Source organism: Glycine max, chromosome 17 (assembly GCF_000004515.6).
Source record: "Glycine max cultivar Williams 82 chromosome 17, Glycine_max_v4.0, whole genome shotgun sequence".
NCBI lineage: Eukaryota > Viridiplantae > Streptophyta > Magnoliopsida > Fabales > Fabaceae > Glycine > Glycine max.
This window is the reverse complement of record NC_038253.2, coordinates 6033580-6088797: the sequence shown is the minus strand read 5'-3', so window position 1 is coordinate 6088797 and position 55218 is coordinate 6033580. Positions and strand designations below refer to the sequence as shown.

Below are 55218 nucleotides of genomic sequence, written 5' to 3'. Positions count from 1 at the left end.
TAATTACACTTACCTTAAAAAATATAACAGTTTTGTTTTATTAAGAAAACAAGCATATAGCATTACAATAGACATTTTTTTACAAAAGCATTATAATAAACATATGAAAGGAGTATGAAAATTTAGTCTTTAAAGTTAACCTTTTCCAACAAAACAGAGTAGCAAAATGATGTATGTAGTTACATCATCCGAAAGGGTCACCAACAGCTGTTACATTTTTAAAAGATACTACTCCCTTACTTAACACTCCGTTAAGTCCCTTATCCTCCGTAATGGTGTATGTAATGTAGTTATTACTTATTTAGCTTTAAAAAAATACTGATAAATTAGCATGTCAACTGATCCAAAATACGAGAAATTGTTATTAGATCCAAGATCACCACATCATTCGTGGTCTCGGCTAACTTCTTTAACATGTGGATTATTAGTTCCTTCTTACAAATCATTCATCGTGGTCTTACACCAAATAATAGTTTCTCCCAAAATACAGGATTAGTCCCTTCTTATACAACACAAACTACATTTTAAGAACAAATGCTTGCTAACAATCTTCCAAAGCAGTATAAAGAAAATCTCAAATTTTACAATAACATACCTGCATCAAATCCAGCAGAAACTATAATTATATCTGGATTAAATTCTTTGGCTACAGGAAGTAAGATGAGTTCCCACATTGCCAAGTAATTAATCTGCATCCCCACACCCCCATTCTCCCAGGGGACATTTATATTATATCCAGCACCCGCTCCTTCTTCATGTATCCATTGTCCGGTGCTCATCTGTGATTGTGAAAAACGTGTTTAGATATTAGCTCGTTAGTCTTTATGTTACTCTCTTTGCAGTACTAAAATATACTACTTTGAAAAGTATTCAAGATTAATGAGAAGGTTTATGGCTAAATGATGGTTGGCACAATTTTCAAGATTAATGAATCATATAAAGATTTGAGTTTGATTTTTGTTGATAAGTCAAACTCAATTCATAAGAGTTAGTTCACCCTAGCCCAGGAAACACACAAATCCAAAAGTTCTTAAGAGCAAATGGGATGAAGTCCATAGCAATACCTAGTTGCCAGGTGAATTCAATACATCCGGGAACAAGGAACTCGATTAGAAGTAAATTGATAACATATTATTCTCCTGGTTTCAGAAAAAAAATATTTTTTCTTAAATATTAACTAATTTTCTCTTATTTAATACTATTATCGATAAAATACTTTTTATTTAATTGAGGTTTTAGTTTTTTTTTTATTTATAAAAATCTAAGACAATGTCACAAGATTAACAATAACTCATACATTCAGTTTTAATTTCAATGATTATTTTTTATTCTTGATATTAAATTTTAATGAAAAATAAATTGGAAAAAAAATATTTTTTAATTAAAATTAATTCAATTAGATGTGGTTAATAAATTTTTTTAATTAAAATTCATGCAATTAAAGGCTGAGAAATATTCCGCAACGTGATTCAAATTTCAATGAATAAAAGTAAGATGCAAGTGAATTAGCAACCCATGTGCCAATAAACAGACATGTGGGGAATGCAAGAGAAACCAACGGAAACGCTGTAATGTACAATTGCTCATACAACAGAACAAGCACCAAAGATACCGTTTCATAAAATGGAGAAATAAATTAATTATATTGGGAAGACAAACATAAAATTATTTGAGAAATCAAATGCTAATTAGGAAACACTCCACACTGAAGCTGACAAGAGAAACAGGGAACAACCCATACGGTGAATTAAAAAACAAACAAATTTGAAAATGGTGTGCCATGTGATCACCATGGATTTTTCATGCTGAATTGTATTGGTGCTCCCTACCCTAATGCTTCCAGAAACAGCTTATTGACTCTGGTACCGCATTTTGTCGTGCTTTTGCTTTCGGCAAATGATTATACAGCTCAACATTTTAACTATAAGGACCACATACTGTTTGACTAGACTACACAGTCAATGAAAAACTTGGTATTTACAAATCTACTTCCTTATTAATAGTGTGTTTGGTTTTACACTTTGGCACATTCCAAAAACAGCAGGATTGACATTCAACATTATTTTAAAAAACAGATTCCAACACATCTTAAGAGAACATGTTTGAAAATCCGATAGATGAAAAGTAATTTTATCAAATGATTAAAATCTTTTATTTTATTTAAATTATCGGGTAGATCTATATTATTAACACGTAATAACAGTAATCTTAACTACAAACAAAACACATAATAAGTTCACAACATTGGGCATGTTTCTTTTTTGATTTTTCATTAAAGCGACAGAATTCACGGTTTAAAGTAGCTTTAGTATTGAAGCCTTGACCTGTGATATCAAGATTCCCTAGTAGTACATTTTTTTGGCTTAGTATTGAAAACCCCATATACCAAAATTATGTTGAAAAATACATAGCATTGGTGTCACCAGGTCCATCCATCTAATTGACAGCGTTATGCACTTCTTTGTACAGAGTAGGAGCTTAAGATTAAGAACAAGTTGGAGCCAAATTGTAACCGAATTCCAATTAATTAATCAAAAACCCAATAGCTAGTGGAAGGTGGAGAAAAAGATTATAAGAACCCCAAAAACTAACGTCCCAAGTTCAGCACCTAGAAAATAACATTCACATTAATACAGTGACATACGGCATTTTGCACCATATACCCAGGCCAAGCCCCATTTATTTTCATTCTCAACCCCAGCAGAGCATCATCATGAAGGCAGAGAAGAGCGCCATCGAGAAGAAACTACTGCTGTGTACAAGTCCAATGCCACCGTGACTTTCGTCATTCATGCCGGATCCTGAAGGTCCCATGCCACTGCCAATGCCTCCTAATACTCCAGGTGTTGTGCTGTATGGAGTGGTGCCTGTGCCGGTGCCGGTGCCCGTGCCGGTGCTTGTTGATGGAGTTCCAGTTGTAGGAGTGGTGCCCATGGTTGGTGTGGTAGTCACTGGAGTTGTACCAGTGCCTGCAGCGCTGATTAGACAAAAGAACGAACAAAATACTCAGTCACATGTGGTGTTGTTTCAAAACGTTCTATAGCCAAAAAAAAACACCAGTGTTGGGTAGGCGGCGAAGGCAAAATTATTATTCCATTATCCAGGATAATCACATGTCTATGATTTCTACTAAACTTTACATGCAATCAAGTTTTTCAATTTACAAGTTAATAAAACTCATGTGTGTCACATAAAAATAAAAGTTGTTTAGTAATTTCCAACTATGTAATAATTTCTTAGTAGAATCATACTCCATCATGAATGACAGCAAACACATGCTACCAATTATTTTGAAACCGGTGAGTTTTGGACTCAAACTCATTGACACCTTTTTAGACTACAAATCCTACTATCCAACTCTTCAATTCAATTTGTCGATTTTTAATGCCATTAATTTTAGAAAAACTACATCTAATCTACTACATTCAATATTCATTCTCAATCCTCAACTACTTTTTTTAAGTTGATAATGACTCCGGCATGAACCAAATTTGGTTCTTAAGGATATTCATCTTTATTCCACATCAGTGAGAACATCTGTTAAAGAGATTTGCTTTTTAAAACAATTGTCCTTCCTTCAGTTCACGGACAATAAAGAAAGTGTGGACTAGAAATCTATTTTAGTTTTTCGTACGAAATTACTTTTTACTCCATCAACCCAAAACTCAACACAAATTTTTTACTACAATTTAATTTTTCGTACGAATTTTTTTTTTTACTCTACCCTCTCATAATAAAGAGGAGAAATGGGTAGTAGTGTAAAGAAATAGTACTACTGTATAGAGAAAAAAAAAACTTTTTTTGCAAATTTGCAGGTTAAAAAGTAGCAGAAGGGAGATAAACTAATGAAAGTGATGGGAAGCACCGAAGCAAGAATGGTCAACACAGATAGAAAATATCTCGACTTTTAGAAAGTTGATGATGGCCCAGATCTCGATGCAAAAGTGTGCTTCATCTGGCTTTTGTTTCATTCTCATCATCAACGATCAAATTTCAAAGTTACAACTACTGACTCATGAGCCTGGGAACAAATGAACAATATATTCCCAGACTGCTCAGTGCTCAATGCTCACCCAAACGCTGTCGTCCACTTGTTTTATTTTTACTATAATAAGGTAAATAATAAATAAGGGCATTCCTGTCTTGTTATTTTTCTATTACCAAAAAAAGGCGAAGCAAAAAGCACAGGATAAGAGACTTCAGTTGGGACAAAGTCGTCATTTCCTAATGATACTGGCCATATTTTATTATATTTCAAAGAGATTCAAACTTTACTAGAGCATCGGATGCCAATTATTGCAGCATCTTTCATTAAGTTAAAGCTCAGTGACTCGCTGCAACGGCTATAATCACCAATAAATGGGCAATATGTTGCAGACATCAATAATGAAATTAGGATATTGTCAAAAAGGTGTTCTTCCACGTTGGATTGGACCACATGTCAAAGAAACATTAATAAAACAGAGAAATTAAAAATAAAAAAAAGGGAGACTTAAGGCTCTGGAGTATAGATTGTCTTCCTAAAAAGGGATTGGGTGGATATGTGCCCAGGAACCAATCAAAGAATATAATTTTTTCTTTTCTTTTCTTTTTTCAGTTTAAGAAAAAAAGGGCAGATACCCGTCTAATAAAGGAATATTATAATTCAGAATACATATATATAAAAACCCCTATTGGGCCATGTACCCAAAAAATCAGCTATTGAGCTGAATTTATTTTCTTAGCTCCAATCTTTTTGCCTTCAACTACACTACACTCCCTCAAAAGTAAGGATATTATTCTGCTTTTCAGTTTCTCATCATCACTTGTACCCATTTTCATTTACGTTATCATGGCGGGCTTTTACTTCAATAATTATTTGAGTAATGTTTCTTTTTGTTTTTATTTTTTTACGCTGCTTTCATACTTTTCTTTTATTAAAAAAAATAAAAGAGAAAATTTGAAATTTTCCTCTACTTTCTTCTATATGATAATAAAAAGAGAGTATGAGTGTAGTACTGTTACTTTAGTATCAGGAAAAAGTGGGAAAAGAATCTTTAATGCGAATGTGACATTCTTCCATTCATACATAATGTGGTCTTTATTATCATCGATTTAATAATATCATGGTAAAAAAACGACAAATTTAAATTTAAATTTAAATAAACTAACAAAAGTTTATTACGATAATAGAAAAAGTTTTCTAAGGATTATTACTTTATTTTAAAAACTAAACTACTTGGTTCACTTTAAAACATTGTTTATTACCGAACTACGAAGCACAGGCCAACCTCCTCTACATGCTCACAAAATGCTTAAAAAAATGCTATTACTATTACACTACCACATCTGCGAATATGCCTATTGCAAAGCAATGTCCCCACCACAACCCCAAGACTAAAGAGAACTCTCTTTTGTAGATAATAACTTATAACTAATCAATAATCTATGCAAGTGCCATATCCCCCATATTATTATTATGATAAACAAAAGTAAAAAGTTCAACACCAACATCGGAAGCTTGAAAACCAAACAACAACGTTAAAACTTTAGTCAAAAAAAAGAAAACATAAGCATATTAAACCAGAAGAAAGCTTGAAGATGATGGGTGGATCAAATACAAATACATACCTGACACTAGAAGGGTAGACACAAGTACCGCCAGAGCCTGCTCATCAAAAAAAGAGAAACAGATAAAAGGGTCAGCTACGATTATTGTTCCAAGGAATAAATGCTAAGAGAGAAAAAAAGAAAAAGAAAAGAGAGATTGAAGGATTTACTGGGGTCAGATGCAGTAACAATGGCTGTTCCCGCAAAGTCGCAGGACCCTTGAGCTTGACCCTTCCTTTGGAAGTAGCTGTTCACGGCGTAGTTACAGTGGGCCCTAACGGTGTTGGGCTGGAAACAAGGCCCGTTTTGGTGGAGAGGATTACAGTCAGCACCAGCTCCACAAGCATAGTCCAAGGTTTTCTGCAGGATCGCGTCGCTTCCATCCTTGCAAACGCACCATGTAGCACCTTCAACAGTTTTAACAAAAGGATTTAAGTATAGAGTAAGTTAGAGAAAAGCTTATGGCTTTTTGCATTTATAAAGGTGTATACACGGTTTGAAGAGCAAAGGACACATGAATCTACACTAGATGTTTGTAAGTCATGTTGAGAAATGTGGTGCCTATGATTGTTACATGACCAAATATGTCCCTGGCTAGGAGGGAAGTTGGTTCTTTGAAGATATTGTGAAAAAATAGAAAGGAGAGAGATAGATCCAGTAGTTAAAAATATGGAAAATGGAAAAGGGTTTTAACTATAAAAAGAAAAAACAAGTGAGAAGGGAGAGTAAAGGAAAAGGAGTTTGAAAGAAAAGCATACTTGAAGTGCCAGTGAAAGCCAGAAGAAGCAGTGCTAGAGCTAGAGCAGCCATGAGAATGGTGTTGGGACAGAGGCTGAGATGGAGAAGAAAAACGTGGTACAGCTATGACAGAAGAGAGTGTGAGTGAGTGAGAGAGGGGAGTGTAGAATGGTGTGGGTGCGTGAGATCAGATGAGAATAAGAGGACAAAATATAACACAGAGTAGAGGGAAATGGTAAAGTTGTGTAATGTGTAAACGGTGGGATGATAGTTGGCCCCCTTTCGTGTCGGCTTCTGAATGCTTTTTGTACTTTTGCAATTTCACTTATCACTTCACTATTATACTATAATAGTGTGATTATATTTTGATAATTTAGCATTTAATTAATAATTTAATTTTCTCTTTTATAATATTGTATTATTAATTAAATCAATCATTTATTTCGTATTTCTTTCTCTCTTAAATTCTAGACAAGTTAACTCCAACAAATATTTTTCATATCATACTAATGTTGTTAATAATTAATATTTATATTTATATAATAATAATATGTTTGTAGTCACGCTCCTCTTTTCTTTACCCTATATCAAGGAAGGAAAAATAGTATCATAGGGACTCGTGAAAGGCTAACAGGGTGAGGAGGCCTAAGCACTGCAGTAAACGGACCTTTGGGAGTGTGTCACTGTTTATCTTTCGCCATTTCTTTTGTCATTTATGCTACCATGGCATCCATGACTGCGAGCATGGTGGGGGCAAAATAAAAGGGGTTTTTGAACATTTTATTGACTTCTTGGTCCTTGCAAAGAGTAGGAAAAAAGGGTGGAATTTAACAGTAATATTGTAATTAGATAAAATTGATGACTTGTTTTAAGCAATTTTGCTAGTTGTATATATATTTTAATTATGGCAAGTACTAACTTGGAAATAAAAGATTTTCTATTGCACCACGCTTCTTATTAACGGTTCTTTGGACTAGATTAAAATTTTAAAGCATCACATGGATATGTTCCATGCACCATGGTCCCATCTAATTCAATGTTATCGCTAGTTGTACTTGTGGGTTGCCAGAAGTAATGACAGGAGTCTTCTGGCCTAGTGGACTCCGAACTATACACTGCTTCTCCTTTTATTAATTGAATATCTAGCTGCACCAACGGTCGAAGAATTTTCTCTTGGCTTAATAAAAAAGAGAGAGAGACTAATTAGTGTGTGAGAAAAAGTAGTTAAGCAACGCAGAGATTGTTTGTGGTTAGTGGTTCATTAACAAGGTAACGTAGAGGGGGAATTAAATGAGAAATGAAATATTGCTAACTTTTTCCGCTCACAGTCCAAGGCTATGTATATAGGCTTAGATCCTCAGGTCTCGATGAAGAGACCAAACATATGAGGCATGGGTCACTGGGCCATCTATATTGGCATGGACCTAATGGATCGACCGGAACTCCGGGAGTGGGCCGGGACCAAGACAATCAACACAGATCTGGATTAGGTTTTAACTGTGAAGGAGATCTATGATTAACAGAAATAAATTAACTTTGACCACCCCCCCCCCCCCCCCCCCCCCAAAAAAAAAAAAAACTACAATTAAGCTAACTTTGACCCACCGAAAAGCTATCAATCCAACATCTTATAACTCCAGTTTCATCTGTCAGTACCAACATCAATATGGCACATCTTTTAGTAAGGAGTGTTACTAGGTGCACTGAGCATTATTGCTGGTGCACCCAACATTCTTTTAAAACGGAAAAATTATCCCTGCCTTCTTTCTTCCTTTACGGATCAACTTGATCCGTAAAAGACTTACGAATCAAGTTGATCCATAAGTCTTAAAAATCAACTTGCGGATCAACTTGATCCGTACAAGACTTACGAATCAACTTGATCCGTAAGTCTTAAAAATCAACTTGCGGATCAACTTGATCCGTAAAAGACTTATGGATCAACTTGATCCGTAAGTCTTAAAAATCTACTTGCGGATCAACTTGATCCGTAAGAAGCTTGTGAATCATCTATATCAACTGCGGATCAATTAAAACCTATGCGGATCAACTCATTGCATATGCGGATCAACCTGAATGAGCTGGATGCAAAAAAATATTTTTAAAAATACACAGGAATATTTTTACCTTTTCACGTTAAGTGCTGGGTGCACCAGCAATAATGCTGGGTGCACCTAGCAACACCCTTTAGTAAGTATGATATAATAACTTTTCAGTGCTCATCTATCTGAAACATAATCCTTGGAGTATGTTTTTATTGATATGATATATACTATTTTAAAATGTTTCAAAAACGAAAGAGTTAGGACTTAAAAGAGTCTTATTTGTGCTGGAATGCAACAAATTTAAAATGACTACGAAACTCAAAACCAGAGCAAGTATGTTTACATTCTTTATGATAGATTCATTTATTAGAAGTAAAAAAAAAAAAAAAAAAAGAATTCTCCTGCAGATCCATTCAATGCAAACCAACACTTCAAAAATCCAAGGCCAGGCATCGAAAGTGTTGTCCATTGGTAGGTGCATGTTACAAAATACAAAATGCAGAGACCAATGTATGTTTAGTTGCCTATCATGTGGGTCTTGAAAATGGAGATGATGAACAAGATTTTCCAAAACTATGAACTTTCAATATGGAGTTTAGGATTGCAAAATGCAGTTGCTGATGACAACTTGAGGCACCACCTATTCTTCAGAAAGATATCTTAATGCTGTGTGGATTTTGGAGCTTATTTTCTTGGTTAATAGAAATATGATTAATTTCAAAAGCACTATTCCTATAGCTGCATTTCACAGGCAAGTTGGGTCATACAAATCCAACATATCATTGAGATGTTGACGGAGCAGAGTTCAACTTGATTTAGTTAGAAAGTCTAATGTTTACAGTGCACAGACAAAAAAAGCCTGTCGGTTCCATTTATAATTTTTTGAGGAATTATTCCCAGTCAGCATCAAAGAATCCGGCATCTTTCATCTCGGAGTAATATGCGTTGTCCAAAAGGAAATCTTCCTCCTGCAGCACATAATATGATGTTCATGCACGTATTATAAAAACCAGAAAGAAACAGTAATATCAAAAGAGTTCTTACCTGGAAAAAATCTGCAAGAAAAGTTACGTAAAGAAATGGAAGATACAAAGAGTGATAACAAAGCACAGTGAGATCATACAACCTGCAAATGAGAAGGATTATGTGTCATTCATGCTGAAGATATAGAGATGATAATTGAGTACCTCTTCTAAGTTCTAATTGCAAAGAAGTTATATAAGATTACCAATTGCCGAGTCCAGCGCCAATTGCTGCTAGTCCACAAGCAAACAGGGTAATCACACTGAAGACAAACATTACAGCAACATAGTTGTAGAAAGTTGGCCTCGCTATAAAGATGAGAGAAAATTTAAAGTCAGAATATGAATCCATTTAGAACATAACTGCCAACAGAATTAGAAGGGAGACTCACGAGGCAGCTTCTCTTTCCATTTGGAGAAACTTGCAAATAAAATAAAACCATATGCTGCAGCAAGCAATAATTTATGTATTATCCACAAACTCCACTGGATCGTATGTGTACTTCCAACATTGTGATTGAACAATGGGACCCCGAATCCAAAAACATATATAGCCTGATAAGGAAATGCTTAATAAGCAAAAGGAGATTCAAGCAATCGTGCATAAAACCATAATTATTTTTAGGAAGCTTATCAACTCTTTTTTAATAAAAATATTACCTTTCCCACTTTGTTAGTATCACAGAGATTACACAACATACAAATGAATTTTTACATAGAATGATATAGTTGAGTTAAATAATATGACAAAAATAACTTGAAAACATTTTCAAGTAAGCTCACAAAAAGGAGGTGGCAATAATTCAACATGGCCTTTGAAAATTTAGATCATGGACATTCACTGCAGAAAGAGTTATAGAAAGTAATCGCCATGAACTTGTGAACATACACAATCACTGCCAAAACAAAAACACTTATCATTTCACATGATGTCTGATACTGCATAACTTTCTTGAGTATTGTGCTTGTGGCACCCATTATTATTCCTTAAAATAAGGTTGCAATCATGGTAGTGATCAATGTTGCTGATATTAACGAATGGTGATTAGCCAATTGACTACTTTCCTTCTCTGCAAAATTGCCAATACTCTGGTTGATGATTTTGTGAGCTGTTATATATCATGCAATAGTTATGTAAGACCATGTTACATTGAAAAGCAAGAAACGAACCAGTAACTGGTAGGAAGAAAATCAAATGCAATAGATAAACGGAAAATTATTTGAAACCAAGAAAGAATAGCACAAGTCGAGATACCATTCAGTCATAAAAATCCATTGATATTTACAAAACAAATAAAAAAACATAGCACAGGGATGTATATAACTAATACGAATGAAAACCAGTCTCACCTTAAGAAGGGTATCCACAAAGACAATAATTCCTGATGCATGGAAAGAGTGTGCTAGAGCTTCCATGCCACTCATGTAGTTATCCTTCAGCAAGAAAGCCATCAAGCTTATCTCTAGACACAACATACCAGATGCTGTAAATAATGACAGGAGATTCCATGCAACCTCCTTTGCAGGAGAGCACTGCCATGGCTGCTTAAGCAAAAAAAAGAAAAAGAAAAAAGAAAACACAATTGAAAGGTTAAGAAGTTAAAAGAAACAAATGTACAAATCCTACTGCCAATTAAATGGAAATAAACTAAAGTGATTATACCCAATGGGTGTAGGCGTGTAGCTCAGCTGCTAACACAGACGCTGAGTTTGTAGGGGAGGACCTAGGTTTGGTCCCCGCAAAATACACTTCTTGAGAGGGCGATAACCTTAAGTGTGACTAAGTCCTAGACCAAAAATTAATCTCATAGTCGACTCAAAGGACTAAAGCTTGCGGGATACCTGAGGTCCCACTAGGAAGCCAAAGGCCCTAATGAGAATGGTTGAATAAAAACAAAACTAAAGTGATTATCAAAATTCGTGATGAAGCACGGCTCCACAATTTAGTATTTATCTGCTCTAAAGTGAAATCATAGTTGAAATTTTGCTTGCATCCCCATGATCTCATATGCACAGTTTTGTATCATCTTACCAAGCAATAGCCAAAAAAATAAAGAATAACAGAATGACCAACTTCCCCGCTATTTTCCATCCATTTTTCTCAAATCAGTATTGAAGCGGAAGATAAAAATCAGAAAAGACCATGATGTGAAGTGATGCACCTGAAGAAAAGACCATGCGAGGTTGAAAAGCGTAACGAGCCAGAGAAGGGCATAATAGGAAACGACAACATAGGAGCCTCGACGACAGACGCCGTTGAGATTCTTCTTGGCGTGCACCGTAAGATACAAAACAAACAAAAGCGACGAAATGACAAGGAAGATGCCGTACCCATCGCACTTCAGATCGCTGCCAGCTGGCGACAGAGCTTGGTCTTCCATACTCAGTGACATGGTTTCAGGGGCTAAAGATCGCAAATTCGTAACCATTGGACATTGTTTGGTCGGTGGCAAAGTGAGAGTTTTCTTTCCTTCAACGAGATCGTGGAATTCAGTTGATGATGATGATGGAGGTTCTGTCACCGAATCGGAGCTAGACTTTGTTCTCTTGTGATGAAAGTTTTCGTGTAACAATATCAAGCTTAAATGCATTTTCGTCCGTAATTTTTTTTTTAATTCTTTCAAAACAAATGTTATCTAAAACACAAAAACAAACATATTTTATAAAAATTAAAATAAAAAATTACAGTATCAAAATTAAAAAATTAAATTATAAGGACAAAATAAGTATTTAAGTCTAATATTAATAATAATTTAACAATTTTTTTTACGTTTTTAATGGCTGTAAAATAAAAATAAAAAGGTTTTATTGAGAATAAATTTTTTATTTTGAATCCTATCCAGTTTATGGATGGATCTAAGGAAGCTCAAATATGCTCTTAAACCTAAATGACAAAAAGACTATATTTGATGGCCTTAATATTTATTGTAGTTTTTATTTTAGAATAATATGATATTCACACATGGATGGATAGTTAGTATCCATTGGATGATGTCAATTAGAACTATATATAAATGTATTCTTTTATGATAAAATCAAGCAATGAATGAACGAAATATTTTAGTCTTTATTTTATGATTTTATTTTATTTTTTATTTTAGATTAGGTTATTTTGCATAACCCTAGTTTTAGCTATGCAACAGTGACTATGCCTTAACCATGGTGAACACTAATCTTATTTTCTGGTAAAAAAAAAAAGAATATTTTTTTAATAAATGAATCTTTAGATCTTCTGCCAGTGCTAACACCATCCGAGCTTGCACTGTCACTCGAAGATAGATGCTTGAGAGCCCCTCCAGTTCTGTAATTCGAAGGAAATTCTGAGAATTCAAACCCCTTGTCATCTACTAGTGAGCCAGAAAGCTGAGGGATGCCTTATTCCTCTTCTCCCATTTGACAACTGTATCTCAAAATGTGCCAAAAAAATTTTGTAGTGGCATAAAGAATCTAGAAGTAACAACGTTAGGTGACGATGATCAAAGTGATTAAAATTAAAATTGTAATTATAGGAATTAAAATGAGATGTTTTAAATTATATAAACTAAAAGAGAAATGTTTTTGCAATTATAGAAAACAAAAGGGTAATTAAACCTAAGAAATATTAAAATGACCCCTAACCTCAATAGAAATTTAAAATTTAACCCAAATTTTGTCAAAGAAATTGACACAGCTTTCACGAAGAGATCGAAGGCGAATACGTACACCGGTACAGACTCAAACTATGAGACAAAACTTGAATTTTTTTTCAAACTTTTAATTGGAAAACACCTCAAGCAAGTAACTCAACTTTTCTACGCACCTCAAATTGTAAATTGGATTCAGAAAAATCTAAAAGCCATAATCCGTTAATCACAAATTAAATGGCTAAACGATTATATATAGAAATCTTAAAGTCCATTTGGAATGATTTTTAGTTTGGGCAATGACTATTTATGATTTAAAAATATTTTTTTTCCATTTAAGAAGGAGTTATTTAATAATTGCTTAAAATTATATAATTAAAACAAAATTATATGAATTGTTTAATTATGAAATAATACTGTGAAAGTCAATTAACAAGGAATAAAGAACTAGTTATTTAAATTATACTTATTAGAAATGCTTTTAGTAACAATCTTTTGAAGCAAGTTCATTTTATATTAGTGGCGAGAAGAGGACCAATAAGATATGTTGTGCACTTCTTTCATTCCCTTTACTATCTCAATGGATTGAAAACAAATAGACAAGTAAATAAAATATCTATACAGACTACTAAACAATCTAGTATATCTATAGTGAATAATTAATGCACTTCTCAACAATTTTTTTAGAAATTATTATTAGATTTCCTTATTTTTTTTAAACAATTAATATCCTTTAAATTATAGAATTTTTTATTGTTTGAGATATATTTTTTTACGATCTTTTTTGTTACATGTCCTTATATTTGAAATAAAAATCGATTTCACTTTTATGACTAAAGCCAATAATTATTTTTTTATTGAAATCATTAGTATTTGTTGAAAATATGATATTTAAATAATTATAATGTAAGAACAAATAGCACCTTTAATAGATTTTTTACCATCCCTGAATCGAATGTCAGAGGAAAAAAAATATATTATGTTCATTCTTATTTATAAAACATTGTTGACTAATTTATGCATATTAAAAAACTAGTTAACTTATGTATTAGCATTACACTTATCTTTAATTATAATATTTTTTTAAAATTTGCCCTTATTGAGAGCCTATTATTTTTCTTCACCGGAGAAAAAGACAATTCAAAGAAGCATGCAATTATGGATAAAATAAATAAGTATTTTAGGAAAACAAAAGCTAATGGACAAGAAAATTGAATTGTAAAAAGGAATAATGTTTTCAAAAATTATGTCTTATAAATAGAAAGAAAGGGAGTAAATTACATATAGTTTGAACACTTTGGATTTATTTGTTTTATTGTTAACCATTTCATAACATTCTTATATCTTCAAACTCAAATAAAAAAAAATCATATGAACTAATATTGTTTTATAACTTAGTGTAAATACTCAATTAAAGCACATTCAAATATAAACATAGAGACATTATAACTAATTATTTAACCTACCTTGTTTTCAAACGTTCACCGACTAAAACAATGAATTTATTTTTATTTTTTGGATCCTTATTATTAAAAGGTGGAAAGGGAGAAGTAAAACGAGAACAAATTTCCAAATCATGAAGATGACGATGGTGATGATGATGATGAATACACATGTCGTGAAAGTCTAGGATAAGGATGAACAAAAAGAGGCATTTCTCTTTGAAGGATAAACCCATGTGCTTCATCCATGTTGAGATTTTTCGGATCAAGTCCATTTTCCAACTCCCAAACAAATGTGTGGGCTAAGGTGGCAGTGAGCAATTGAACCACCTTTAGGCCTAGGCCCATACCAACACATATTCTACGACCAGCACCAAAGGGTATAACCTCAAAGTTGGTGCCCATAACGTCAACACCAGCCTTCTCACCACCAAGGAGGAACCTTTCAGGCTTAAACTCCAATGGGTCAATCCACTCGTTAGGGTCACGCCCTATTGCCCAAATATTGACCAAGAGAGTTGTACCTTTGGGGATGTGGTAATCGAATATCTCGCAACTCTCCGTCGCAACTCGTGGGAGGGAAAGAGGGGTTGGTGGGTGGAGACGAAATGTTTCCTTCACAACAGCTTGCAAGTAAGGAAGTTGGGGCAAGTCCAATTCAGTCACACGCCTATCCCGACCTACAACAATATCCATTTCTTGTTGGACCCGAACCATGACTCTTGGATTCCTAATCAGTTCAGCAATTGCCCACTCAATTGTGCTTGATGATGTGTCTGTCCCCGCTGTAAACATGTCCTGCAAAAATAGGTCAATATTTGTAGTTATTATGCATTCACATTGCTCTACATCAATACATGTGATTTTTGACTTAATTCTTTTGTAGTAATTAAATTTTGTGATGTATAGAAATCACGAGTAATGAAGTTAATTCAAATCATTGCACAAGGTGTAAAAAAGGATATAAAATATTGTCTCTTGAGAACAAACATACCAAAAGTATTGCTTTGATCTCTGATTCGTCAAGTTTATATCCTTCTTGAGGAGCTTCCTTAAGTGACAACAATGTAGTCAAATATAAGTCTTGATGTTTTTCATTCTTAAAAATCTTGTGTTCCTCAAGAATGCTAGTCAAAAATGTATCAAACCTCTTGTGTAATTTTTTTGTCTTAGATTTCACTCCTTGAAGGTCCAACCGATCCAAGATAGGAATGAAGTCACCAATATTAAAAACTCTATTCAACACCATGAGTTCCACAACCATAGATTTAAATTCGTCTGCTTTTGCATCCCAACTACTACGACTATCGTTGAAAAGACGCCGTCCTATCATTACTCTTGCCAATGTGTTGGTGGTACATACATTCACCAATTGCCCCAAATTCACAGCTGTAGAGCCTGAACTTGCTAAATTACTTGTCAATCTTTCCACTTCTTCCTGCATGTATATAATTATTTTGGTTACATGTGGATTTGTTATTCCCATTTAAAAATTTGAACAGACTTAATTATAAGTGTCCGGACGGTTTATTATTTTTTTGGTTCTTAAGGTGAAGCCTATACCACTATTGCTTTGTTTTTTTTTTTTTTTTTTTTTGTGAATGCCACTATTGCTTTCTCAAAACATATGCTTCACAAATCTATTTCAGGCATATTTATTTTGCATTTAAATTACTCTTTTTTATTAGTTCTAGCTAGTAGTCTTTTATTTTTTTAATTATTTATTAAAATTACTTAAAATCATTTATTACATCACATATTATTTTTAATAAAATTTAGTTTGAAATATTCTAGTAAATAACATGGGATAAATTAAATAGTGCACGTTGACAACTTACTCAGTTTATTTAATAAAGTATTATAAATGAAAGTTTAAATTTTTCAAATGACTATCGTTAGATAAACATTTTATACCTACTCAGTACACGCATAGGAATGCCATCTTTTAGATACTGCTCGAAGCCAAAGTTGTAAACAGAGTAATCAAAGTAAAGCACTTTCATCATCAGTAAAATAGAAATTATATTTATAAAACTTTTTATATAATAAAAAAATTAGCGAGAAAGATAAAAAAAAAAATAGTAATATGATAAAACTATAGTGAACATGCACCACCATCACTCCACCACATGCATACCCATATTAGTAAGGTAACTACACATTCAAAGTTTGAATTTGAAAATGAAACAATCCCACGTTTATTGATCCATTCACTTGAAAATAGGAATGTCAAATGTCATTAATATTGATGATATATTTAACAGTAGTTCCATAAAAAAAATACAAAAAATAAAAGCCATTGACTTATTGGGAAGAAGCATATGTGAGTGTGAGACACAAGAAAATCTTGAAGCAACGACGGAAAATCAAGATAGATGGAAATGATGGTCACCTGTCGGAGTTGTCTAAAATCATCCAAGGCCTTAACAGAGAACATGTGAACTGAGCTTATTTTGCGGAGAAACCGCCACCGTGGGCCGTAGGGAGCAAAAGCAAGGTCTTTTTGGTTATAGGTCATGTATGTGGTCATGGAGTTCAGTGGCCGGCTAGAGAAATTGGCGTCGTGAACCTTCAAGAACTGTTCCGCCACGGAGGCGGAAGCTGCCACCACCACGTCAACGAAGCCCAAGCGGAGATACATGAGCGGGCCATAAGTGCGGGCCAAGACCGCAAGAGCCCGATGTAGCAAAGGGCCTATGTGGGGCAAGTTTCCCACAACGGGCCATGGCCTTGGCCCTGGTGGCAGATGTAATGAGGGCCTCCTTATTATGAGCTTCAAAAGCCGGTAACTAAGGATAGCTGCTACGATGGTAGCCAAGCCGATGATAAGCCAAGGTAACATAGATATGGATTATGTGTGTGTTGTGTGTGTATGATGCATAGGTTCAAGACGGCAACAAGTTATGATGTTATATGATCATTCTTATTATTTATGAACTTATGATCCTGACTGATACAAAAACGACACAGCCTCGTTTGTTTACGGTATAGAGGGAACTTTGAAAACATCTACGAAAGGGATATATATAAATAATAATATTGTGTATACATCCAATGTCCTCATTTTTTATAAATCAAATCATTAATATAACATCATAACTTGTTAATATATATTCTATTGCCGGCCTCTTTTGGATGATAATTGATAAAACTAAGCGTAAGAGTGACGAGAGTGTCCTATTTAACACAGGGAACCGCGAGTATTGATAGCTTTCACTATCTATTTCTCAATGCCTAATAGGACATTCTTCACCCACACATAGGTGTCATTTTAACATTCAGTATAATACTAAAATGGGAATCCTAAAAATAAGGACAATAATAATAAATAAATAAAAACTAACAAGAAAAGGAAAGAGAAATCACGTATTGATCGAGAGACACCGTTTTGCAGGTCCACCTTTGGTGAATATGCAATGTACATGAAATAGGCATTCAAAAGACTACACACAACTTTTACAAATTTTCTTCTCAAATCACGTGTTCAACAGATGATGTATATAACATATAAAATGCTGCTAAATAAGATATAAAAAAATCAACGTGATGCTAAAGATATAAAATAAGCTAGCAAGAAGGTGCAGGACCTGTAGCATGGTTGCCTAGCAAAGGCAAAAATTAAGCTTGGGAACAACTGGTTTTATTTTAGTTTATGTTTCATAGGCAAATCGGTTCAACAATTCTAGTGTTGTACTTGTGGGGCTATAAGGTGGAACAGATCAGGGTCATGCTCCAACATATTGTTAGGCTTAAAGAGAACATTGAGGTAAGGCCTTTTCTTATTTTTCTTCTAGCAATTAATTTTCAAAACTAATTCACCAAAGAAAAAATACACCTTATTTATCACTAAACTAGACTAGTTAATAACAAAAATTATACAAATACCACTATTAAATAACTTTTTCTAGGTACTAAACTAAGGAGTAAGGACTTGTGCAATCTTATGCTTGGGCTAGCCCCGAAACAGATGGGTTCACAGGAACTATAAAGGCATGTTGTTATTTGTTAATGTTGTCTTGATAAATTTGCAACTATTATGTTGCCTTAATAATACCATCCTACCTACGTACCAATGGATCATATCCTCTGCCCTTGGAGAAGAAGAAAAAAATTATAAACTATCTCTGATCTGGAGCAAATGTGTTCATTTCTTTTGACCTCTAATCACTTCATAACATTTTCTCACGTCCTGCATCAGGTAAAAAGATTATTCATATATGTGAACTCATAATTGTTTCACAACGTATTACAAGTGCACGACTAAAGCTCACATATTCACGTGCAAACTCCAAGATAATAACCACCAATTAACCTACCCAACCTTTTTGCGGATCATTAAATACAAATTAGAGTATCGATAATTTGTCTTTTATATCGAGGATCCACATTAATAGAAAGAGGGAGGGGAGAAGACAAAATCACACAAAGCTAAACTCCAAATCAAGAAGACGATGATGACGAGTACACGTGTGATGAGAGCCTTGGGCGAGGGTGGAGCAATAATGGCACTGCTCTTTGGAGGGTAAGCCACATAAGCTTCATCCATGTTGAGTTTTTTTGGGTTAAGCCCATTTTCTAACTCCAAATAAAATGCATATGGGGCCAGTGTAGCTGTGAGAAGCTTCACCATTCTGAGGCCCAAACTCATACGGGCACATATTCTACTTCCAACGCCGAAAGGTATAAACTCGAAGTTGTTTCCCCTAACATCAACAACAGTCTTCTCACCACTAGAGAAAAACCTTTTGGGCTTGAATTCTAAAGGGTTTGGCCATTCGTTTGGATCTCGTGCTATAGCACACACATTGACTAAAAGAGTTACACCTTTACGAATGTGGTAGCCAAAGATCTCACAACTCTCTGCCGCAACACATGGGAGGGACACAGGGGTTGATGGATAAAGACGAAATGTTTCTTTTACCACAACCTCCAAGTAAGGAAGGTGAGGCAAGTCCAGTTTAGCCACAAGTCTATCTCAATCCACAATAGTATCTAACCTTGTTGGACCTGAGCCAAAATTCTTGGATTCTTAATCATTTCAGCAATGGTTCATTTTATTGTGCTCGATGATGTGTCTGCTTCAGCCCCAAACATGCAGAATTTATTAACTCATTGATTACTAGTGAGTTTAATATGCATGAATGTATGGCTTATCGATACATGTTATTTTTTTCTCATCACATTAAATAAGTAATTAAATTTCTGTGGCTAAAACATTATGAATCGTGAAACTAATTCGTATAAATGTACATGATGTAGGTCATTTGGTTTGTGATTTACACCATATGGTAATTTGTGGAAATAAGACAACATGAATTAACGCTACATCTTGAATACTTACCAAAAGTAATGCTTTGATCTCTGTGTCAGTGAGTTTTTCTCCATTCTCAGGTGCCTCTTTGAGTGACAACAACGTACTCAACATATCTTGATGATTCTCACTTCTAGAAATCTTGTGTTCCTCAACAATGCTAGTGAAAAATGCGTCAAACTTTGCGTGTAATTTTTTCATCTTGGCTTGCACTCCTTGAAGATCCAACCACTCCAAGGCAAGAATGAAGTCACCAATGTTGAAAACACCACCCAATACCATAATCTCCACCACCATAGACTTAAACTCATTTGCCCTTCATTGAACTCTCGTCGTCCAAGCATTACCCTCGTCAATGCGTTAGTGGTGCATACATGCACAATTCTTTGACTTTGTTGTTTAGGAGGAACGAAGTTTGATAGTGTCACTTTAGGGGATGTCGGGGTGTACGTAGTTTAAATTTCGTTCTATCTCAATTATGGTGTCATATCGTATTAACTCGTGGGTGCACAGATAATCCATCTATAATTAAAAGGTTTAGTTATTGTTCAGTTATGTGAATGGAAATGACGCTCACCTCTCGCAAGTGTCTAAACTGGTCCATAGCCTTGCCAGAGAACAAGTGAACGGAGCTTATTTTCCGGAGCAACCGCCACCGTGGGTCCTGATAGTTGTAGGCTATGTATTTGGCACTGGCATTCGGTGGCCGGATTGAGAAATTCGCGTAGAATTACTCCGTCACAGAGGTGGATCCCGCCACCATGACATCAACTAAGCCCAAACAAAGGTGCATGATGTGACACAGGATCCATGTGGGGACAAGTTTCCCACAATGGGTGATGATGGAAGCCCTGGTGTTCCAATTATTAACTTCAAAAGCATGTAAACGAGAATCCCTACAACAACAGAAACAAGTAGACATAAATACTGATTATTATGTGTGTAAAAAGTGTTTGTGTAGTGTGCTTCAAGAAGATATCATCCTATAGCCTTCTATGATGATATGCTATATATGAAGTGATCGATTGTGTTGATCCCGTACAGCTACTGCCCAAATTCATCGTTATATATAGAGAAAATCAGAAAAATTAACCTGTTAATTAGAGACTCCTTCCAGCACTATTTCTTTTGTGCATGTGTAACTTTTGCTTCGATTATTAATTGTCCCGGACTCTTTCTCACGACTCATAACATTTCAAGTAATTAATAATTGGAACCTTTTTCAACACTCTAATTAATTAAAGCAAAATCGTTTTAGTTTTATTATCCAATAATTAAATTGACTTGTTATGTTGTTCGCATATCCAGTTGTGACGGAGATATTTAAATCCAAATACTCTACGGGCTGTTTCTTTTTCTAAACGTTATATAACACAAATTAAGGAAAATAATTAATTTTTAATTGCTTATTATATTAAAATCATTTGTAACTTCTTATATGTTAGTATTTGTTTTTTTTTTCTCTCTCGTTATGTTATCATTTCATATATTATTTTTTGAGTCATCACTGGAGTGAAAGTATCTACCAGTTATCATAATATTGGAGTGAAAACCAGACTTATCATTCATTATTTTTAATGGAATCTTCTCTCCTAGAATAATCAATAAAAGCAAAATCGTTTTAGTTTTATTATGCAATAATTAAATTGAGAGAGAGTTTACTTTCTTTTTTCAAGATAGAGAGGGTTGACTTATAGATTATGTTGTTCGCATATCCGGTTGTGACGGAGACATTTAAATCCGACTACCCCACTGGCTGTTTCTTTTTGTAAACGTTACAGTAGTATAACACAAATTAAGAATGAATAAAAAAAAACATAAATTAAGGAAAATAATTAATTTTTAGTCTTTTATATTAAAATCATTTGTAACTTCTTAAATGCTAGTATTTGATGAAATAAAGAAAATTATGAGTAATTATCCCTTTTTTTCTACCAAATTTGTTAGAAGACAGGCTAATACAATACCTGATGATGCTATTTTTACTAAAGAATTAACCCTCTTATTGAAATGGAAAGGATCTAACTTTTTTGTTGTGAAAAAATGTTAGTATTTATGTTTCTCTTGCTCGTTATATTATCATTTTATATATTATTTTTTGAATTACTCTAACATCGAGGGAAATAAAATGTTTGTCTATTGAAAAAACCAGATTTACTAATTATTATTGATTATTAATTTTTAACGGAATCATCTCTTTTAATCATTTGTTTTTCTCTTCTCAAGACTCGAATTCAAACTTTTTCTTAAAAAAATTAAACTCGATTTCACTAAGATTCATGTTATCATTTCATATATTTTATCCCTCTTTTAATAAAAATAATAATTATAGTAGCACTAATTAATGTTGAATGAGAGCTCTTATTATTTGTTTTTTTACTAATATTTATTTCACTCCTTTATTATGTGGCAATTGTGCCTCCACATAAATTGCTTGCATGTAATAAAAATATAATTAAAATAACAATAATTAATGTTGAACGAGGGCTATTACTATAATTTTTTTTACTAATATTTACTTCACTCCTTTATTAATTATTATGTTGCAATTGTACGTTTCCACTTAAATTGCTTGCAATCTACTCTTGTGGATGTGCATTAGTATTCAACATAAAAAAATTGGACTAAAAATTCATTAGTCTTTTTATTTCTTAAAATTTAATTTCAGAATATTATCATATTTTATCATTTAAAATATTTTAAATAAAAATAAAAATAGAATATAATCATCAAATTTAAAAAAGATTCTGAAAACAAAAATCAAATCTATAAGAGATTTTAATCATTAATTTTTAAAATATTTTAACTAATCCATCACTATAATTGTCATTATCATCGTCATGACCATCACTATAACCATGATTGATGTTGTTGTCACCATTACTACCATGACAACGATGGTGGTAGTGATATCAATGACGATCATGATCATGGCAACGAAGGTGATGATGATGGATTAACAATAATTTTAAATAAAAAGAAGAATGATGTGATATGAAGAAATTTGTAATTAACACATGAGAAAGAGGTAAAAATGTGAAGAAAAGAAAAGATAGGAGAGACAAAAAAAAATATTTTTTTAAATAAAATGATAAAATATGATAATATCCTTAAATTAATTTTTGAAAAAGAAAAACTAATCATTTTTCTGGTAAAAAAAATTGGTGTTTAGGGTTAACGCATATCAATTATGATGAATATTAGCAATCCCCCACAAATATAAAAATATGCTTGCTTTTTCTTTCAACTCTTTCTTTTTTAACCTCTTTTCCTTCTTATATATCTTTATTTTTTGTCATATCTATTATTTTTTAGTAATGATACACAAACATTTTGTTATTTTAAATACCATTTCAACATGTTTTACTTTATCTCTTTCTTCCTAACACATTATAAACATTATCTTACCTATATTTTTTTTCATTTTGTCTTCATATCTATATTTTTTTTACATTATAAATATTGTCTTTATCTCTATCTCTATCTCTGTCTCTTTGCTAGCCTTGTCCTTCTCTTTCTCCAGAGCATGAAGTTCCACCTCTAGCTGCATTCTCTTCCTTTCAAGGTTATCAATTTCCTCAGGCTGACTATCAAGTTGCACCCTCACATTTGCACAAGCCTCGTCAACCAAATCAATTGCCTTGTCAGGAAGATGACGCCCTGCACAAACACATGAAGAATAAGCATATCACACTAACAAAACCACAAACTTTCAAAACAAAAACAAACTCCAAATAGACAAAACAAACACACGAACACACCAAAAAGGGTACAGATTCCATACCAGTAATATACCGGCTAGACAATTGAGCTGCCATAACCAAAGCCCGGTCCTGAATTCTAACACCATGATGGCCTTCATACCTCTCTTTCAACCCACGAAGAATGCTAATGGTATCCACCACACTCGGTTCCGCAACAAAAACCTGTTGGAACCTCCTCTCAAATGCAGCATCCTTCTCCACATACTTCCTATACTCCTCAAGCGTTGTGGCACCAATGCACCTAAGCTGGCCGCGAGCAAGCATAGGTTTAAACAGATTAGCAGCATCCATGGACCCTTCAGTTCTACCAGCGCCAAGAACCAAATGAATCTCATCAATGAAGAGTATCACCTTCCCATCAGCATCCTCCACTTCCTTCAAAACAGACTTCAACCTCTCTTCAAACTCCCCTCTATACTTGGCACCCGCGACCAACGCACCCATATCCAATGCAATAAGCCTCACATCAGCAAGGTTGCTTGGAATATCTCCTCTTACTATCCTCTGCGCCAACCCTTCCACAACCGCGGTTTTTCCCACACCCGGTTCTCCAATAAGAACCGGATTATTCTTAGTCCTCCGTGATAGAATCCTCACAACCCTTCTTATCTCTTCGTCACGGCCAATAACAGGGTCAAGCTTCCCCGCTTGTTCAACAAGGTCACGCCCATAAGTCTTCAAAGCCTGAAAATTAGTATCCCCGGAAGCACTCTCAACCTTCTTCCCTTCCTTCCCACGAAGCTTCTCCACTTCCGACTTTACCCTCGCCGCCGCAACACCGGCTTCCTTCAGCAACTCTCCGATTTGGGAGTCCTCGAGGATTCCGAGGATCAATTGATCAACGGCCAAATGCGTGTCGCCGCGTGATTTCTGCGCAGCCTGTGCTCTTCTTATGGCCTTCACGAGATTCGTGCTCGCAGGAACCTCGTCCGGGGGAGGGGACTGGCAGGGTAGCTTCTTCAATGCCTGGTTCAACACTCGCTCCACGGCGCGTGCAGATTCATCACCGCCGCCCGCACTGTTTATTGCTTGCACGAAAATGCCGTTGGGATCGGAAATCAGCGCGTGGGCTAAGTGGATGGGAGTGAATTGCGCGTGGCCTGAACTCATTGCGAGATCGTGCGCCGACGCAAGAGCCTCATTGGTCTTGTGAGTAAAGTTCTCAGGATTCATTTCAAACCTGCACGCGACAATACGAGATATAAGGCTGGCTTATTGAAGACGAAAGAAAGAGGAAAAAAGTTGCGGGTTTGAATCCTCCGATAACGAAAACTAACAATTCTAATAACTGGCATTTAACAATAAGCAACACATGAAACACGTTAACGAGAGTGTGTTTGATTTAACGTTAGCTTCAACGGACACGCATTCCCATCATGAATGATGCACATTCTGAGAGAACTAGAGATTCGTAGTTTTTGTTTCAACCGCATCCCAGTCGGTAAACCAAACACACACGTGCTTGTGAAAATATCTGATGAGAAGTCGTTTGACGTACCTGGATATGTGAAAGACGAGAAGTTTGGTTTGGGAGAATTTGAGAAAAAAGAAGAAAACCTCGAAAGCAAGCTAGTGTGTGATGAGAATAGGGAAAGAGAAGAGTTTGGTTTGAGAATGAGTGAGTAGTGTTGTGTGATAGGAAAGTGAAGAGGGAAAGACGTAGTATATGATAGAGGAGAAGAAGATGTGTCGGAATTCTTCTCCACGTTTCCCGCTTAACTGAGGGAAACTCCTAGACTTCTCATTATTTTCTAGATTTTTCCCACAGAATATGATTACTTTCTTTACTTTGCTGTAAATAATATTTTTATTTTTAAATGTGATAATTTTCATTTATTATTATTAATAAAAGAGTCTATATTATATATTTAAGAAATAATTTATTAGTGTTTTAAATATTTATAAATAAAAATGATAATTTATTTAAAATAATTTAATTTTTAACTTTAAAAAAATAAAAAAATAAATATAACTTAAAACAAATTAAAATAAACATAAGAACAATTTTAATATTTTAATAAAATGTTGGGTGCCACCTATCATCTTGTTAACACCTTATTGGTTTCAACGTACTTATGTTGGCCAGTGAGTTTTTGTTTCTCCTTTTGTCCCATGTGTTGGGTTGGACTCCTTTTCTTACCTATCACGTTCTTTTTTAGCTACTGCTTTCTGCACCCCATAATTTTCTACCTGTACCCCTTTAACTTTTAAAACTTTCATTAAAATCCCAAAACTAACCAACAACTCTCTTTTGTGTTGTTCATTCCTCATTTGGACGATGGGAATTGGGAGCTGAGAGCAGAGCCACCAAAGAGAGTTACTAGGATAGATGGCCACCAATATAGTCAATGGTGACTGCCCCCTTCCATGGCCAACGATATTGCCTTCCGGATTACATGCTTCGTAGGTATCACAAAAACATTTCAAATTTGGTGATCTGCTAAAAAAATTGGGAATCCTATTATGGATTACCTAATCTAGAAAACTAATCATTAATTCCATATTAGTTTATCTGGAATATAAATTATGTGTTCTAGATTGTTCATTCCAAAGTTTTAATTGAAGGAACAACTAGAAACAACTAGAAGAAAGTCACACTACACCCATAAATTCTCCTATTCATTTTTTATTTTTAAATTTGACATGTTAAATACTTGAGTAAACTCGTTTGTTTAATTAAATAAACAAACTCAAATTTATAATTGAACTTAATTATTTAAATAAGTCAAACCCAAACTTTAGATTATTGTCTAGTATTGAAATGTTTGACTCCAACTATCCCACAATAAATGTTGTGAAAGAAAAAAATATTAGATAATATCATTTTAACTTTTTAATGTGTTATTATTATTATTTTCATATATACCTTTGTAATATAATATTAATGTTAATAATGAACAATAGAAACTATAAATGAATTAAGGATGACAATGTTAACTTTGTTAAAATTTTAGTCTGTTATTTATTAATTAGTTTTTTAAAGATGTATAAAACATATAAAACAATACTTATTATGACACTAACATTAAATACCTAGTTGACAAAAGTTATTTCTTTTATTTTTTTTCATAAATTAAAAAATATTTTGGTTACAAATTAACTAAACAATTGAAACTCAAACTTTGAATTTTTTTTACAAGTCAAGTCCTAACTTCTAATTAAACTCACTTAAATAAATGAGTCAAATTTAAATATTATTATTATCTAATTTTCAAACTTGTTTCAAATAACGAAACCCATTTTCTGACTAAATAACATGTTGATAATTCTAATTTAAATTTGACATTATATTTTGAATTTTGATATGTTACATTAATAAATATGATGTGTCTTAATTCTAATATTACTTTTATATTTTTTCTTGATTTAAAATTAAATTATTATATCTTTAATCTATCCTTATTGCTTAATTTAATAAATATTATATTATTATTAATAAAAACGCTAACTATTCATTGTATATTTTATTTAAAAAATATTATTTAAATTTAAAAACACATAAAAGTCATATTAACATTTTAAATAATTGGTGTAACAAAGTTACTATTGTACGATATTTATATAGTAACTCAAATTTTATTTATCTATTTTCTTCTGAAAACATTTTAGTTATCTATTTTCTTCTGAAAACATTTTTAGAATTTCAAATTTTATTTAATTTTTTTTTCTCAAATATATTATTTTTAATACCCATTATTAGTGGTGGATATTAAAGACGAAGGTATTAGATTAAACAAAAATAATTTAGTTTAAGTACAATAATTTTTAGTTTCATAGTAAATATTTTTTAATTTATGTGAAAAGATCTTAAACATTAAAATAGAAGGAAGTAATATATTTTTTTATCTCTTTGATCATAATCATTGTTAACATGTAATCTAACAGCAAGTAAATGACAAAATTTCGTCACATAACTTCTCAAACTTAGCATCTAGGGATGGCAGAAGGCTTGTGAGTTGTGAAAAACCGTTATCACGTGGCTCTTTGACAGTCCATTTAATATAGTAAATGCTTTGACAAAAACATGATCAATTTAATACCCGTAACACACCCCACTTGTATCTGACTACTTTACCAGTAAAAATTCCATCAAAATCTTAACCTTTTAGGCTTTTTGACTCTCCCGAGTTTTTTTAAGTGAAAAAATTATTATTTTTTAATTAGAATGAATTTATATGACAATAAGAGTTTTTTTTATAAAATAAAATATATATTTTCTGTAAAAAATTATTTCTTAATAATAAAAATAATATTTTTCTGACATATAATAATATCATAATTAAAATAAAAATAAAAAAATAATTTTTTTAATTTCTTATTATTAAAATAAAATTATGTACGAATTTCTTATCATAACATCATACTTTAGAAATTACAAAAAATAATTTTAAGAAACTTAATTAAGAAATTCTCATGCTATAAGTCATCTTATGTCATTCGTTTCTCTCATATATTCAAACATTTTATTTCATGACTTGATTAATTTATGTTATAGTTTAAAAACCAATTAAAACCCTGTAGAGGACATTTGTTTAAGATATACTTTCCATAAAAAAAAAAACAAAATACATAAAAAGTTAGATGAAGTTGTTACAATACAAAGGGAAAGATGCTAGAGTATAGAATAAAGAAAAAAAGGTACTCGCTCTCAAAATTTTGAAAAGTAGGCTTTAATTTACTTTGTAACAAAGGATAGTCGTGCCGTCAGCTAAGCTCACAAATAAAGAGGATATTTGTTTGTAATTTATTTTACAAGATTTTCTTTACTTTTAATATATATGTTTGTTTCTTTCTAAACTCGTAAAGAAGATCTCTTTATAGAATTTCGATAAATTAGCAGGGTCGAATTTTAAAAACAACTATAGTATTTTAATTTGTGCATAACAAAAAATAAATAATTCATTTTTATAATTAAATTTTATACTAAATAAATAATTTGACATATAAAATTACATTAAAATTAAAATTTAAAATGAATAAATATTTTTTATTATAAAAATCATATTTATTTTTATATTTAGTAATTGAAATTGTAATATAATATTATTTTTAATTATTGTCCATTTAAAAATATTATTTAAATTTAATTTAGAGATTAAAATTAAGAAAAATAATTTCAGATGCGAGATAAATTTTTACCTAATTTCGCAAGTAATATTTTTTTTTTTTTGGCGTTTACAGAAGTAATATATAAAACGCACATAAAAAATAAGAAGAATTAAAATATTGAGTATAATAGTGAGGAAAGTGGAGTCTAAACTGTGGATTCTTTTTCTTTGACCAAAACTGTGGATTCTAACTTATAGTAATATATAAAATAAGTTATGATTTTAAGTTATTTCGTTTTAATAATTTTTTGAAGTGTTATTTTATAATTTAGTTAATTGTTTTCAAACAAGCAATTATTTTATCAAGTTTTTCTTAAAAAGAAAGTCATTGGGCTTTTCTGCCCAGCAATTTATTCCCTCTCAAAAAAATAAAAAAGCGATTGTGCCGTCACTTGTCCACGTGTCTCATTTCAATTGGAGATGGCATTTACCCTCAACAACTCTTCACATGCTATCTTCCCCGTCTTGGGCTCACTATAGCTAACACACCCTATTTTCCAAAAAAAGCTTGAAAGGGCCGAGCCTCGGATCCGAAGCAAGTAGCTTCGGTCCACCGAAGCTCACCTTGGGGCCGAGCCTGAGTATTGTTCCTGTGTTCGTTGAAAATTTCGCACTATTTCGATCACTTTATCTGTGTGAGCTGAGAAAGTCCCTATTTTTCTTCTGCTTCCACCGCTTCAAACCCTAACGCTTGCTTCTTCAACACTCTCGCAGGATCAATTTTGAGCTTCAATGGAGGCTTCTCAATGTCACTGTGAGTTCACGGGCTTTCTTTCTATCTCTGAGAACCCTAGCCTTCTCTCTCTAGGAACCCTTTCTTTGCGGAAAATAAAAGAAAAACGCAAAAAAGAAGAAAAAAAAAACAAATCTACGCTTGTGTCTCTGGCGTTTCGCGTTGGGCGCGATTTCGCAAGCTCGTGCACTTAGTTTTGTGTGGTTTGGTCAATTTGAATGGTGATTGTGAGCTCGAATTGTGCCGCGTTTCCGATCTTTTGCGCTTTGGTCGTAATTTTGAGATTTTCGGTTTTCGGATGAGCTCAGCTGATGGGAGAGTAGGGGAAGGGGGATAGTAATTGAGTGTTGGGTGCTTAGCTTCCTCTCATTTCTTTAAGAAGTGATGTTTTCAGCTTAGGTAAATTGTGCGAATTTGGTATTGGATTTTCGGTATTGGTTGCTTCAATTGTCTACTTTCTAGTTTTAGGTTTCAACAGTAATTAGGAAAGGGAGTGTGAATTATTGGCATACTAATATAACCTTATTGTAGTCTATGGAAAATGAAGGGGAAGAGTTTCTTCTACTGACAGTTTGAGTCACCTGAGTGATTTATGCAAGGAGATTATACTCGGTTAAATATAGGATATGTTTTAAAAATTGGTTACTAATTCTGTCCTTGTGGGTGCAATATGAGTCTGGAACTGGAAGCAAAGATGATGGAATTTTGTGCTGAACCTCTTTATTATAGTTGTAGTTGAAGTGTATATGTACATGCAGAACTAAAAGGGGAAAGTTTAGAGACTCTAGATTTTTTGAAGTTTTTGAATAAGTTCGCTCTTTGGGATGTTTACTGGTTATCATTCAATTGAAGTTTGCTTTTTATTTTGTGAAATAACTGCCAGTTGCCGTATACGTGATGCACTTCTCATGTCTTGAGGATGATAAGTTATAGGATTAGTTAGAAACTAAGGGGTGTGAGTAAGTGGAAACATGAATAGTAATATTGGATGCCATTACTAGAACCACATGCATTTGTAAATAGAAAAGATGAAAATGCATATGGGGAATGTGAAATAGAAGCTTTGAATGTGGTTCTTATTCCCCTTTCTGCATGCCTCCTGGTTTTGCCAACTCATAATTATGCAGGAAATATGTTTGAGGTTATGCATTTCTCTTTTATAAGTGTTTGTTTTTTCTTCCTTAAGATTCACCACTATGGTTGATTTGGAAGTTGTCGCAACCTGTTTCAATATTCTCCATTTTGATTCCTTGTGTGCACCAATCCTTCAATTGGCTGAAAACTTTGGGGGGGAAGGTTAGGCATATTTTATATATTTATTTATTTGAGTTGTGGTGACACTTGTGTTCAGAAAGAAAACATCCTTTTTGTGAGTAGATACTTTTTGAGAAGGATCATTTCTGTTTGAACCTCTAGTAGTTTCTCAATGCTATGCTAGTATAATAGTACTAGTGCAGGTAAGGAAGAAAATCCTGTAATAGAAAAAATGTTTGGAAAAAAAACATGGCTTAGGCTGCGTGTAACATGATCAATGATTCAACCTTGCGACACTAGAGATACCTCTGAGTATTATAACTTGGAAGTTGGAACTGCATTCCTTTCTTTTTAAAGTTTTCTCTTCCTTTTTTCCCATCTTTTTCTTCATTTAAAAAGGAATGCTGAGAACCTTAATGTTGGATAAATAACCTGACCTGTGAACTTCTATGCTATGTCTTACACTTTACCAAGGCATTTGGTGCAGTTAAATTAAGTGTTTTTGATCAATTAAGCAGTAATGCTCCAAAAATTTGGCCTACAAACAAACAAAATTTAGGGCTGCTTTTACCCAGGCAATTTCATCTTTCAACACCATGCTTATCACAAAGTTTTTATTCCTGGAAGCCTATTCTTGCATCATGGAAAATTTATTTTTTTGTGCATGGAATTGTTTGCATTTTACTATTGTGCACTAATCTAATCCTGAGTATGACATCTTGCATGGGATGCAGTTGTTATTTTATCCTGTCTTTTCATGATATTCTATTTGTAAATATACACTAAATGGATTATTGCTTGTAGGCTAATTTTTTATTCTTTAATAATTTCCAGGATTGAATGGTAATAGCTCAGAGGTGTGTTTTTGGACAGCATATTTGGAGAAACTTTTTCTTGATCTTCCTTGATTTACTACACTTTCTTATAAATAGTTATCTTCTGAAAAATTGTGTGCTGGGTTATCTATGCCTGGAAACGAAGTAGGAGACAGGGTCCACAATTTTTTTGGTCAAGAAAACTTACCCCAGGGCCAGTATCATTCACAGGCAGTTGACGGGAACTGGCCAGGGCTAAGCAACAATTTGTGGGCTGGTAGCCAGAGACCAACTGTTGCTCCTTTTATTTCCAATTTGAAGAATTTTAATCTACAACAATCAGGTAGAACTAGACATTATATACCTTTTATTTATTTATTTTTTTAAAAAGCTTCTTATTTATCAATGATTTTTAGCAATCAGTATGCAGCTTTTTCCCACCCATTACTAATCGGATTTCCTTTTATTTTTACTAAGATTTTGAGCAGGGACACACAAGCACTCCACATTTGCGACATGGTTTAAACCTGGCTCAATCAAATTTGAGGCCTGACTCTGGCAGAAATCAACTCCCAAATCAACAGACAACTGTAAATGGCTATATCCAGGGGCATCAGGTTTTTCAGTCGAGGCAAAATGAAGCAAACATTTTGGGAATGGATACAGAAACTGATTTGCATGGCATGCCAAATCTGTCAAGAGGAATATCAGTACTAGATTCACAACAAGGGTCTGGTCTCGAGCACTATAAGAAAAACTTGACCAGGTCTGATGCATCTGAGTCTCCTGTCAATTATGATTTTTTTGGAAGTCAACAACAAATGAGTGGTCGGCATTCGGGCATGCTTCAGTCTTTTCCTAGACAGCAGTCAGGGATGAATGACATGCAGCTTTTACAACAGCAAGCAATGCTCAACCAGATGCAAGAACTTCAAAGGCTGCAACAATTTCATCAACTAGAAGCTAGGCAACAGAGTTCTATGAATCCAGCTTCCTCCATTTCAAAACAGACGATTGCGAGCCATTCTGCATCTCTCATTAATGGCATTCCCATCAATGAGGCATCTAACCTTGTGTGGCAGCAGCCTGAAGTTGTGGCAACGAATGCAAATTGGCTCCAGCATGGTGGATCTGCAGTTATGCAAGGGTCCTCTAATGGACTTGTGTTATCTCCTGAACAACTGCGGCTGATGGGTTTGGTTCCTAATCAGGGTGACCAGTCTCTGTATGGGCTTCCAATTTCTGGCTCAAGAGGTACACCTAACCTGTATTCTCATGTTCAAGCGGATAAGCCTGCAGTGTCTCAGGTTTCTATCCAACATCAACATCAACATCAACATCAACATCAGTATTCTTGCATTGAAGGTGACAAACCTACATTGCCACACATATCAGCCAGTGGCCATTCATTTCCAGTTCATCAGTATGGTTCAATTTTGGATCAAACTAACACAAATGATGGAACTTCAGTTTCAAGACAAGATATTCAAGGAAAAAGTATGTTTGGTTCTCTTGCTCAAGGTATAAACAATGGACTAAATATGGAGAACTTGCAGCTAGTTAATTCTGAACAAAGAAAAGTACCTATTGAAGATTTTAACGGGAGGCAAGAACTTGCTGGATCTTCTGACACTTCACAGGACAAGGTGGTAGCGCAGGTTCCTCCTTCACAGAATGTGGCTACCCTAGATCCAACAGAAGAGAAGATTTTATTTGGTTCAGATGACAGCCTCTGGGATGGATTGGGTTGGAGTGCTGGTTTCAATATGCTGGATAGTACAGATAGTTTTGGTGGAGTTCCATCAGTTCAGAGTGGGAGTTGGAGTGCGCTTATGCAGTCTGCTGTAGCTGAAACTTCTAGTAGTGAAATGGGTATACAGGAAGAATGGAGTGGTCTAAGTGTCCGGAATACTGAACGTTCATCTGGAAGTGAGAGGCCTTCAACCATGGATAGCACCAAACAGCAATCAGGTTGGGCTGACAATAACTTGCAGTCAGCACCCAATAGAAATTCAAGGCCTTTTCTTCGGCCGGATGATCTCAGCAGGCCCAGTACCACTGTAACCTATTCTGGTCTTCCTGGATTTCATCAGTCTGGTTCTGATACTGCACAGGAACAGCAAGATAGGTTACAGACTGGTTCTTCTCAAAGATCAATTCCACAGTTTTTAGAAAGTGGCAAATGGTTAGATTGCAGCCCTCAGCAAAAACCAATTGCAGAAGGGAGTCATAGTTATGGAAATGCTGCTAATAGCTTAGAAGTAAATGAGAAGGTTATTTCAGGTTCTTGGGCACATCAACAGATGCTATCATCCCCTAACAATAGGGGTGAGCCATTCAATAGATCTAATGGATGGAATGCTATCAAATCACCCACACCCAGTAACAATTCTAGTATGAAAATCCGTGAAAATGAAAATGTGTTGCAGCCTCATCATGACAAAGCTATGCAAGAGGATTTGGGCCAGGTTCCTGCAATTTGGGAGGTTGATTCTGATACTAATTCATCTGTTGGGTTGGAACATGCAAAATCACCAGGTAATATGCAGGTCTGTGGGGAGGATTCTGGTATGAATGGTATAGCTGCCATACCAAATTCAGGTTCTACATGGGTTAGTAGGCAAAGCAGCCAGCAACTCCCTAATGCTGATGTATGGAGACAGACAGATACTGTGGGGAGCCAAAGAAGAAATGAAAGTGCAGGAAAATATAAGCATCATATGGAGAAGAATCCTTTAGTTTTGGAATCATTGAAGAATGAAAAGTCAGAAGGAGAGGCACATGGTATGGAAAACTCTAACAAAAAGGATAAATCAGCAACTGGTGGTTTGAGAGAAAATCCCAGTTTTGATGGTGATTTGCGTAGTCCAAAGTTATCCGGGCAGGGAAATCGAAGGCCTCCTGTAACTCGTAAATTTCAGTATCACCCAATGGGGGATGTTGGTGTTGACACAGAACCTTATGGAAATAAACATGTCATAAATTCACAGCCTATGCCCCATCAACCCATTGGAGGACTTAAAGGTCAGGACCAAAGCTATCCTGGCCAGTCAAAATATAGTCACTCTGATGGGAATTGTAATGAAACGGAGAAGGTAATTTTAGGACTTTACCTTTATTATGCAAGTGTCACTATATTGATTTTACGAATTTTTCTCTATTTACTACAGAATAAAAAATTGTTAAATCCTTTGGAATTTGACATAGGAACGCATCTGCTTTTCAGGGTGACTCAAAAACCATAGATGATAATGCTTCAAAAAGCACGCTGCCTGGTCATATGCTCAAAACATTGACTCCATTTGATAGAAGTGTTGGTAATTATGCATTGAACAAGACTGCTTCACCCAGGTAGTTGAACAATGAAAATTTTCTTGTTGCTTTGGTTGAGCTTACAAATTTAGTGTGTCATCATGTTGTAGTTGCTTCTAAATTATTGTTCCAGTGTTTTCTTATGGGAAGTAACCATGACCTGTGTTTGTTTTACTTTTTCATTTGCATACTTCTGGTCTAATTGGCCCTGAAACCTGGTTTACTTATTTCTCCTTTTATTATCCTACAACTCTACTCTTCCATGACGTACATGGTGACCTTAGCTCAACTGTTTGCTTTGCTTTGTTAAATTATTGTAGTCAAAATATTCTTGAGCTTCTTCATAAAGTGGATCAGTCAAGGGAGCATGGCGTTGCAACAAACACAAGCACTTCTAACCGCCCTTTATCTTCCAGGGTGATGGATACCGAATCTTCTGATGGGTCTGCTGCACATCATCAACGAAATCAAAGTTCTTTGTCTCAGGGCTTTGCTTTACAATTGGCTCCACCTACTCAAAGGCATCATATGGCATCTTCTCATGCTACACCACATGTTGCATCTGAGACAGGGGATAAGGGTCCTACTTGGTTGGCTGCTTCTCAGACTTTTCCTTCTCAAGAGTCATCTCATGAGCTTAGAAATAACATTTCTGGTTCCTCAGGACAAATGTTTGACAAAACCTCACAGTACAGTGCTCTGGGAAATATTCAACAGGCTTTTACTTCAGGCTTTCCTTTTTCAAGAATCCATACTCAAAATCAGAATGTGGCTAATCTTGGTGGACAAATAGCAAATACTCAATGTGATAATTCAACTTTTGTTGATCGGACTGCTTCTACTAATCAGGTAGATGAATATTGTGAAAGAGCTCAAACTGGTCAGTCTGAGTTACAATCTGCTCAGGACATGTCTCAGAAGGATAGTATGAATCAAATTCGTGCCGGAGATCCTACCATGAAAATTTCCACATTGGAAGCTGGCACTGCTCCTCATGCTCCTGTTACATCATCTCTACAGAGCGCCCCTTCGAAAGTTCTACACAATGTGTGGACAAGTGTTTCTGGCAAGCAACATCCTAATGCTTATAAGATTCCATCCCATCCCCAACCAAATAATATTTGTGAAACTACAATAGGACCACAGAAACCAGGTATTGAAGATTCAGAGAAAGGTAACCTTTCTGAGCAGTGGGTATTGCCTGAGAGTGTTGATGCTGTTGAAGAGACTGCAAGTGCTTCACAAGTGAAGGAGCATGTGAAATATACACCCGATACATCTCAATCAGGCCCAGCTGCTACCTCTAAAGATATTGAAGATTTTGGCCGGTCTTTAAGACCAAACAATTTCTTGCATCATAATTTCTCTATGCTAAATCAAGTTCAGTCCATGAAAAATATGGAGATTGATCCTAGTAATCGAGATGTCAAGAGGTTCAAGGTTTCTGATAATGTGATGGACAAACAACTGGTAGATTCCATTTCCAACCGTGGACAACAGTCATATGGATACAATAACATAGTCAAAGATGTGTCAGATAATAGTTCTTCAGTGCCACCATCAGATCCGAACTTGCTAAGGTTTTCAACAAAGCCAGGTGATGCACGAGACACTAGTGCATCTTCTCAGGAGGTGGTTGGATATGGACAGAGAAATGCTCTTAATGTTGCTAATAATAACAAAGTAACTTCTGTTAGAAGTGAGCATTCTGTGATAAATCCTCAGATGGCTCCATCATGGTTTGAGCAGTATGGAACTTTTAAAAATGGTAAGATGTTGCAAATGTATGATGTACGGACAATGACTCCTCAAAAAGTTATGGAGCAGCCTTTAATTATAAGGAACCAATCTGGTAGTTTGCATCTTGCTAATTCAATGGAGCAAGTTAACAGTCTCAGTGATGCTGGGCAAAATTCAATGCTTACTTCAGTTGCAAATGAGCATCTGCCTTCCCAGTTATTGCTTCCTGCAGCTGAACCTGATCTGTCTAGTATGCGACCAAAGAAGCGCAAAAGTTCCACATCTGAACTCTTGCCATGGCATAAAGAGCTGAGTCAGGGTTCTGAAAGGGTTCAAGATATCAGGTGGTTGACAAAATTATGTGATTTTATACCACATACTCATTTTAGATTAATTTACACAAAACATCTTTTCAGTCCCATGTTTTCTGATGATTTTGATTATAGGATCTTAACACAGTAAGCTAATCCAAACACGTATTTAATGCATTTGCAATTTTTTATTGCTATTGTTGATAACTAGAAGTTGGAAAAGATCCTGTCTCTTTCACCAGTTGCTAGATCTGTTTTCAATGTCTTAAAATGTATTTCAAGCCTTGTGTTTAATCCTGTTTAATATTCATCAGTTTGTTATGCTTTTTTTTTTTAATTTCTGACTTCTAAGATTGAGGTTTCTTATTATCTGGCAGTGCGGCAGAATTAGACTGGGCGCAAGCTGCAAATAGATTGGTTGAGAAGGTTTGTTCATAATTAAGTCAGTTTAAACCCAATCTCTTAATTCATTTTCTACTAGGAGTTCACATTGCTCCATATATGACTTTAGGTTGAGGATGATGCTGAGCTAGTTGAAGAATTGCCAATAATGAAGTCAAAGAGAAGACTTGTGTTAACGACACAGCTTATGCAGCAACTACTTAACCCCCCTCCAGCTGCAGTTCTCTCTGCAGATGTGAAGTTGCATCATGAAAGTGTGGTCTACTCTGTTGCTAGGTTAGCGTTAGGAGATGCATGCAGTTCTGTCTCTTGGTCTGGAAATGACACACTCATGTCCCCTGGCAGCAAAAACCCGTAAGATTTTTTACCCCTCTTCTTTAAATGAGCATATGATGGTTGAGTGTATTGTAAAGGTGATATCAAGTGAACATTATCTTGTAATGAGATGTAAAAGGAGCTAATTTTGATCATTCAATTTTACATGGATGACCATTGTTAGAAGTTATTTAAAAGTTACCCATCCACTTAAAAAAGTTGCACAACTTTATGTTTTTGGATGCATTTGGGTAAACAACTTAGTTAAGCATTTATTTAATAAGGTTATTTCTATAAGCTTCACTATGAAGCATATTAAAATAAAAGCTAAAAGAGCTTACAGAAAAGTCATAAGTTACTTTCATAAGCTTAACCGAACACAGGCTTAAATCATATGATTCTGCGTTTTGAATTTGTTTATATCTCACAATAATGATTAAATTTTTTATTGATATATTCTGTAGCCTGCCTGATAAGCCCAAAGCGTCTGAGAAAATTGATCAGTACATTTTGAAGGTGGAAGACTTTGTTGATAGAGCGAGGAAACTGGAAAATGATATGTTGAGGTACTGTCACTGTTTATTTTTCTCATGGTGGGACTGTATGAGTAACAAATTTCATACACAGGTGCTTTGATATTATGTCTCAAATTAATAAAAGGTTTTTATAAGATATCTTGTATTTTCTTGTTCTTCTGTGGTAATAAAATTTCATGAAACAATTGATTTGACAAGTTGAAAATGGAATATTTCCTGACCAGTTTACTTTTTGCTCCGAAGAATGGGTTCAATTTAGGTTGGATATCCTATTTCACTTGTATTAGTGTTAGAAAGAATCAAGAAGGGTGTTTATGATCTTTCTAACTTGTATCTGTTTTCATGCAAAATGGATGATTAAAAAGTAAAAAAAAACTACGTATCCCATTGCCCAGAGGCTCTTCGCTATGCGAAGGTATGAGGGAGGGATGTTGTACGCAGCCTTACCCTTGCATATGCAAAGAGGCTGTTTCCGGATTCGAACCCATGACCAACAAGTCACCAAGGCACAACTTTACCGCTGCACCAGGAAGCAAAATTATATCAATGAGTTCATAGAGATAATTCATACTGATTTGTTGTGAGGAAAAAGGGTATTATGATGCTTGTTCTTATGGACTTCGAATTTACTCAAACTTTTGACATAGCAGTACGCGCTAGCCACCTGCCTTTTTTTGGTTTGTCTTTACAGTTTGATTTTACATGGTAATGATGATATTTGCTAATTTGCAATATCCTATAGCTCATATACTGGGATGTGAATCATTGGCCTTCTTTGTGTTCTCTTTATTTCGGTTGCCTACTACTGCTATGTCTTCAGGTTTAGGTTATTATTTTTTCCTGTCTGTTGCTTTTGTTTATCTTTACATGATAGCTGCAATTTTTGCCATTCTCTCCTTTTACTTATTTTTTTCCATTTTTAATCTCGATGATGCAGATTGGATAGCAGAGCCTCAGTTTTGGACTTAAGACTGGAATGTCAGGATTTAGAAAGATTTTCTGTCATCAATCGATTTGCCAAGTTCCATGGTCGGGGGCAAAATGATGGGGCAGAAACCTCATCGTCTGATGCAACTGCAAATGCTCAGAAATCATGCCCCCAGAAATATGTAACTGCAGTTCCAATGCCTAGAAATCTCCCTGACAGGGTACAATGTCTTTCACTTTGATAATTAATTAATTCATTTTTCCATCTTTCGAGGTCAGTTGTCTCCCAACCTCCTGTTTATGGTACTTTTCTTTCAACTTATATTATTGAACTTCATCACCATAGAACCATACAACTGGCAATGTAGGAGAAGAATGGTACTAGATTGCCTCCTCAACCAATGGAGGCTGTTAGATCTTTTCAATCTATGTATGTATGTATTAAGATAAGATATCTTATACTTTTGGTCTTCAGGTTCCAAGCCTTTTGTATATATTAAGATAAGATATGCAGTTTACTTAGTTTTAACCATACCATTTTGCTCGTTTTAAGCTGATTAGTTAAAGCATAAGCTGTTCAATGTTTATTTTTGTTTTTTTTATAGAACATAAGATGTTTACTGTTTATTCATTTCCATATTCTCAAATCGAAATGTAGTTGTTTGCACTAATATAATATATGTGCAATCTAACTAGTTTTAACCATACCATTGGCTCGGTGGTCCGATTAATTAGCATAAGCTATTTAGTGTTACTGAATAATTATTGTTCTCAATTAAAGCATTTTCTTGTATTTGTATGTAGTTGAATAATTAATATTAGATCATCTTCACTCAATTATTTTCTTGTATTTCTAAGCCCTCAGTCCATGCATAACCTGCACACTGACGGGGATGGTAAGAAACAACCATCAGCATTTGTGGGGCCTCCAGGGGACAAGACAACCTGCTGTCTTGAGTGTTTCTTGGTTCTTAATTTAAAATAAAGTTTGCTTCTTTTTTTTTTACCATTGTGAATATTACATTCCTTCCTGCTGCGTTGTTGGTTTCTTATTCACAATGAATAATCATACCCATGTTTCAGGTAGTACTTTTGATGCAATTGTGGTTTTGACTTGCTCAGTTACAGCTTTGCACTAAAATTACTCTAGCTTCTATTACATTATAGTACGTAGAGAATTACGAGGAATACGAAACGTTAATATTTTAACGTTACGTTTTATTGCGGGAAATAATTGTCGACGTCTTCGGATACGAATTGATTATTTTTTATACCTGGTAATGCATACAAGACGTCATCTTCGCCGATGCAACTGGTCCCATAAATAAATAAACTCGTACCTTGACATCTGCCAAAGAAATCCGTTTGACAATGACAACATTTGTTTTTTACCACGTAAATAAACTTGCAGCATGTTTTTGACCTATTGTACTTGCGCCCGCACACCCAAAGGACGATGCCAAAATAGAAGCATGAACGGAAACACCGATCTTGACATGATAGTAAAAGGCATTGAAAAAGATTGAAATTTAATATCCAATCTATTGTACTGTGACAAACATATTTATACCTTTTTCGTAGGAAACATTCGATGACAGGTATCCATCGAATAGTATTATAAAGATGGTATCTTTAGAAAGCAGCGACCATAAAACTTGGCTGCCTGCTTGTTATCAATTCCATATACAATAAACAATAGTGGAAAGTGTTTTAAAATAAATAATTAAACATACTACAGTTTGAACTCTCAAAAAAAATCTATATAAATTAAATTGACATTGGCATAACATACCCAATTTTTTTCGGCAACATTATATTTAAATTTCTTTCTATATCAGCTTTGGAACCATATCAATCCAATCCAATCCAGAATCCAAATTGCAAGTAGTCAATCACAGTTGTTCAAGTCTCTTCAAGTTACAAGTCAGACCAGCAAGTTCAGTTATTCTTTTAAAAAATTGTATAAAACTTCTCTAAAGGTTAAAACGGGGGGAAATTGCCATAGAAAAATAGTTTAGTACCTCCAACATTTTTGCAATATTATTGAGCATACTATCCATGCAGACACCAATTTTGTTAGGTTTGCCTTTCCTTTGAACTAATGTCCACAATTTGTTAATGTTGAGACTAAGATTACTAATCTACACGTCATAATTATCATTTTTAACAGTAATGAACGTCTCTTACCACTTCTTTTCGTATGACCAAGCATGACAATGTCTAATAAGAGTGTGAAGGTCTAGTAATTCGTTCATTTTGATTTCAACATATTGTCGTTCAATGTTAAAGACTTCACACACCTGATGACGGTAGCTTTAACATATGCTAACTTGCCTTTCCTCCCCAACAATTGCAAATATCTCATTCACTCTGATTAAAAAGGTAAAGCAAAGGGTGGGGGAGATTAGATACATTTTAGATACTGATATACATTTAAAGTATGAACTTCATTGCAATCATACTTGGGAGTGACATGTTCACCTCTGCAAGCCATGTTGTTAAATAAACCTGTTATGTACATTAAATAATATCAATATAGAAAGGAAACTATATACCACATAGAAAAGGCATGCATTGTTCAAACTTGCAGAAGTATTTTGTTCAATGGCATAAAAAATAGGGAGAAAATAATAATTTGCACAGTATTCCTAGGTAATCCACTTCCAAACATGCGTTCCAGTTTTTTAATTTTAGTAATTGCATAAGTTCATTTCCCATACTTATATACCAAAATGTAGTCACTGAATCACTGTCCTTACATTAATTCATTAACCAGAAAGCGAGGGGGACTCCAATATAAGAAACTGTGAATGAAACCTGGCATAGACATTGTATTGAAAGTGATAAAAACTACACCAGACTCATGTTAGCCTATCCTCCCCCCCCTCCCCCCCCCAAGAAAAAGGTCCAGTCAATGCAATTTGCAAACGCCTGAGAAATTTATTCTCCCAACTTAAAATGGCAAGCCAATTAAATTCAGTCTAAACTATGACTAATGTATCATAGAGTAGTTTAGATTTTCAGACCGTGCAATTTCAAAGTGTCAAATTGATGGTAATATATCAATTTTATATTTTTAAACCTCAAATATAGACATTTTTACAATTAATTCAAGAGCAAATGTGGTATTAAATACAACACCTGTAAAACCTCGGGATTGGGTTGGTTGTCAAATCTTAAAGCATCAATGCCAGATTTCCCATCCCTTAATCTTGGTGGAACTGGCCCATGAGTCACTACACAGTACAAATTGCAGTCTCTCAAATCTTTAAATTCATCATCATAAAGCTGAGTTGACCAATGCAACTGTTTAACTGCTGAAGTGTCATAACTAATGGACATAAATTCAAGAACAAGTAATCGCTGCCCATTTGAAATAAGTTCCCCAATAAGACCAAAGGTAGGAATCAAATATAAATGGGAAAAAGAAAATCGAAGAAATTGAAATTCACCTTCAAACACAGTTCCATGCTAAATCAGCAAATTTCTCTGTGATTTCAAAACTTGTAATTTTAGCATAATTTACATGAATAATTTGTCAGGTAATGCATAGCTGCTAGCATGTTGTTTCCCCTGTGTTTTGGTTATATGGAAAGAAAACTAAAGATATGCACTGATTAGTGATTCCCAAGTGGAGGAAACATTGTTATCATTGAATATTATATTGTCAGATTTAGCATAACTCATCTTGTGGAACTTCTCATGAATACAAGTGAACACATTCATTTATGCTTCTCTTGAAACAATTTAAAAAATTTCATAATATTTGGGCTAACCAAAACTTAAACCCTCTAACATTGTCTAAGTGTCTAACTATGCATAGTACTTTTAAGACTTGACAACTCTATCAAAAAGAAACAGTATGTATTCTGTAAAATTCTCTTTCCCTTCATTGGATTATATTACAATTTAAAATCTTTATCCAACTTAAAGGGAAAAATTGTGAAATACAGTCTCAGTAAACTTTTCCATAAACTCAACCTATGGCAAGTAACTATAAAATGTTGAAAATGAAAACAATATTACTTCCCAAGGACTAAAAGTTTCTACTATGAATACCTATCCCTAGCTAGATCTGAAGTGCTACTTCATTAAAATAGGTGCATAATAAAACTGGGGAAACAACTAGCAATCATCTCTGAAGAACCGGATAACTGTAAAATGGATCAATGCTTAATTAGGAAATATTGTCATACCATGTGAAGTGATTGAATAAAACGTAAATGCTGGAATTCCACCACCATCTCCAGAATCACTCTGGTCTGCAGAATTATAAGAAAAGTGTAACAGCGAACTATTGTTTGATCCTTTGAAGAAACACTTCATTGATCTGCTAACATTGATCATGTCACTTACAATGCCCACCTGAAGTTACATAAATTAAATAGATAAATACATTCAGTATCATTAACTGAACAGTTGACTCCATTGGCTATGAATATGTGACAGCTATATTTTCTAGCAACACTTCTTTTTGGATTGCAATTTACTACTTCCCATTAAAAGGAATTAAGAGGCACTAGAATTTTGTATGTCATTGTCTGTGCACACAGGTGTGGGTGCTTTCCCTCTTCATCGAACAAAAATCTGTAAGTCATTGAATATGGCATCAACAACTAATTTTCAGAAGAGCAAGCAGCTTACCCAATTAAATACATGCCATAATGTATACTCATTACATTTATTTGCAAGTAAAAATATATAAATGGTTCAAGTTTGAAATATAACAGCATAGATATGACATACCATGTCCCTATAAGACAACACTAATTCGCTCCTTCGCAGTTCCTGAAACAAACAAGTACAATAACCATAGCAATAGATATTAAAATGATGCCAAAATACTTTAAAGGTTTTTTTTTACCCAATAAAAGAAGAAATTTTAAGGGCAGAGAATAATAAGACTGACAAGAGAATAAGGTATCAACCTGAACACAGATATGAAAATAACCCAATTTTTTATTCTGATGAATTTTTCTGTGAAAGCAGAAAGGATTTAAGTCATCTCTCTTTTTGTTAGGTTGAGAAAAATCAAACCCCTCAGAAATAGAAATTATGGATAGAAAAACATTCTAGAGAAGTAGCAAAGCCTACAGGAGAACAAATTATTCCACCCAAATATCCTCAAAAAGACAAAAACCTACTATAGAAACCTTCACCTAGACTCAAAAAAACTTTCAGGGACTGGCATTGCATTAGTAATAATCACTAGGTTAACATCCCATCCATTCTAGTCAAAACCATACTCTGAATAGTATTTCTTAAAGCTAGCTATTCGGGATATCACTCGATGACAACAAATTGCATTTCATAATTCACTTTATCAGGGAAAACAAAGCACTGCATGCCTTTGGGTTTTGCTAGAGACATCATAGGTTTAATTCCTGATGATTAAGCACATCAGCCAAAGCAATGTTTTTGGACACCAGATTTCCAACTTGCAAGACCCTAATCACTCCTTCTTGGACCTATAGCTAATCTCCCTACTACCAAGATGGTCTCCTCTTGCACACCAGCCTAAAGACAATTCCCTTAGAATCTTAAACAACCCCAACCCCAACTGGGATCTGAAAAAGAGAGATAGAAAATGAAAAAAAAAGGACAAATATGCTTGAATGCAGTTAATATGATTACATAATGAGAAAAAAGTGCCCTTTTGACTATCCAAACACTTGGAGACATTTAGAACCAAGGGGTCCCAAAATAAGTGAGGCCACTGAACATTTCTGCATAATTATAATTCAAAAAACATCAAAGAATTGAATAGCTGAGGCATCTGATTAAAGCACATCAACCACTTCTGCAAATAAGAGCAGAAACATAAATGTCGTTGCCTAGATTTTCTAACCTCAAACCCACAATGAGGGTCACCATTCAGAATCACACAAAAAGTAGCAATTTAAAAGCAAATTAAACGTTTCTTTTATCTTTTAGTACATCAGGAATTAAACCTATGATCTCTCTAGCCGAACCCAAGGACCCTGATAAAGTGAATTATGAAAACCAGTTTGATGTCATATGCATGTACCTACAAAACATAACCACACGCACCTTACACACCAAACACAATAAAAAACAATTTCTGATTCTGGATGACTAAAAACAAGTACCACACTAAAGCAGGAATGCTTAACAAACACAAACATGTGAAATAAAATCCATCGCAGAAAACATCCAAATTCAACTAAGTTCGTTCACAATGTTCCTGTGGTTTTGCTTCTGAATGCGAAAACCAGCAATGGAAACGAGAAGAAGTATGGAACGTAGCGGATTAATACCGTTGGTAAAGATGATACTTGCCGAGTGCGTGATATCTTCCTGCGGAAGAAGCAGAGAACCATCGATTTTCACACGAAGCTGGCATGTGACCACTGGTTTCTACGCTACTGGCCTCCATAACCTGAGCACCGATGACGGCAATGGAGATGAGGTTTGAGGATTAGAGTCGGTGGTTTTTGAAGGAGTTGACCGTGCTGAGTCTAGGGTTTCCATTGCTGAGTTGAGCAGCGGCTCCGAGTGGCTCTGCGCAGTTGTATGAGTGCATGCACAGAGGAAGGGCATCTTATAGTTCTTCAGAGGATGGATCAAATAGTAAATGACTATTAAACCCCTTGCTTCGTTGGTAAAAGGAAAATAATCCATCAACATATGTAATTATGTAGTAAATCGAAGACAAGTTCCCCACTAAATAACAGATAAATGGTGTGTAATTCTTTTAATTTAATCATATGTGTTGATTTGAGTATGAATATAAATTACGTTAAATACTTGTCAACAAAATTTACTGAAATATTAGTTTTAATTCTTAATTGATAAGCTATAATAATAGTTGCCGTGAAATTATGAATAATAAATAATTAAAAACAAAACAAAAAGTTTTGAAAAAAAAGGTATAATGATGAAAATGTAATATTATTATATGTAAGAAATCATATATTTAAATGGGCATGCCATTGATTATTTGTCGATTGAATCTTATCTTTGACTTGAATTTCTTTGTGTTTATGTATTCAAAATTGAAAGATTTGTGTTTGTGTATTTGAGATTGAAAGATTGTGTATTTTAGTTGTTATTTATCACTAGAATCTTATCCTTAACTTGAACTTCTTGGTGCTCTCGTATTTGAGGCCAAGGACTTGGGTATTCCATCCATCATAGGTTGATCGAGTTGTCATTATTTTTACACATGTTAACCACTTGACTGAATGTACGATGAAATCCTACATTAATGGATCACTTGTTATTGACGAGATACATACTCTTTCAATGCAACCGCTCCTGATGTGGATTGACGTATTACACATGCTTTTTTAAATGTTTATGGGCTAGGTCTCAAACCCTAGGCATGATCTTGCTATAAGATGTTGAACTTTGACAACTTCACCTTCCGTTCGGCTAAGTCTTTTTGGGAGAATTTGTCTGAGTGACTCATTAATTCGAACTACAGCCGATAGCTTTGGAAGTAACTCCTCCAACTTTTGGTATCTCAATTCAATACCACACAACTCTTGGCTTACATGGTATATTAACTTCTGCTCAACCCCGATCTCCTGCGCTAAAATCGAGCTAATAACATGCTAAAAAAGCGATAAAATGCGCATTTTTTTAAAAAATGATCATAAAATGCGTGAAAAAAAACTTCGGTTGTAAAATTTAAAATTAATTATAGTTGGGTGACATAAAATATACAACTAAGCATAAATATTTTTTAAATATATAAATTATATTATAATTAATTTTGATAAAAATAAATACTTTTCTTGACTGAAAATTTAAATTATAAATTATAATTTAGATATATAATAAACAATTTATATTATAATAGAAATTTAAGTTTAATTATTAATAATATCTTTTAAAAAAATAAAAATGAAAAAAATAAATTAAAAGAGATAAAAATTCAAAATTTTAAAAATACTTTTGTTGAAGAAAAACTCCTAACCATATATTCATTAAAGAATAATTCTTAAAATTAAAAACACAATTATTCAAAATAATTATTTAAGAATTTGGAAGATATTCTTCTAAAAAAATGGAAGATATTATTAAAATTTAAAATCTCTTAAGAAGGATTTTTTGTTTAATATTGTAAAGTTGAGTTTTTACTTTTTACCACAAGTGCGTTGATCAAGTGATACTAAGTATAAATTATCTTTGTTTAAACATTGATTCCGGATTTCGGATTCGAATTATTTGAAAATACACGTGGCATTAGTAAAAAAAACCGTAGGAATCCAATTGGTATGGAGATTCTTTCAGGTCACATCTTCATCACAGAATCTTCTCCCAGCAAACACAAGTTACAACAAAATTAAAAAAAATAATATATATATATATATATATATATATATATTAATTTCACTCTTATAAGTTATAAAGCGCTAAAAAAGCAACATAGAGAACTAGATTTATTAATTTTCTTCCAGTTTTACTAAAATATTTTTTCTTTTCCTTTCTTCTCTATTAAGAAAAAGGTACGCTTTGTTTCGGAACTTGCTTGCATAGATTCTATCTGTCTCAGTTTTTTTTTTTTTTTTTTCTTTTTCTCGCTTCTTCTCCGACTATAATTTTTCTCTCCCGATCAGCTAGGGTTTGATCTAATCTCGATCTCGCATGCGCAACCGCAACTGTAAGCTACTTTCGTTTCATGCCATAATAATAAACGATCAATTCTTAATTATTGACATTTTAAATGTTTAGAATAATTGATGCTATAGCTGATTGGGAATGAGTTTCGTGTCTGTTTCGTTTCTGAGAATTTGAGGTTGGCGTTTTCGCTGCTCTATAAACTGTTTTTTGTTTTAAAATGTAGCATTTCAGTTTTTAATATATGTCATATAGACTTATACTTTGTTATTTTGTTACAATTATAATTATACTATATGATGAGGATCAACAACACGCAAGAGTAATATGTTGGAGAATTGTTTTTCTCCCCCGTTTTTAATGTTCTAGATTTTTTCTTGGATGCAGGTATTCTGTATGCTTGTCGTTCATACTCTTGCTGGGGTTTAGAAGTTTTAAGTTCTCAAAAAGAGATTGGAAGAAGATGCTTTTGAGAAAAAATAGGGATGAGGAATGCCTTTCTTGTTCAATATGTTTCTTAAGAGAAGAAGGATAAGTGCTCATGTATTACACAGCTTGGAATGGCCTATTTATGAATTTTGATTGAAGAATGAGACATATGGGGTGTGATTTCTTTATGTTGTTTATACACACTGAGGTTTATGATTTATAGTTAGGCATTTATTGTAGTTAACTTGGATTGTCACAACAAAGCAAATTATACTGGCAATACAGTTGTATATTTTAGAATTATATAGTTGAGGAATGGATGATGACAGAGATTTTGAGTTGTTATTTTACAGTTGGAATAACAAGAATCCGACTGATCAGCTTTTTGTTATATCTTGTGTTGTTGCTGCTCTTGTTGGAATTTTGACCATAGCCTACACGGCCTTTCAATGGAGGAGAAACATCAATCTAAGTTGGATGAAAGCGATAGCTAGATCTAAGAAAAATCCAAAGGCAAGGCACAAAATTCCTGCGGCCCCTCATACATGGGATCTAGAATCTGCATCTCGTGCAAAGAATTTAAACTGCTGTGTGTGTTTTAAGTCCATGTCACCCTCTCAAACCCTTGGGCCTATAGTAGCTTCTGAAGGTTTCATCCACCGTTGCTGTACTTGTGGTGCAGTAGCTCATCTGAGCTGTTCCTCTAGTGCACACAAGGACTGCAAGTGTGTTTCTATGATTGGATATGAGCATGTCACACACCAATGGACTGTTCGTTGGATAGATGTAGCTGACCAACCTGACGAAACTGCTCTCTGTAGTTACTGTGAAGAGCCATGTGGTGGGACGTTCCTCAGTGGTTCCCCTATATGGTCTTGCTTGTGGTGCCAACGTTTAGTACATGTTGATTGTCATAGTACAATGTCTAATGAAACGGGTGATATTTGCGATTTGGGCCAATTTAGAAGATTGATACTATCACCACTGTATGTGAAGGAATTGAACTGGAACTTGCCAGGTGGATTTTTGAGTTCAATTACTCATGGGGCAAATGAAATAGCATCATCAGTTCGGGCAAGTATTAGGAACCAGAGCAAAAAGTACAAACATGGAAATGAACCATCTGTTGAATCTGGGAACAGTGAGAGCATTGGTGAAGTGTCCACCGAAAGCACTGGTGATTCTCATCAAATACATAATGGTCATCATGAAGTGGGTGAAAAAAGTAGCTCGAATAAGGAGGTTCGACATCAAGATAGTGAATTAGATAATAAGTTGGATAGAAAACCCACTCTTAGACGCAATTCATCAATCAATCAGAAGGATGAATCCCACTCATTAGGAGTGAAGCAGAAATATGATTTGATTGATCTGCCTCCGGATGCAAGACCATTGTTAGTTTTTATAAACAAGAAGAGTGGTGCCCAGCGTGGAGACTCACTTAGAATGCGCCTGAATATCCTTTTAAATCCTGTTCAGGTTTGTTACTCTGGCTGCATTTCACAATATATGGTTATCATTGAGTATTTGACTGTTGCTTCCTATTTTGTTTGCTGCACTATTTTCACTCTCTTTCAAGTGGCGAGTTAACCGAGCTGCTACTATTCATCAAGCACTCGTTTCTTTATAAAATATTACCTAAACTCTACGAGATTACGGAATAGTTATCTTCTAGTGGTATACTTGAAAGATTCCCTAAATGTCTAAAATAATCCTCTTGCTTGTTGGAGATACTCTTTGACAACATGATTACCGAACCTTTGTTTATTTTGTTTAGGTGATTGAATTAAGTTCAACACAGGGGCCAGAGATGGGACTTTATTTGTTTAGAAAGGTGTCTCACTTCAGAGTTCTTGTATGTGGGGGAGATGGTACTGTTGGTTGGGTTCTGAATGCAATAGACAAGCAAAATTTTGTTTCTCCTCCCCCAGTTGCTATTCTTCCTGCTGGTACAGGAAATGATCTTGCTAGAGTTCTCTCCTGGGGAGGTGGCTTGGGTCCAGTGGAGAGGCAAGGGGGTCTTACTACATTTTTGCAACACATAGAACATGCTGCTGTTACGGTTCTTGACCGTTGGAAGGTAACAATTAGTAATCCACAAGGAAAGCAACAGCTGCAACCAACAAAGTTTTTGAACAATTATCTTGGTATGTGAATACACATTTCTCATTGTTACTGTTAATTATATTAAAATTTGTAGGTTTAAAGCATCTGGAAAGTCAGCTTGTTAAACTTTGATAGGGAGCTAGTTTCTTTGTGTTTTGGATAAGGGGGTTGGGTGGGTTATAGATGGAGAGAAAGATGTCTTTAGTAGTCTGGAGTGTGGTCTGGTACTCTGGTTTGACTGTGAATCTGGTTGAAGCAAATTGAAAGGGTGACTCTATTGATTTTGTCCTGTCAAGTCTGATTCTACTCACATTGTGTTGGATAGTTGAAGTGAGGTTTAACATATATGAATTTGGCTATTCAATTCAGGAGCTTATTTGTCTGTACTCTCATAGATTTAGTTGAATTATATTAAGTTGCTATTCTTTGTCTGCCTTTAATTGTAAACATTAGTTGTATATCACTTGCATTTTGTTAGATTATACCTTTGCTAATTGTCAAGCTATGACTGTGTGTTTAGATTAGCTTGTTTTAGGAAAATTTATCTCTATTTTTTGGTTTTTTATGCAATTTCTCAAGAGGTTTTCTTTTTTATTTAAAAAAAGCAATTATTTCTCTTATCTTATGCTTCCCAAACACTCATCTCTTGCATCATTTTGACTAGTTCTGGATCTAACTAATATTTGGTTTTAGGAATTGGTTGTGATGCAAAGGTTGCTTTGGACATTCATAATCTGCGTGAAGAGAATCCAGATAAGTTTTATAACCAGGTATTTGGTGTCTAATAGGAACTGAATTTTGAATTGGTTGTCTAGTTGTGTATTAATAGGAGGCTAGTTGTGTGGTATAAGATTATTTTTATTGTTTTTGTTGGATGATATTGCCATATAAGATTGTTTTCTCTTTCAGTGAATGAAAATTTAATTACATTAGATTAGTTTTAGCATAGTATTAAAATTAGCTCTTGGATTAAGACATTATGAGTTTTAATATCTCTCAGTTATTATGACTAATATTTTAGTTTATGTATTGCATAGGATAAATGTTTATTTTTATATAATAATAATTATAGTTTATAATAAATAATTTTTTTAATATATAAATTATATCATAATTAAGATTTATAATATATAAATATCCTTAAATATAGATTTACAATGAATAATTTAAATTGTGATATATATTTTTTGAAACTATTAACATTCTTTAAAAAATTCTTAAAAATTTGTTTTAGAGATAAAGATAAAAGCCAGTAGATTAAAAGAGATTAAGAAGATAAAGTATAGGGATAAAATAAAAGTAGGGTAATTTGAGATGTTGAGAGAGAAGTTTTTTTGGCTAGTTGTGGAGATAGTTGTGAAATGCACATCCTAAGTTAAGAATGTCTAATTAAGAGTGGGAGCTTTACTCTCTAAGTTGTGTATTCTTATGTATAATATAGGAGTAGATTATTCCCTTCAATAACTTTGAAGGAATTGATCAACACGTTTGTTTGGTTCTTGAATTACTGATTAACATCAACATAATTATTGTGATAGTGTGACGTGGGACGCTGGTTTATCCCTTTGTGACCTGGGCTTAAAATTTTGAGTTCGAACATGGGTCTTTTTAGCATGATCCGGCTTAGCTAAACCATTAAAAGCCCAAAAAATTGGTTTGTCACGGGCTTTTGCTTTGTTTTGGAGATCCAAATTGAGTACTTCTTTTTTTTTGGTTTGATACACTATAGCTGACAACCTGCATCGGGCTAAGGCAGAGATTATGTAGTTGCTATACTGGGTTGAATCTAATGACATTTTGTTGAGCTTGTCTAGTAGTGATCTTGATCTGTTTGACACCCTTCTATGTGAGATGAATGACCTTTCCTTTTAAGTTTGTTGTATTTACACGTAGAGTAACATCTAACAGGTTTGCATGAACCTGATTGCTTGACTTATATCATTTGAACCTTACAGTAGAGGTTTCAATGCCACACTTAATATATTAGCTGCATTGTTTCAGTTATCTTAATATGCTTACAATGATCTTATATTGTGGAAATTCTAGATTAAATCCTGAAATTACTCTTAACATGTGCAGTTTATGAATAAAGTTCTATATGCAAGAGAAGGTGCTAAAAGTATTATGGATAGGACATTTGCGGATTTACCTTGGCAGATTCGAGTTGAGGTGGATGGAGTTGAAATTGAGGTCCCCGAGGTGAGTCTGCTAAGTATTTATAACCTTTATTTTGGTTCACATCACTCTTTCTGGTATAATTGCTTAGATTATAAATTATTATTTTTTCATAAGTGACTAACTCTAAAGTCTAAATATATTATAATGTTAAGATGTAATTTGACTGTAAATTACCTATACTTTTACCTGTATTTCTAGCATGTGTTGGGAACCACAAGTGTAATTTTGACATTGTGTTTCTAATATCATTTCTTATGTCAGCGTGGGGTTAACTCTTTTGACAAGTAGTTAATGGAAGGGACTATTTGTCATGTGAAAAATTCAAATCAGGGTGTGTATTTGTAGGTTTTGAACATAGAGTGGACATTTAAGTTTAGGGACAGGAAGCGAATGTAATTCACTCAAATTTTTAAATCAGAACTTCCTTTTGTGAGTTTCTTTTTTACGCTGCAACCTACCCCCACCAAAAATAAGAGCAAAGCCCTTTTACTGAATTATTCAATTTGGTTTTCAATTAATTCAGGATGCGGAAGGTGTGCTTGTTGCAAACATTGGAAGCTACATGGGAGGTGTAGATTTGTGGCAAAACGAGGATGAAAATTATGATAATTTTGATCAACAATCCATGCATGATAAGATACTTGAAGTTGTGAGCATATCTGGAACATGGCACCTCGGGAAGCTGCAGGTAAAATGAATCCTGGATTCCCATATTAGTGATATGCTACTTTAGTACGCACATCACGCTGTAGCTAAAGCGTCTACTACTTGAGATTTGACATTGATTTAAAGATTATGTTGTTGGTGACCCTTTTTCTTCTTGAATTAAATTATTAAAAAAACTGGAACTAAGAACTAAAGCATGAAGTGCTTTTTCGTTTTGTTTTAAATCATGTTTTGCGTGGAAGTGGAACTGCATCTCAGTTGTATTTAGCCTGTGCCCTCTGTTATTTGTGCTTTATTTCAGTATCCTATTCTATTTCAGCTCTCTTTGATAATTTATTTGAACTATAGAATTGAGACATGGTTTATTTGTCTAGATTAAGCTCTAGGGAGTTTATTTGAACTATGAAATCATGGAAGCTCAAATAGTCAAATTCTCTGACAATGGCTTTGTCAAAACAGGTCGGGCTTTCTCGAGCTCGAAGGCTTGCACAAGGACAGTCAATTAAGATACAACTGTTTGCCATGTTTCCTGTTCAAATTGATGGAGAGCCTTGGTTTCAGCAACCCTGCACAATTAACATAACCCATCAAGGCCAGGTTATCATTCTAAAACTCTTCCGTTGTGCATCAAAGGCAGCATAAGCTCCTTTGTGATAACTATCACTTGCTTTGCAGTTTGATGTCCTTGCACTGTATAATAACTGGCAAGAATTTTGCTTACCCATTTTTGTAAAGAAAATGATTTCTGCCACTAAATTCACAACTTTTCTATATCTTGTGAAATGATCGAACACTGCTAAGAAAAAATCATGACAAAATATAGTTTTGTCATTTTAAACAGATGTTTCTGATTTTTTATCCTTACACTAATGATTTCTAACTGTTCCACCAATAAAATGCGTTAACATTTGTTGGCTTATTCTCCTTATTGTGGTTGTTCAGGCTTTCATGTTGAAGAGGGTGGCTGAGGAACCTCTTGGCCCTGCATCTGCAATAATTGCTGAAGTGCTTGAGAATGCTGAAACACATAATGTAATTAATACTTCACAAAAGCGAGCTCTTCTTCATGAAATGGCACTAAGGCTGTCCTAGAAATATCCTCTCCACCCTTTGAATGTGATTAGAGATTTTGTATTTATTTTGAAATATATATTGCACACTGTGTATTACTTTTCCTTTTTGAATCCTTTGTCCAAACTCCAAACTTCCTGCTACTTCTGAAGCAGGCTTGTGTATTATGAATCTTTACATGAAAAGAAAGAATGAAATCAGCAATATGCAGTTATATGTACCAAATACCATGCCCCCACGTAGCAAGTTGCTTACGTTTGGCATGTCCATTATTTTATGTGCCATACATTGTGAGGAGAGGATAATTATTTTTCTGATCCTAAGAAAGATTAAAAGCTGTCATATATAAATTCATTGAACAATATACTAAATGGCTGCGACTTAGAACTTAGGAATGTTTTAAGCATGGTTGCGCCTTATTTTAATTGTTCTTCAGACCGTAAATTGAAAACTTCGTTGACCTGAGTTTTTAGCATTACCTCTGCATATATGAGTGACTCTTTACAGGAAGAGTTTCTCAAAATGCTTTCGAGGGCTGGTTTCTCCCCTCTTCACCTTCATGCTTCTTCCCTAGTAAACCTTTAACCTTCAACCACAGGCGAGTAACAAAACCTTTTTCCCTTGTTCCTCTTACGCACGTTGGTTTATCTGGTACTTGAGGACTAGAGATTCTTCTTGGTGCCTTTGTGCTTTCTTTGTAGAGACGCTTCAGGTGGCGACGATAAAAGGGTGAATTTAGGTGGAAGACTAATGATGGCGATGAGCCATTAGAGCCCTGAATGGCCTTTTTAAGCTTGTGCCTGTGCGTCATCTCTCTGTAAGCTGGTGAAGATTCTTTTGAGGTTTGAATGGCCTCGTTGAGTTGTAAAGTCATCTGTTTGAACTCGAACGAGTCGTATAGGTCACTGCCATTGTACTCAATGTTGAGTCTCCTTGTGGGAGTCACTGCTTCCTCTTTCTCTAGATTTTCCATGAAAGAGGAAGAATGGGTTAAGTAAATTTACACGGCCACCAACCTCTTCCAAAACATTCACACCTAACTGCACTTTAATTGTTCACTGTGTTTTTTGATTAAAAACTCAGAATGTGCACTGTTCAGGAGAGGTGGGAGTTAGTTGCCTTACCTTGAAAGTAACGTAGTCAAAATACGTTATTAGCAAGGTGATTGCATTGCTTTCTACGTTTTTCTCAAGCC

At 34.3% G+C, this 55218-nt stretch overlaps 7 protein-coding genes and 1 pseudogene across 15 annotated transcripts; 2 read left to right on the top strand and 6 right to left on the bottom strand.

Annotated features, from left to right (window-relative positions):
* Positions 1 to 2371: 2371 nt before the first annotated feature.
* LOC100797001 (protein PDCB3-like) lies at positions 2372 to 6607 on the bottom strand. Its single transcript, NM_001253095.2, has 4 exons — positions 6348 to 6607; positions 5760 to 5996; positions 5611 to 5647; positions 2372 to 2977 (listed from the first exon to the last, which is right to left on the bottom strand). The coding sequence occupies exons 1-4, from the start codon at positions 6397 to 6399 to the stop codon at positions 2692 to 2694; spliced, it is 612 nt and encodes a 203-aa protein (NP_001240024.1). The 5' UTR covers positions 6400 to 6607; the 3' UTR covers positions 2372 to 2691.
* Positions 6608 to 9168: 2561 nt separating this feature from the next.
* Positions 9169 to 11998, bottom strand: LOC100797540 (protein CANDIDATE G-PROTEIN COUPLED RECEPTOR 2). Its single transcript, XM_003549518.5, has 6 exons — positions 11557 to 11998; positions 10745 to 10936; positions 9787 to 9949; positions 9601 to 9703; positions 9417 to 9498; positions 9169 to 9340 (listed from the first exon to the last, which is right to left on the bottom strand). Exons 1-6 carry the CDS (start codon positions 11983 to 11985, stop codon positions 9263 to 9265), a joined length of 1047 nt encoding a protein of 348 aa, XP_003549566.2. The 5' UTR covers positions 11986 to 11998; the 3' UTR covers positions 9169 to 9262.
* A 2397-nt stretch (positions 11999 to 14395) lies between these two features.
* Positions 14396 to 17386, bottom strand: LOC100807293 (flavonoid 3'-monooxygenase). The gene is made up of 3 exons (XM_014769475.3): positions 16852 to 17386; positions 15454 to 15897; positions 14396 to 15257 (listed from the first exon to the last, which is right to left on the bottom strand). The coding sequence occupies exons 1-3, from the start codon at positions 17299 to 17301 to the stop codon at positions 14592 to 14594; spliced, it is 1560 nt and encodes a 519-aa protein (XP_014624961.3). The 5' UTR covers positions 17302 to 17386; the 3' UTR covers positions 14396 to 14591.
* A 1460-nt stretch (positions 17387 to 18846) lies between these two features.
* LOC100806766 (flavonoid 3'-monooxygenase-like) lies at positions 18847 to 20831 on the bottom strand (annotated as a pseudogene).
* Positions 20832 to 23116: 2285 nt separating this feature from the next.
* Positions 23117 to 24730, bottom strand: LOC100795424 (chaperone protein ClpB1). Its single transcript, XM_026126415.2, has 2 exons — positions 23555 to 24730; positions 23117 to 23430 (listed from the first exon to the last, which is right to left on the bottom strand). The coding sequence occupies exons 1-2, from the start codon at positions 24705 to 24707 to the stop codon at positions 23219 to 23221; spliced, it is 1365 nt and encodes a 454-aa protein (XP_025982200.1). The 5' UTR covers positions 24708 to 24730; the 3' UTR covers positions 23117 to 23218.
* A 4430-nt stretch (positions 24731 to 29160) lies between these two features.
* Positions 29161 to 39519, top strand: LOC100806232 (uncharacterized). Of its 3 annotated transcripts, none has more exons than XM_006600511.4 (9): positions 29161 to 29396; positions 31464 to 31787; positions 31922 to 34539; positions 34671 to 34795; positions 35173 to 36840; positions 37185 to 37233; positions 37319 to 37563; positions 37989 to 38090; positions 38998 to 39519. In XM_006600511.4, exons 2-9 carry the CDS (start codon positions 31595 to 31597, stop codon positions 39227 to 39229), a joined length of 5232 nt encoding a protein of 1743 aa, XP_006600574.1. In that variant the 5' UTR covers positions 29161 to 29396; positions 31464 to 31594; the 3' UTR covers positions 39230 to 39519. The 3 variants fall into 3 exon arrangements, with proteins under 3 accessions (XP_006600574.1, XP_003550699.1, XP_014625229.1); XM_003550651.5 differs by having other exon boundaries at positions 29162 to 29396; positions 35077 to 36840; XM_014769743.3 differs by lacking the exon at positions 29161 to 29396 and adding an exon at positions 29409 to 29774 and having other exon boundaries at positions 35077 to 36840.
* A 1705-nt stretch (positions 39520 to 41224) lies between these two features.
* On the bottom strand, positions 41225 to 45539 carry LOC102667258 (uncharacterized). 4 transcript variants are annotated; one of them, XR_005889289.1, is made up of 6 exons: positions 45266 to 45539; positions 43734 to 43775; positions 43184 to 43574; positions 42440 to 42476; positions 42129 to 42350; positions 41225 to 41495 (listed from the first exon to the last, which is right to left on the bottom strand). XR_005889289.1 is itself a non-coding variant. In XM_041011094.1 (6 exons), exons 3-6 carry the CDS (start codon positions 43332 to 43334, stop codon positions 41353 to 41355), a joined length of 297 nt encoding a protein of 98 aa, XP_040867028.1. In that variant the 5' UTR covers positions 43335 to 43574; positions 43734 to 43775; positions 45266 to 45538; the 3' UTR covers positions 41225 to 41352. The 4 variants fall into 4 exon arrangements, 1 of the variants encoding a protein (XP_040867028.1); XM_041011094.1 differs by lacking the exon at positions 42440 to 42476 and having other exon boundaries at positions 41225 to 41357; positions 41450 to 41495; positions 42129 to 42223; positions 45266 to 45538; XR_005889288.1 differs by having other exon boundaries at positions 42440 to 43574.
* Positions 45540 to 47359: 1820 nt separating this feature from the next.
* DGK11 (diacylglycerol kinase 11) lies at positions 47360 to 54248 on the top strand. Of its 4 annotated transcripts, none has more exons than XM_014769861.3 (9): positions 47377 to 47461; positions 47577 to 47616; positions 47961 to 49481; positions 49780 to 50149; positions 50802 to 50878; positions 52188 to 52307; positions 52810 to 52974; positions 53412 to 53549; positions 53895 to 54248. In XM_014769861.3, the coding sequence occupies exons 3-9, from the start codon at positions 48318 to 48320 to the stop codon at positions 54042 to 54044; spliced, it is 2184 nt and encodes a 727-aa protein (XP_014625347.1). In that variant the 5' UTR covers positions 47377 to 47461; positions 47577 to 47616; positions 47961 to 48317; the 3' UTR covers positions 54045 to 54248. The 4 variants fall into 4 exon arrangements, with proteins under 4 accessions (XP_003549561.1, XP_025982220.1, XP_014625347.1 ...); XM_014769860.3 differs by having other exon boundaries at positions 47378 to 47461; positions 47573 to 47616; XM_003549513.4 differs by lacking the exon at positions 47577 to 47616 and having other exon boundaries at positions 47360 to 47461.
* Positions 54249 to 55218: the final 970 nt, after the last annotated feature.

Coding starts and splice junctions, on each gene's coding strand:
- DGK11 (XM_003549513.4), top strand. CDS start 48,318: ATGGATGATGACAGAGATTTTGAGTTGTTATTTTACAGTTGGAATAAC. Junction 50,150..50,801: donor GTTTTTGAACAATTATCTTG/GTATGTGAATAC, acceptor ATTTGGTTTTAG/GAATTGGTTGTGATGCAAAG. Junction 53,550..53,894: donor ACATAACCCATCAAGGCCAG/GTTATCATTCTA, acceptor GTGGTTGTTCAG/GCTTTCATGTTGAAGAGGGT.
- LOC100807293 (XM_014769475.3), bottom strand. CDS start 17,301: ATGTTACCTTGGCTTATCATCGGCTTGGCTACCATCGTAGCAGCTATC. Junction 15,898..16,851: donor ATTTTAGACAACTCCGACAG/GTGACCATCATT, acceptor ATATACATGCAG/GAAGAAGTGGAAAGATTGAC. Junction 15,258..15,453: donor AGATCAAAGCAATACTTTTG/GTATGTTTGTTC, acceptor CTATTTTTGCAG/GACATGTTTACAGCGGGGAC.
- LOC100797540 (XM_003549518.5), bottom strand. CDS start 11,985: ATGCATTTAAGCTTGATATTGTTACACGAAAACTTTCATCACAAGAGA. Junction 9,950..10,744: donor TTGTGGATACCCTTCTTAAG/GTGAGACTGGTT, acceptor TTTCCTTATCAG/GCTATATATGTTTTTGGATT. Junction 9,341..9,416: donor TTCTTGCAGATTTTTTCCAG/GTAAGAACTCTT, acceptor TATGTGCTGCAG/GAGGAAGATTTCCTTTTGGA.
- LOC100795424 (XM_026126415.2), bottom strand. CDS start 24,707: ATGAATCCTGAGAACTTTACTCACAAGACCAATGAGGCTCTTGCGTCG. Junction 23,431..23,554: donor GTCTAGCCGGTATATTACTG/GTATGGAATCTG, acceptor GTGTTTGTGCAG/GGCGTCATCTTCCTGACAAG.
- LOC100797001 (NM_001253095.2), bottom strand. CDS start 6,399: ATGGCTGCTCTAGCTCTAGCACTGCTTCTTCTGGCTTTCACTGGCACT. Junction 5,997..6,347: donor GGCTTTCACTGGCACTTCAA/GTATGCTTTTCT, acceptor AAACTGTTGAAG/GTGCTACATGGTGCGTTTGC. Junction 5,648..5,759: donor TGTTACTGCATCTGACCCCA/GTAAATCCTTCA, acceptor TTTGATGAGCAG/GCTCTGGCGGTACTTGTGTC.
- LOC100806232 (XM_003550651.5), top strand. CDS start 31,595: ATGCCTGGAAACGAAGTAGGAGACAGGGTCCACAATTTTTTTGGTCAA. Junction 34,540..34,670: donor ATTGTAATGAAACGGAGAAG/GTAATTTTAGGA, acceptor TCTGCTTTTCAG/GGTGACTCAAAAACCATAGA. Junction 36,841..37,184: donor GAAAGGGTTCAAGATATCAG/GTGGTTGACAAA, acceptor ATTATCTGGCAG/TGCGGCAGAATTAGACTGGG.
- LOC102667258 (XM_041011094.1), bottom strand. CDS start 43,334: ATGATCAATGTTAGCAGATCAATGAAGTGTTTCTTCAAAGGATCAAAC. Junction 42,224..43,183: donor TTATTCAATCACTTCACATG/GTATGACAATAT, acceptor TGTACTGTGTAG/TGACTCATGGGCCAGTTCCA. Junction 41,496..42,128: donor CCAATCCCGAGGTTTTACAG/GTGTTGTATTTA, acceptor TGTACATAACAG/GTTTATTTAACAACATGGCT.